At 39.3% G+C, this 72089-nt stretch overlaps 1 non-coding gene across 1 annotated transcript; it reads right to left on the minus strand.

Moving 5' to 3' along the window:
* Positions 1 to 28229: 28229 nt before the first annotated feature.
* On the minus strand, positions 28230 to 28337 carry LOC148573807 (small nucleolar RNA R71). The gene has a single exon (XR_015906770.1). It is a non-coding gene; the product is annotated as a small nucleolar RNA R71 (small nucleolar RNA).
* Positions 28338 to 72089: the final 43752 nt, after the last annotated feature.

A 72089-nucleotide genomic window follows, 5' to 3' on the forward strand; every position in this document is an offset into this window, starting at 1 on the left:
TGTACCAAATTTGTCGTCAAGTAAAAACTCACAATAGAGTGAGGTCGAATACCACAGAGATTAACGGATTAAGCAATCAATGGTTAATTGATTATCCTAGTTAGACGAATCATAATGGAGTAATAAGTAACAAGGAAATGTAAATGGCAGAAAAGTAAAGAAAGCAATAGAGTGCAGAGAAGTAAAATGACAAGAAAAGTAAATGTAAGAACTAAAAATAAAATGAACATTGGGATCAAGAGATATTGCAATCCTCCGGATCAAGTTCATTTTCATCTCTTCCTCAATCAATGCACTCATTGATCTCCTTGGCAATCTTAATTGATTGAATTACAATTTCTTGCAATTCAATCTCTCAAATCTTGATCAATAGCCAATTCCTTGGTCAATTGCTCATGAGAAGAGATGAAGTGTGGTCACTGATTATACCACATGCATTTCCCAAACCAGGTATTGAGAGGATTATAGTCACATATCCATCCAAACCCAATTTGGTCCAGCATGAGAAAGCATTTCTAGCTTGATCTCTTCATTCCTCTTTCAAGGTTCAAAAGAGATCCAAGTCTGAATAGCTCCTTTTCCAAGATAACTATCCAATTGGATGAAGATCGAAAGCTTTCAAGTAAAATCAAGAGAAAAGAAAGAAGAAGAAGAATAAGAACTACACTTAATCCATTGAATCACAATAGAGCTCTCTAACCCAATGAAAAGAGTTAGTTGATCATTGCTCTACCAAAATAGAAAAGAAAGAAAGTGCAGAAAAGTAAAGATGAAGATAAAAACTGAAATTGAAAATTTAACATTCATAAATGAAAATTACAACTAAAAGAAAAACTACTTCTAAGAAAAGAAAAGAAGAGAAAAGGAAGAAGAGTGGTTGAGGGGAGGGGTCCGAAGACCCACTCCCCTTGGAGTGTGCCAATTCACAGAAGTTCGAATTGGTCTTCACTCTCTCCCCCTTCCTTCAATTTCCAGAATTCCAGAATGCTTTGAATGTAAAAACTAAGGCCTTTATATAGGCTCTCCTAAATTACAAAATGAAAGCAAATTACAATAAAATGAAAATTCCTATTCTAGATGCTTCTTGTGGTCTTAATTGGTTGACAATTGTGGGCTTACTTGCTTGAGCTTTGAAGTGTACTTGAGAGAGAACTGAGTTAAGTTGAGGCCCATGTGCTAAAGTTAGTGCTAAAGTTAGCCACACTAACGCTACATGTGTGGCGTTAGTGCTAAAGTTATTGTGGCTAACGTTGCACTTGATGCCCAGTTGGTGTTTTTAGGGCTTAAAAGATGCCTCTTGTTTGTGCTCAAATTTCATGCCCACTATAGAGTATTATATATCGTTGAAAAGCTCTGAATGTCAGCTTTCTAACGCAACTAGAACCACCTCAATTGAACCTCTGTAGCTCAAGTTATGCTCCTTTGAAGTGGACATGGTCGCTGGCATATATGCCAACGTTACTGGAAATGTTGATTGCCAATAACGCTAGCGATTTCCCATTTCTGAAGCTCAAACTTAGTGTCCACCCCATACTATTATATATCGTTGGAAAGCCCTGAATGTCTACTTTCCAATGCTATTGGAAGCGCGTCATTTGGAGCTCTACAACTCGAGTTATACTTCTGAAAGGTGAAGAGGTCAGTCGGCCTAAATACAGGCTGATACCATGTTCATCATTGCACTTTTGGAGCAGATTTTTTCCCTCAAATTTAGTGTCAACCATGTAGTGCCATATATGCTTGGAAAGCTCTGGAATCCTACTTTCCAATGCCATAAGAATCACCTCATTTGAAGCTTTGTGGCTCAAGTTATGCGTGTTTGAAGAAGGCATGGTCAGGCTGCCAGGTGGGACTTTTGCCCACGTTAACTACCACGTTAACTAAGTTAACGTGGGAGTTAACGTGGCTTATTGGGGGCTTGTGAGTTCACTCCAACGTTAGTGAGAATGTTTGGTGTTACTAACGTTGTCGATCACCACCTTTCTCCACATTAGCTTCCACGTTAACTAAGTTAACATGGGAGTTAACGTGGCTTTGTTGTAACTTGGGCCAACGTTAGTGACAATGTTGAATGTCACTAACGTTGGCTTTTCCCCTTTCTTCTTAACATTAGAGGCCACGTTAACTAAGTTAACATGGCAACTAATGTGCCCATTTATGAGCTTGGTCCAACGTTAGTGATAATGTTAAGTGTCACTAACGTTGGCTCCATTTCCTTTCTTCAAAGTTAATGCCACTAACTTTTCCCACTAACGTTGGGGCTTTCCTTCCTTCCACATTAGTGCCTACGTTAGTGTAACTAACGTAGCTACTAACGTGGCTCTTCTCTTCTTCTTTTGGCCTGAAATCAATCAAACAAAGTGCATCAAAGTCTTGCTCTTAATCATGGATCATGCATCATCCAATTTATCATGTAATTCATGCAAAATCCTGATGAAATCATGTAAAATGCACAATGTATGCTTGAATCAAGATGCAAGTGAATATCCACCCAAAACTAGCTTATTTCCTAAGAAAATGCATGAAACTACCTTAAAAACAGTAAAGAAAAGGTCAGTGAAACTGGACAAAATGCCCTGGCATCACACCCCTTTGGCTATGAGTTTGGTTACAATTATGTTGCAGAAAGAAGAAATTACAATGAGAACAAGCATCAAGGTTGGAACAATCAAAGATGGGAGGAGCCACAAGGATTTGATCAACCCTCATGGCAACAACCACCTCCAATGGACTATCAACAACCACCACCATATGCCTATAAACCCTCTCCTCAACATAGCTTTGGACCACCATACTTACAAGCCCCTTACCACCAAACACCCTCATATGATCCTAACCCTCATCCACCATACCAACCACCTTATAAGCCAAATGAACCCTCCTATGCACCACAAACCTCCATGGAGAAAGCACTTGCCGATCTAAACTCTATTATACAAGCTCTCTTCACCCAAATTGGACCACCAAATACCTTCAACAATCAACCCTCAAGCTCTAGTGCACTTCCTTGTCAACCACAGAATAATCTCTCCATTCCATCACCACCATCCATGGAAGAGCACCCATATCCATCAATCCAAGAGCAACATGATCTCAATGATACTATTGACATGGAACAAGAAAGAAGGGATCATCTTCGCGAATCCATACTTCATAAGGAGCTAGAGAAGGCCCTAAAGGTGAAGGTAGTAAAAACCCTTGAAGTTGAAGGAGTGGTTGAAGAATTAGTGAAGGAAGAATCAAGGGATCATCTCAAGAAAGCAGCGGATCGATTTCATGCAACCCTTCACCAATTAAATCAAGCGATAAAACAATTAGCTTCCCGACGTTCAGACACTCAAGGAACCCCCATGGCTTCATGTGGACAATCTAATGACAAACGTAGCATGAAGGAGACATTAGAAACTCCGGTGGACAGTACGGAACATGACTTTGTACTGGAACAAATGGAGGAGGTTGTAATTATCAAAGAAGAAGAATTGGTTGAAGACTTGGGAGATGCTGAACCTCCATGGGAAATTCAAGACATAGAACCCCCTTCCAAAACGGTTGCATTTGATGTTGAGGAGGGTGTACAACCTCCAAGGCATATCATAGTTGAAGACTTGGAAGAGGTTGATGAAAAGATGGAGATTAAAGAAGAAGAAGCACAGCCTCCCATGCCCTTGGTGAGCAATGAAGAAGAGATTGAATTGGAAGAACGCTACCAAGAGGAAGAGGTTGATATTGAAGAAGCTTGCAAAGAGGTGGAAGTTGTCAGAAAGGAGCACAAGGGAGTAGAGCTTGAAATCACCTTGCCAAAGTTATTGGAGACCCCTCCCCCTAAGTTGCCATCATCCTTCACAACATTCAAGTGGGTAAAATTCATATCCCTTAGCTTTCTAATTCCACTTGAATATGGGCTACTGGAGACGGATGGTCAACTTAGAGCTCTTTGTGGCATAAATAGTAAGAGGAAGATGGTCAGTGGTAAGAATTGTCCTGCAAGGTTCATTATGGTTGGAAGCTTAAAGTTTAAATGCAAAGGTTGGTGTAAAGCTCAATTGAATGGGTCTAGGAAGTTGTTTGGACGCTTTAGTGAGAATTCTAAAGCTGAACCACCCGGATGGAATCATGATAATCAACTTAAAGATGGGTGCAAAAGCAAGATTTGGGACCCCGGAATTCATTCCAACAATCAACACTCTTGGGGTCTGGTCACTTGCTTTAACTTACTTGAAGGCTTTCTGTGCCTAGTCTGGGACCCCGGAGGCCATTGGAATCACAAATATTGGTGGAGATTCCTGGATGAATACAAGCATAAGCCACCATAACAGGGAGCTCACCAAATGTCCAACTTAAGGACTTTAACTAAAAGTGCTAGGTGGGAGACAACCCACCATGGTATGATCGTTTTTTTTTATTTTTATTTAGTTTTATTTGTTTTCGAGTTTTATTTTATTTTATTATATTGAACCTGGAGTTTTTGCATAACATTCATATTAACACTGCATTCTGCATTTTTTTTCAGACTAAAAAAAAAAAGGAAGAGATTTTCGCATGCGACGCGGCAGCGTCGCTGACGCGTCCGCGTCACAAGTGCATTGTGAAGGAAAGAAAGTAAACAGAAAGTCACGCAAAAGCGTGGCTGGAGGCGCGCTAATGGCACAAATTGATCCACGCGACCGCGTCGCCGATGCGGCCGCGTCATTTGAAAAATAGCTTCCCCACACATCCGCGTCACCCACGCGGCCGCATGACCTGAAATCGACGTAAAAAGGGTACATGGCCGAAAGTTGTACTGGAATGGGGCTAGACTCGTGCTGGAAGCCCAAACCCTCCCACGCGAACGCGTTCCCCACGCGTTCGCGTCGTTTTCAAAAGATGGCCAGTCACGCGATCGCGTCAACCACGCGACCGCGTCACCCAGATTTTTGGCAAAAAGAGTTTTGAACAAAGAGTTGCACGATCGCGAGGCTGCACTCGCGCCAATCGCACAAAACAGGCCACGCGATCGCGTGACCCACGTGTCCACGTCACCTGACTTTATCGCGAACCACGCGACCGCGTCACTCACGCGTCCGCGTCACAAGCGGCGCACAGAATATCCAGATCAGCCAATTTTCTTATCTTTTCTTCTCTAATCCTTATTTTTCTTATCTTTTCTTATTTCTTTCTTCTTCCTTTCTTATTTTCTTTCACTTCCATTCTATTTTATTTAATTTATTTACATATTTTCATTCATTGCATTTTAAATTTGTGCATATTTTTATTTTTTTTTTGAATTTTTTATTTTTCTATTTGTGTTAATTTTTTTTTTATTCAACTGTTGCATCTTTTCTTGAATTTATTTTGGTAACTTGTTTTACACTGTGGGATGATATTAATTATCTGCCAATGCTAATCTTTTATGATACCTACACTCCATTTGCATTGACATGAGCTTGTATTGATACTTCCATTACGCACACTCCTCCCATATGTTACAAATTTTATACCACTGGCATGCCATGGCTTCTATTATTTTCTCACGTACATGTTGAAGCTTCCATGTAAATAAGACCCTTTTCATTTGGCATTAACCCGCCCATACTTCTTTTATTTTCTTATCTCTATTATTAGGTTACCTTTTTTCCCTTTTTCTTTCAGGATGGCCACCCGGAAGGGAAGCGGAAGACGTTTACATGGGGAGACAGACAAGTCCATCTGCACAATCCTTCGAGAAAAGCAACAGTTGAAACAACCCGTCCACCTGCAAATCTCAACATGCACCGAGGACGGTGCAATCTTTAAGTGTGGGGAGGTCGATACCGATCTCCATGGGTTAGTACTTTCTTGTCTCAACACCAATGTTTAAATTTTCTTTGTGGATTAGTTGTTGCATTTGCATGTTTGTTTGATTTTTTTTTTTGCATATTTTACCACTTGGTTGAAGTAATATTTTCTTTTTCAAAGAAACCTTTTTAAGAGCATTTCACTAATAAAATTTTTTGTTACACTTGTTTGAAGAAATATTATATTGGAACATGGTCTAGAGCTCGAACACACGAAACCCGTGAGATTTTTTAGCCTAATTGATTGGTTGCATTTTATCAACCAATAACTTATTTTTGATGTGTGTTTTTCTCTCTAAAATTGTGATCTTTGTCTTGCTTAATTCTATATTTCCATGGTTTGATGTATACATGCACTTATATAATTGAGGCCTTTGTTTCACTGAGCTTACATACCCATATGGCCTTACCTTTCATTATCCTTTGCAAACCAATTTGAGCCTATTTTACCCCTTTTATTCTTTATTTTAGCTCATCACTAACTCTAAGTGGAAAACAATAATGTCCTTAATTTGAATCCTTGGTTAGCTTAGACTAGTGAGGGTGCTTATGATTTAAGTGTGGGAAAAGTGGGTTTCGAAACATTTGGTTTGAGAATTGGGTGTTATATATCTTTATGAAAATGTGAAAGAAATGTTTAGGACATGTTCATGCATTCAATAAATTAATCATATGCATTGAGAAAAACAAAAGAAAAAGAAAAAAAATATATATATATATAAAAGAGAGAGAGAAAGAAAGAAAAAGAGCAAATAAGTAAAAGGGGACAAAATGCCCCAAAGTAAATGGTGAAAGCAATGCATTTGTACTGTACTTGAAATTAGAATGCATGAATATGTGGAAAACATGGTTAATGGATAGTTAGATGTGGTATTATGATTACATGGATTGTCTAAAGTTAGGTGGAAAGTTTAAGTTAATTAAGGATTCAGATTTTAGTCCACTTGGCCAAATACAATCCTACCTTGACCCTAACTCCATTACAACCCTTAAAAGACCTCTTGATATGTGTATCTGTGCATTAAATTTATGTTGATTGTTAGATGAAGAGCAAGCCTTAGAAAGCAAGGTTAGTGGAGAATTGAGAGAATCGAACCTTAAACACTTGAGTGATTAGAGTGTATACACTACCAGTGAGGGTTCGATGCTCAATCCCTTGTTCCCTGCTTTCATGAGCTATCTTCTTACAAGTTTACTTGTACTTTATTTTGTATGATTTAAATTAGTGGAATCTGATTTATATTTGTCTTGGAGAATTTATTTTACTTTTAACCAAGTAGGTAGAAACATTCTGCATATAGTTACATTCATACAGATAGATTGCATTTCATACATTCTACCATTCCCCTTCACTTTTATAGTTTCTCTTGAGCTTAGCATGAGGACATGCTAATATTTAAGTGTGGGGAGGTTGATAAACCACTATTTTATGGTTTATCTTGTGCTCAATTGAGTGGATTTTATCAACTATTTACCCACTTATTCATACTATTTGCATGGTTTTACAACTCCTTCCTGATTTTGTGCTATGATTGAAAACATGCTTCTTTGATCTTATATTTGCTTATTATTAATCCTCTCTTATTACCATTAGATGCCTTGATATGTGTTTTAAGTGCTTTCAGAGATTATAGGACAGGAATGGCTTGGAGGATGGAAAAGAAGCATGCAAAAGTGGAAGGAGTACAAGAAGTTGAAGAAACTGCAAAGCTGTCAGCCTGACCTCTTCGCATTCAAACAGTCATAACTTGAGCTACAAGGGTCCAAACGACGCGGTTTCAGTTGCGTTGGAAAGCTAACGTCTGAGGCTTCAATTTGATATATAATATCCCATAGTTGCCCTGACGCTAGGTGACGCGACTGCGTGCTCCATGCGGACGCGTCGCAGTGACGAAAAGTCAGCATGTTGAATTCGCAACCAGCGAATTCTGGGTTGTTTCTGACCCAGTTCTTGGCCCAGAAAATACAGATTAGAGGCTATAAAGTGGAAGAATGCATCCATTCATAAACATGCTCTCATATTTACAATTTTAGGATTTAGATGTAGTTTTTAGAGAGAGAGAGGTTCTCTCCTCTCTCTCAGGATTAGGATTTAGGATTTCTCTTAGTTTTAGGAGCGACTCTCAATCACAGATTCTTTATTTTTATTTATTTTCCTAATTTAATTTATGAAATTTTCCATGTTATAATTTGAATATTTTATTTAATATAATTTGAGGTATTTCAAACTTATGATTGCTCTCTTTAATTTATTAATGCTCTGTGTTTATCCAAGTTATTTTCATTCAAGTAGACTTTCTTCCCTTTTGGCTTTGGTTGAATCATTGGAAACACTTGAGTTATCAAACTCATTGTTGATTGAAAATTGGAATTCTTCAAGAATTAATTCGAGTTCCAATAACTCTAGCCGTTCCCAAGGAAAGACTAGGACCTGAGGAATAAAAATTAATTCATCCACTTAACTTACCTTCATAGTTAGAGGTCAACAAAGTGGGAGAAAAATCCAATTCTCATTACAATTGATAAGGATAACCAGGATAGGACTTCCTGTTTTCATACCTTGCCAAGAGTTTATTTTATAGTTATTTATTTATTTTATTCTTCTTATGCAACATACTGCTCCCTAATTTCTAAAACCCCTAATTTACAAACTCATAACCAATAATAAGAACATACCTCCCTGCAATTCCTTGAGAAGACGACCTGAGGTTTAAATACTCGGTTATCAATTTTAGAAGGGGTTTGTTACTTGTGACAACCAAAACGTTTGTATGAAAGGACTTTTGAAGGTTTAGAAACTATACTTGCAACGAGGATTTATCTGCAAATTTCTAGACCACGCAAAAAGTCTTCTCATCAGCCAGCTTCCATTATCGCTCTTATCTGGTGCGTGATGGAGGGCAAGGACCTGTACCTTCCCCGATTTATCCAGTACTCCATGGTCAGGGTCCATATCCAAGGCACTCTGCCGTTCTCCTACTTGATTACTCAGCTGGGCCACCGAGCTGAGGTACCCTGGGAGCTTGCGAATGAAAAGCCACCAGCCGCCGATTGCAAGAAGATCATCCCACATGGCAGGAAGTTCATGGCTCTGGACTACAGACCACCCTTTCTCACTGCCTCCGCTGATACAGCCACACCCTATGACGCCCCTTCTGCATCTGCTACACCAACCACCACCACAACACCTCCAGCTGCTTCCAAGCCCATTTACCACCTTGTGCACCGCCTGTTTGAGCGGTCTACCAAATGGAGCGCCCCAACCAGTGGCGATATGAGAGGTCTGAGCGTCGCAGCAAGTGACACTATAAGCATTTAAAGTTGATGTCTGATCAGGCCACCATGACATCTCCTCCGAGCCTGACACACCATCAGAGCCATCTGAGGAGGAGGCGGATGACTAGGAGGAGAATGCACGAGCCGAGGTTGAGCAGACAGGACCCGAGCAGGCTGCGCCACATCATGAGGAGCCCCAGCAGATCACCCTTCCGGAGATGCCACTTCTTCCCACCCTGCTTGATTGAGCATCGGGGACGATGCTATTATTTAAGTGTGGGGAGGTCGCCATCTCTGGCGAACTTTATTTTGGTGAACTACTTTCAGACTCTTTATCCTATTTTATTTCTTTTTATTTTATTTTATTTTATTTTATCCTATTTTTCCTTTCAGTACTTGCACCTTTTCTTTTACTGTATTTTTGCTTATTCCTACTTTATTTCTATATTTTGCACTTTGGGATGTATATATATCTTAGATATTTAGCTTAAATTGCACTTTTAGCTTATTAGTTGTGATATAGAAAATATGGATTATTTAGTTTAGTTTACCCTTTTAGCATATGAGAATTTGGTTTAATTGAAAAGAAAAGAGTAAACTAGAAATTTTAGTTTTTCAGAATCACAACAATCCACCCATATATATATATATATATATATATATATATATATATATATATATATCAATAAATGTTGGTAAATTGACAACACTTTTCAAGGAAAATACCTATTTTTATATAAGCCATTCAAAGATTCACATTAAGTTGAATGGAAACTCTTAATTCCTACTTGCATGATATACATGACTGATATATGGTTTTTGAGCCAAAGAACACATAACCTGTGAGTTTTTGAGCTTAACTGCATGGTTACATTATGTAACCATAGTTTTCATTCCTATGTGTTTTGCCCTTCTTCACTATAATTGCAGACTTTACTTTGTTTCATTCTATATGTCCAATATTCAATGTATTTACATTCTTGCATATGATTGAGGCCATTACTTGTTTTTGCTCACTTATCCCAAATAAGCCTACCCTTTTATGTCACCCTTGTTAGCCCCCTTGAGCCTTTTAATCCCCTTCTGTTCTATAACCACATCACTAGCCTTAAGCAGAAAAACAAATTAAAAATCCCAAATTGAATCTTCGGTTAGCTTAAGATAGAGATTATGTATCAACTAAGTATGGGAAAACTGTGGGAACTTGGGTTGATAGGAAGATATTAACTCTAGAAATTATTTGAAATTCGGGTGCATGCTCATGTGAAACTAAAATAATTAAAATACCATGTGCATTGATAATGTTATGTTTTAAAAAAAATAAAATAAAATAAAATAAAATAATAATAAAAATCTTTTCTCTATAATTAAATAATTGAATAAGGGGACACAAAATTACCCCAATAATAAGTTTAGTAAAAAGATCAATGCATATAGGATAAATTAAAAATAAGTTGATGCATGAGTATGTGACAAGAAAGTGGGAAAATCATGGGAAGCTAGGCATAATTTTAAAATTGTATAGAGTATGTATATGTTAGGTGAGATCTTAGACTAATCGAGGATTCAATTTATAGCTCACCTAGCCTTATATATATGCCATCACCTTTACCTTAGCCCTATTACAACCTTGAAAAAGACATCATGATGTTTGCATGTGTACATTAAATATTTGTTGATTGGTTAGATGAAGAACAAAGTTTTAGAAAGCATGACTAGAGAAGAATAGAGTGATTAACCCCAAACACTGAGTGACTAGAGTATATACACAAATCCAGTAAGGGTTCAATAGCTCATTTCCATATATCCATGATTAATCACTGATTGTCTTGCAAGTTTGTGAACTCTTTTGATTAACTCGACTCAATTGTGAATGTATTTTAATATGATTTAGCCCTTGGTTATGCATATATGATTCCTTGGAAAATTTTGACTCAATTTAACCACATGTAAGCTTTATATATATAAGTGGATAGTAATTAGAATTGCATGATTCATTTAGGTAGCTTGCATTTAGAATAGATTGCATTGCATAAGATTCCACCATTCTACCTTCACTCTTTTCTCTTGAATTTAGCATGAGGACATGCTATTGTTTAAATGTGGGGAGGTTGATAAACCACTATTTTATGATTTATCTTGTGCTCAATTGAGTGTTTTTATCAATTCTTCACCCACTTATTCAAATAAATTGCATGGTTTTACAATTCCTTCCTTATTATGTGATATATGTGAAAACATGTTTCCTATGCCTTAAAAATATTAATTTTAGTTATCCTTTATTACCATTCGATGCCGTGATCTGTGTGTTAAGTAATTTCAGGCTTTATAGGGCAGGAATGGCTTAGAGGACAGATAGGAAACACGCAAAAATGGAAGGAACGCACAAAATGGAGTTTTGAAGAAAAGGGCAGCGACGCGCACGCATGGACGACGCGCACGCGTGCCTGGTACAGAGCACAAACGACGCATACGCGTAACTGACGCGTATGCGTGGCAAGGAAAATCTCCAAATGACGCGCACGCATGAGTGACGTGCACGCGTGACGGACGCCACGTGCAGAAATTTGCAGAAGTCGCCCCCAGCGATTTCTGGACCCTTTTTTAGCCTAAATCCAAGCCCAGAAACACAGAATAGAGGCTGGAGAATGGGGGAATCAAATCATTCATTCATCATTTATTCGATAATTCACAATTTTAGGTTTTAGATGTAGTTTCTAGAGAGAGGGGCTCTCTCCTCTCTCTTAGGATTTAGGATTTAGGATTTCTCTTAATTTTAGGATTGCTTCTTCATTCCAGGTTCAATGTTCCTTTAATTTATGTTCTCTTCTACTTTTATTTATTCTATTACTTTAGTTGCTCTATTTCAGATCTAATTACCTATGTTGCCAAATTGGCTTATGAATTCTTCATGTTAGAATTGATTTTCTTATTTAATACAAATTGAGGTATTTCAGATTTAAGATTTCCCTCTCTTATTTATGTTACTGCTGCTTCAATTTAAGGCATTTTTATTCGAGTAGATTTTCTCTCCTTTTTAGCTTTGGTTGAGAAATTGGTGACACTTGAGTTATCAAACTCAACTGTTGATTGAAAATTGAAAATTGCTTATTAATTTGGATCCCTTTAGAGCTAGTCTTTCCATAGGAGTTGACTAGGACTTGAGGAATCAGATTGATTAGTCCACTTGACTTTCTTTTATTTAGTAAGGGTTAACTAAGTGAGAGCAATAACAATTCTCATCACACCTGATAAGGATAACTAGGATGGGATTTCCAGTTCTCATACCTTGCCAAGAGTTTTCTTAATTATTAATTTATTTTTCTCATCATTTAATTTACTTGTTCTTTAATTCAAACAAAAATACACTTTTTTCATAACCAATAATAAATCATACTTCCCTGTAATTCCTTGAGAGATGACCTGAGGTTTAAATACTTCGGTTATAAATTTTATTTGTTTTTGTTACTTGTGACAACCAAAACTTTTTTACGAAAGGATTCTTTGTTGGTTTAGAAACTATACCTACAACGTGATTATTCTTATAAAATCCTTTAGTAACAGAAATTAGCTCGTCAATGACTCACAAATAATAGAAGAAGCAATAAATATGAAATACATCAACTTACATTAATAAGAAATCGAATCTAACATGGAGTTCATAAACCAAATTGGGGTATAAATAAATCAACAAGAGAAGATAGATAAACTAAAGGATTAGAACAAATAAGAGTAGAAGAAAACAAAATTAAAGCACTATAGAAATCTAAGATTAAGATTAGCTAAACCTAAGAACCCTAAAATCTAAAGAGAGAGAGGCTCTCTCTCTAGAAAACTACATCTAAAACCTCAAATTATGTGAATGAATATTGTATAAATGAATGATTGTGATTTCCCCACTCTGCAGCCTCTAATCTGTGTTTTTCGGGCTTGAAATTGGGCCAAAAGAAGCCCAGAAATCGCTCCAGCATCTTCTGCAATTTCTGCACGTGGCGCATGTCACGCATATGCGTCAGTCACGTGTACGCGTCGATTGTCATCTTTGCGTGTCACACGTACACGTCAGGTACGCGCACGCGTTGCTGTGCAAATTCGCTTTTCACGCTCGCGCGTCAGGTACGCGCACACGTCGTTCCTCGCTGGACAGCTCCTTAGTTTCTTGTGTTTCTTCCATTTTGCAAGATTCCTTTCCATCCTCTAAGCCATTCCTGTCCTATAAAGCCTGAAAACACTTAACACACAGATCACGGCATCGAATGGTAAAAAAGGGGAATTAAAATACACAATTTAAAGGCTTAGGAAGTAGGTTTTCAATCATAGAACATAATTAGGAAGGAATTGTAAAATCATGCAAATTGTATGAATTAGTCTGCAGAGACTTGATAAAAACCACTCAATTGAGCACAAGATAAACCATAAAATAGTGGTTTATCAATCTCCCCACACTTAAACATTAGCATATCCTCATGCTAAGCTCAAGGAGACAAAAGGAATGAATGGGGGAAAGCAAGGCTCATGATATGCAACCTATATATGAATGCAACTATATGCTAAGATGTTTCTGCCTACTTGGTTAAAAGTAAACAAGTTCTCCAATACAAACATAAATCACATTTCACTAATTCAAATCATACAGTAAAAGACAGGTAAACTTGTAAGAAGATAGCTCATGAAAGCAGGGAACATAGAATCAAGCAGTGAACCCTCACTGGTAGTGTATATGCACTCTAATCTCTAAGTGTCTAGGGTTGATCACTCTACTCTTCTCTAGTCATACTTTCTAAAACTTTGTTCTTCATCTAACCAATCAACAATTATTTAGTATACGAATGCAAACATCAAGAGGTCTTTTCAGGGTTGTCATAAACCCCAATTTCGTGGTTTATCTTGTGCTTATTTTAGGGGATTTTACCATCTTTTCCCACATTTATTCAATAAAATAGCATAGTTTTGTAATTCTCCCTTGAATTGTGCTTAAGTGTAAAAACATGCTTTTTAGGCCTCAAATTGGTGATTTTGATTCACTTTAATTCCATTCGATACCTTGATGTGTGTGTTGAGTGATTTCAGGTTTATAAGGCAAGTATTGGATGGAAGAAATGAGTAAAAAAGCATACAAAGGGGAGAGTGCATGAAGAAACAAGGATTGGGAATGCATCAAAGGACGCACACGCACAAAAGTGGTTTCTACATAGAGACGCGCACGCGTACATGACGCGTCCGCGCGGGTGAAGATTTTGCCAATCGACGCGCACGCGCCAATATTCTCACATGGTCCACTTAAAGGCAAAACGTTAGGGGCAATTTCTGAGATGCCCAGGCCCAAATCCAACTTGTTTCTGAGTGTATTTCATGCAGAATTGAAGTCCAAGCAAAGGGGGGAGCAATTAGTTTAGCCAACATGAGCCTTTAGTTAGTTTTCTAGAGAGAGAAGCTCCCTCTTCTCTCTAGAATTAGGTTAGGATTAGGTTGGATTGTCTTAGATCCATGTTTAATTACTTGATCTCATCTTATTTCTTTTATAATTTCTCATTTCTACATCTTGATTATTGATGAGCGGATAATTTATATGCTTTTTGGCATTGTTTTTACATAGTTTTCAGTATAATTTAGTTAGTTTTTAGTATATTTTTATTAGTTTTTAAATAAAAATCACATTTCTGGACTTTACTATGAGTTTGTGTATTTTTCTGTGATTTCAGGTATTTTTTGGCTGAAATTGAGAGACTTGAGCAAAAATCAGATTCAGAGGTTGAAGAAGGACTGCAGATGTTGTTGGATTCTGACCTCCCTGCACTCAAAGTGGATTTTCAGGAGCTACAGAACTCCAAATGGCACGCTCTCAATTGAGTTGGAAAGTAGACATCTAGGGCTTTCCAGAAATATATAATAGTCAATACTGTGCCCGAGTTTAGACGACGCAAACTGGCGTTCAACGCCAGTTCCATGCTGCATTCTGGAGTTAAACGCCAGAAACAGGTTGCAAAGTGGAGTTAAACGCCAAAAACAGGTTACAAACTGGCGTTCAACTCCAAGAGAAGCTTCTACACGTGTAAAGCTCAATGCTCAGCCCAAGCACACACCAAGTGGGCCCCGAAAGTGGATTTCTGCATCATTTACTCATTTCTGTAAACCCTAGTAACTAGTTTAGTATAAATAGGACTTTTTATTATTGTATTCAAAGTCTTGGTTACTCCGGTTTCCTGAAGAACTGAAGATTGATGGTTTAGAAGTTATAGTAAACTCTCGTAGTTACTAAACCAAGCAATCAACCTTTCTTACAAACGTTTTGGTTGTCACAAGTAACAAACCCCCTTAAAAATTGATAACCGAAGTATTTAAACCTCGGGTCGTCTTCTCAAGGAACTGCAGGGAAGTATGTTCTTATTATTGGTTATGAAGATTGTAAATTGGGGTTTTGAAGATAAAGAACAAGTAATTTAAATGGCAGGTAAAATAAATAAATAACTGTAAAATAAATTTTTGGCAAGATATGAGAAATTAGAAGTCTTATCCTAGTTATCCTTATCAAAAATGATGAAGATTGAGTCTTAATTCCACCTAGTTAGCCTTTACTTAAAGCAAAGAAAGGTCAAGTGACTAATTAGTTTGATCTTCAAATCCTAGTTAATCCCTAAGGAGAGATTGGGATTATTGAAGTTCAATTCAATTAGCAAAGATAACAATTATCAATCATCTTGAGTTTGATAACTCCTGAGTTACTGATTTCTTAATCAAGACCAAAAGGGAAAAAGTAAATCTATTCGAATAAAAATGTCTTCAGATTGGAAGCAACAGTAATATAAATAAAAGAAAGCAATCATAAACTGAAATACCTCAAATAACATTAATTCAAAGAATAATCTGTAACATAGAAGAATTCATAAATTAAATTGAGAAAACAAGTAATTAAAAAGGAATATTGAACCTGATAAAAAGAGATAATCCTGAAACCGAAAGAAATCCTAATTCTAAATCGTAAAAGAGATAGGAGAGAACCTCTCCCTAAAAACTACATCTAATTCATGAATAGTAACTAATTGGAGACTCTCCTTTGAATGGATGCATTTTCCCACTTCATAACCTCTGATCTGTGCCTTCTGGACTTGGATTTGGGCCAAAAAGGGCTTCAGAAATCGCTGGGAGCATTTTCTGTAATTTATGGTGCGTGGCCTCTGTCACGCGTCTGCGTGGGTTACGCGGTCGCATCATCTAGGGTTTTCTTTATCACGTGGTCGCTTCAGTCATGCGTCCGCGTCAATCACGCGGTCGCGTCAATGCCATTTCGCGCTGGCATGCGGCCACGTCGCCCATGCGATCGGGTCGCTTCCAGTTTCTTCAAAAACTCCGTTTTGTGCTTTTCTTCCATTTTTGTATGTTTCCTTTCCATTCTTTAAGTCATTCCTGCCTTAGAAGATCTGAAACTACTCAGCACACGAATTACGGCATCGAATGGAAATAAAGGGTAATTAAAATAATTACTTTTAAAGCATAGGAAACATGTTTTTTCACATACATCACATAATAAGGAAGGGAAAGTAAAACCATGCAATTAACATGAATAAGTGAGTGAAGGATTGAATAAATCACTTAAATTAGGCATAAAATATATCATAAAGTATGGGTTTATCAACCTCCCCACACTTAAACAATAGCATGTCCTCATGCTAAATCCAAGATAAAGAGTAAGGTAATGTTGAAGTGGTGGAATCTCATGCAATGCAATCTATTCTAAATGCAACTACCTAAATGAATCATGCAATTCTAAATTTTTTTTATTCACTTGTATATAAAACTTACATGTAGTTAAATTAATTTACATTCTCAAGGAATCATATATGCATAGCCAAACCTTAGATAATGATAAAGTACTTTTACAATTGAGATGGGAAAGAAAAATATTTTACAAACTTACAAAACAATTAGCAATTTAAGCAGAGATATATGTTGATGAGCTATTGAACCCTCACTGGATTTTGTGTTTACTCTCTAGTCACTCAGTGTTTATTGGGTTAATCACTCTATTCTTCTTTTTATCCTTACTTTCCATAACTTTGTTCTTCATCTAACCAATCAACAATTATAGAATATAGGCATACAAAAATCATGAGGTCTTTAATTAAGGTTGTAATGGGGCCAAGGTAAAGGTAAGGGTATATGTATAAGGCTAAGTGAGCTAATAAGTGAATCCTTGATTAGTCTAAGATCTCACCTAACATACATACTCTGTAAAGCAAGAATTTCTTTACCTATTCACCCAAATTTTTCCACTTTTAATGTTACATGCTCATGCATTAGTTTTAATTTTGTCCCATGTGCATTACTTTATTTTGCATTTGGGGAATTCTTTTGTATCCCCTTTATTCAAATACTGAAAAATAAAATTTATTTTTTTTAACGCACATGGTAGTTCAATTATTTTAATTTCACATGAGCATGCTTCCCAAAATTTTTATTTTGAATTATTTTATTCTTTTTAACTTTCTACCCTTTGTTTTTATCATCCATGTTCCCAATAGGTTTCCTGCACTTAAACAATACACACTTTCTATCTTAAGCTAACCAAGGATTCAACTTGGGATTTTTATTTTGTTTTTCTGCTTAAGGCTAGTATTGTGGTTTATAGAATAAGAGGGGATTTAAAGGCTCAAGGGGGCTAACAAGGGTGATGTAAAAGGTAGGTTAATTTGGGATAAGTGAGCTAGAACCAAACAATGGCCTCAATCACTTTCTTGGTATGTATCTATATTCTATAATCAGACATATAGATTAAAACAAAGTAAAGAACACTAGAATAAAAAAAAGAAGGGCGGAACACACAGGAATAAAAATTATGGTGTGAATGTAACCATACAATTAAGCTCAAAACTCACAGGCTGTGTATTGTCTAACTCAAAAATCATATATTAGTTATATATGTCATGCAAGTAAAAATTAAGAGTTCCCATTATTCTCAATGTAAATCTTAAGGTGGCTTTAAAGTTTTGGTGTTTCTCCTTGATGAAATGTTGTTAACTAACTAACATGTAATGCTATATATAAGGTGTGTGGATTGTTTTTATTATGTTAAAGTCTCTAGTTTACTTCCGTTTTATATTTTCAATTTAAACTAACTTATCTTATGCTAAAAAGGGTAAACTATACTAATTAACCCACATTTTTTATAACTAATAAGTTAGAATTGCAACTAAACTAAATGGTTAAAATATGAACTAAAAGTGCAACATGCAGAAATATAGTAAAAATACATGAAAATAGCAATGTATAAATACTGAGAAAATAAAAATTAAAAAGAAAAAATACAGAAAAGTAGCAAAATAAAGTAAAAGAGTCTGTAGTGGTTCACCAAAAAAATACGCCAGAGATGGCGACCTCCCCACACTTAAAATGAAGCATCGTCCCTGATGCTCACTCAAGCAGGGTGTGAAGGGGTATCATCACAGGAAGGATGGGTAGCCGGAGTCTCTCTGGTGGTGGTCTGAGGATCTGCCTGCTGCAAAGGAGATGCTGACTGAATAGGGATCTCTGGGTCTGTAGCCTGAATTTGAGGTGGGGCTTCCTGCTGTGATGCAGCCTGCTCTGTGCCTGCCTGCGCAGCCTCTCTCTGGGGATGGGTCTCCACCTCGTGATCATCCGCCTCCTCCTCAGATGGCTCTGATGGTGTGTCGGGCTCGGAGGGGATCGCTGCCAGAACAGATCATCAGCTTTAGGTGCTCATAGCGTCGCATCTCTCATATCGGCGCCGGTTGCGGCGCTCCATCTGGTCTAGCTGATGAAACAGGCGGTGTACTAGGTGATAAACCGGCTCTGAGGCAGATGGAGGGGCAGTGGTGGTAGCAGGGGTAGCTGAGGTAGCTGTAGAGGAAGAGGGGCCAGCAGACGGTGTGGCTGTCTCACCAGGGGCTGTGAGGAATGGGGGTCTGTAGCCCAAAGCCAGAAAGTTCTTACTGTGAGGGATAATCTTCTTGCATTCTGCAGCAGGTGGCTTCTCATCAGCATCCTCTCAAGGCACGTCAGCTTGACGGCCTAGCTGTGTAATCAGATATGGAAAGGGGAGAGTGCCTCGGACGTGGACCCTGGCTATGTAGTACCGGATGAAGCGTGGCAGGTACAGGTCCTTACCCTCCATCACACACCATATGAGGGTGATCATAGCGACAGGTAGCTCTGTCTCATGGGTACTCGGCATAACAAAGTTGCTCAGGATCTGATGCCATAGCCGAGCCTCATCATCTAAGTAAATTTGCTTGATTCCCTTAGGCATGGTGGTGTTCTGAACCATGACCCATGGAACAGTCAGGTCAAGGGCTATCCTTGCCTTGACGGCATCCCAGTCAAATTTCATGAAGCGCATGTCCTCCTCAGCCTGTTGATAACCATCTGGCTGATCAGATTTAGGCAGAAGCTTCAGAATATCCTCAATGGCCTCTTCAGTGACCAGTATCTGCTTCCCTCTTAGGTTCACTGCATCTAGGGAAGTTTTGAAGTAATTGCAGTAAAACTCTTTTACCCAAGAAGCATTGACCTCAGTCAGGTTTCTCTCCAAGAAGAACCAGCCTCTTTGTTTGATCTGATCAGAGGTGTATTGCTGGAGTTCTTCCGGAATTTTCAGAGTCCGCTCCAGGTATAGGTTCCTGGAGGTTGCAAACACCGGATACTTTAACTCGCAGTATTTGTTTTCAAACTTGATGGGATCAGTAGCAGGGAGTAGCTGGTCAGCCTTCTCCTACGGGGGTGAAGTGTTTCTCCTGCCAGGAGTCATCATGCATGATGTCTAGGATGGACATAGGGGATTCTCCTCTTTTTCGTTTGCCAGTTGTTGCGTTTCTTTTTCCTTTTCTTTGGGTGTCAGATATCCTGAAAAACAGAAATCAAGGATATAATAAAAATAGGAAAACAAGTAGGCAAATAACAAAAGAAGCACATAATGGCAGAAGAGCAGTAGAATGAGGAAAATGAGTTAAGTAAATGTGCATTAAGGATTGTATAGGAGTTAGAAAACTGAGAAGAAAAATTCACAATCCAAAATGTGAGATCCATAGAATTCATGTTAATTAGGAAAAATTATCATCATGCCTTGGTTAGAAGGTTAAAGAAAATAGTGAAAGAAAAGAAAAAACAGAAGAGATGTTTTGAAAGGTAAGTAGGTTAGGAATGAAAAAGAGGTAAGGAAGTGGAAATCAGAGAGTTAGTAAAAAGAAAGTCAGAGTAAGTGGCATGATGATCATTTTCTAAGTAACAAGCATTCACAATTAGAAGCTACAGTTAACTCATATCCAAACAAAGAAATCAGGTTGATGATGATTCAGATAGATAGGAAAATTTGGAATCTAAACATAAAAAATGCAGATTATGAACCAGGAAATCAAAAAGAATAAGATAGCTAGCCCTGGTATACATTAATTGGTTTGGTAAGAGCAGAGTAAAGCAGAGTTCAAAGTGCCAAAACTAAGACATGAATGGAAATAAAACAGTTTACAGAAAATTAGGCAGTATTCCGGCTAAAATTGGATGTTCCCGAAAAATAAACAACAACAAAATAGTTCATATAAAATAAACTGCAATTAGGTATGAACAAGAAAGAACATTCGCAATAGCAGCATGAACAGTAAGAACAACATATGAACAAAACTAACATCACATCAACAGCAGAATTGCAAAAATTATAAAGCAAGTAGCATGAACAGCGCAATTAATCAAGCCTAAATCCACTAACCACATCCTAGGCTACCTAACCACCTAGAATCCACTACAACATACATATCTAACTAGCCTAATTATGAACATAAATAGAAAAATATGAAATTAGCTAGGAATTGAAAGAAGGGTGGCGTTTGACGGAACCTGGTAGGCGTATGAATAAAAGTGGGGCAAAGAGATGGCTGGGGGATGGTGGTGGTGGCGGCTGATGTGATGGTTGAGGGTGGTTGGCGCGGCAGTGGTTGTTCGGAGGCAGGGGGTTTTGGGTAGGTTAATGGGGGTAGGGGTTAAGGGGGAAGGAAGGGAAGGGGACGTGGGTGGTGGGTGGAGGTGTGGCGGTGACGGTGGCGCGGCAGGGGTGGTGGTCGCGGCGGGGGCAGCGCTAGTGGAGGGAAGAAGAGGAAAGAAGAAGAAGAAGAAAGAGAGGGAAGGAGGAAGGGGGTGGTGTTGCGGTAGGGTCTGGGTGGTCGACAGTGGGGCGGTGGCATAGGGTGGCGCGGGTGGTGGAGGAGCAGCAAGGGTTGTAGAGAAGAGAAAGAAGAAAGGGGTTGGGGGGCGCGATGGGGTAGGGTTCGCGTCACAAGGGGTTAATAAATTTGAATCCACGCGATCGCGTGGGGCACGCGGTCGCGTGGCTAGGGTGGAATGGGAATTGACGCGATCGCGTGGGTGATGTGATCGCATGGAATGGGTAAAAGGATGAATGACGCGGCCGTGTGAGGCATGCGATCACGTCGCTGGAAATTGTGCTAAACGCACAATTCCAGCGTCGTTTCAGCGCAACTCTCTGTCTCCTTTGGGGTGTTGTGCAATCCACGTGACGCGATCGCGTCGCTCACGCTTTCGCGTGGGATAGGTGTTGTGCAAGTGACGCGATCGCGTCAGGGACGCGATCGCGTGGGTCATTTTGTGCGAAACGTGCAACAGCCGCACGATTCCAGCCCAACTTTCTAGGCGTTGGATCCTTACGCTGATTTCCAGATCACGCGGCCGCGTGAATGATGCGGACGTGTGGGAAGTGTTTTTTTCGCAACTGACGCGATCGCATGAGTGATGCAGTCGCATCGCGCGCCCTTCTTCTCTTTTTTTTTTATTTTTTTATTATGCAGGTATGCAATTATGCAGTATGTAATGCGAGTGAATAATATTCAGGTTCAATTGAAAAGAAAATAAAAATAAATAACACGAAATAAAACTGAAAAAAGAAACGACCATACCATGGTGGGTTGTCTCCCACCTAGCACTTTTAGTTAAAGTCCTTAAGTTGGACATTGGATGAGCTTCCTGTTATGGCGGCTTATGTTTAAATTCATCCAGAAATCTCCACCAATGTTTGGGATGCCAATGGCCTCCGAGGTCCCAAACTAGGCATGTAAAGCTTCTAAGCAACTTCGAACAGATTCTCAGGTTCCCGGGGTGGCGAATGTTAGAAAAGATTCCAGGATCCCAAACTTTTCTTTTAAATCCGCCTCCGTTTTGATCTATATTTTTCCATCCGTGCGGTTTAGAAAGTAGATTCTCACCTTGGTGACCAAACATTTTCCTAGATCCATTCGATTGATCATGATGCCAATCCGTGCACTTCGAGTTGAAGCGTAGAACCTTATTGAACCTTGCACACCAGCTCTGAGTACGAGCCATTTTCCTCTTACTCTTAAAGCCGCAGAGAGCTCTAAGCTGGCCATCTGTTTCAAGCAACCCATATTCAAGTGAAAAAATAAAGCTAAAGGTTAAGGATTGTACCCACTTGAAGCTTGTATTGGGTGGTAATGGCCTTGGGATAGGTGTTTCTAGTGTTTCTGTAAGTTCTACTCCCTTGTGCTCTTCGGTGAATTTCTTCACTTCCTTGCAGACTTCTTCAAATGCATCCATGTCCTGATCAAAGCCTTCTATGTCTTCCTCGTCACTTAAGTCATAAATGGGAGGTCGAGAGAAATCTACCTCCGCATCATCTTCGTATTCACTTGGGGAAGATCCATCGATCTCAGAGAATTCACTTGCAGATGCAAGTTCATTACTAGGAGAACTTGACTCGAGATTATCATTATCAAGGAAACTTGCTTCTTGGATTATTCCGTCTAGTTCTTCATAAAAGACTTGCTTTTGGAGTTGTGCACTATCCTCCTTAGCATCAATTGTAACGTCCTTGACAGAATTTTCCACATTCTGGATTCCCATGGAAGTTCAGCTTCTCCTAAGTCTTCAACTAACTCTTCTTCTTTTACAATGACAGCTTCCTCTACTTGTTCCAGTACGAAGTCATGCCCTATTCTGTCCACTGGAGTTTCTAGTATCTCCTTCATACTACGCTCTTCATTAGATTGTCCACATGGGGCTGTGGGAGGTCCTTGAATGTTCGAACGTCTAGAAGATAATTGACTTACTGCTTGCTCCAGTTGATGAAGGGTTGTTTGAAGTTGATCTACTGTTTCCTTGAGGTGAACCTCTGATTCTCGGGGTGATGGATTTGGACATGGTACATGGGGAAGTGGTGGTGTTTAGGAGTAATTGAATTGGAATTGGGGTAAATGAGGATCATATGGTGGTGAATGGTGAAAAGGAGGTTGTGAGTGTGGTGGTTTGAAGTTATGTTGAGAGGATGGCCTATAAGCACAGGGTGGGGCTTGTTGGTAACTACAAGGTTGTCCACCATGTCTATTGGCTTGGTATGCATTGTAGAATGGTCTTTGTCCATGATATCTTGGAGGGTGTTGTTGCCTAAAGGGTTGATCAGATCCTCTTGGCTACATCCATCTTTGATTGCTCTGACCTTGATGCATGTTCCTGTTATAACTTTCACTCCTTTTAACAATATTAGAACCAAACTCAAAGCGAGAGGGGTGAGGATTCATAGTAGCTAATGGAAATAAAAGGAGAAAATAAAGACAAATAAACAAATAAAAGAAAAATATTTACAATAACCAGTAATAAGGCACACGATTGCAGTTCCCCGGCATCGGCGCCATTTTGAAGAACTGAAGATTGATGGTTTAGAAGTTATAGTAAACTCTCGTTGTAAGTATAGTTACTAAACCAAGCAATCAACCTTTCTTACAAACGTTTTGGTTGTCACAAGTAACAAACCCCCTTAAAAATTGATAACCGAAGTATTTAAACCTCGGGTCGTCTTCTCAAGGAACTGCAGGGAAGTATGTTCTTATTATTGGTTATGAAGATTGTAAATTGGGGTTTTGAAGATAAAGAACAAGTAATTTAAATGGCAGGTAAAATAAATAAATAACTGTAAAATAAATTTTTGGCAAGATATGAGAAATTAGAAGTCTTATCCTAGTTATCCTTATCAATAATGATGAAGATTGAGTCTTAATTCCACCTAGTTAGCCTTTACTTAAAGCAAAGAAAGGTCAAGTGACTAATTAGTTTGATCTTCAAATCCTAGTTAATCCGTAAGGAGAGATTGGGATTATTGAAGTTCAATTCAATTAGCAAAGATAACAATTATCAATCATGTTGAGTTTGATAACTCCTGAGTTACTGATTTCTTAACCAAGACCAAAAGGGAAAAAGTAAATCTATTCGAATAAAAATGTTTTCAGATTAGAAGCAACAGTAATATAAATAAAAGAAAGCAATCATAAACTGAAATACCTCAAATAACATTAATTCAAAGAATAATCTGTAACATAGAAGAATTCATAAATTAAATTGAGAAAACAAGTAATTAAAAAGGAATATTGAACCTGATAAAAAGAGATAATCCTAAAAGCGAAAGAAATCCTAATTCTAAATCCTAAAAGAGAGAGGAGAGAACCTCTCCCTAAAAACTACATCTAATTCATGAATAGTAACTAATTGGAGACTCTTCTTTGAATGGGTGTATTTCCCCACTTCATAACCTCTGATCTGTGCCTTCTGGACTTGGATTTGGGCCAAAAAGGGCTTCAGAAGTTGCTGGAAGCGTTTTCTGTAATTTCTGGTGCATGGCCTCTGTCACGCGTCCGCATGGGTCACGCGGTCGCGTCATCTAGGGTTTTCTTTATCACGCGGTCGCTTCAGTCATGCGTCCGCGTCATATGCGTTTCGCTTAAGGCGCGCGATCGCGTCAATCATGCGGTCGCGTCAATGCCATTTCACGCTGGCATGCGGCCGCGTCGCCCATGCGATCGCGTCGCTTCCAGTTTCTTCAAAAACTCCGTTTTGTGCTTTCCTTCCATTTTTGTATGTTTCCTTTCCATTATTTAAGTCATTCCTGCCTTAGAAGATCTGAAACTACTCAGCACACGAATCACGGCATCGAATGGAAATAACGGGTAATTAAAATAATTACTTTTAAAGCATAGAAAACATATTTTTTCACATACATCACATAATAAGGAAGGGAAAGTAAAACCATGCAATTAACATGAATAAGTGAGTGAAGGATTGAATAAATCACTTAAATTAGACACAAAATATATCGTAAAATATGGGTTTATCATTCCCCTCTGGGGCCGAGACCAATGAACTCCATTATCACTTATGTATTTTCAACGGTAGAGTTTTTACACACCATAGATTAAGGTGTGGAGCTCTGCTGTTCCTCATGAATTAATACAAAGTACTATCGTTTTTCTATTCAATTCAAGCTTATTCTAATTCTAAGATATTCATTTGCACTTCAATATGAATGCGATGATCGTGACAGTCATCATCATTCCCAACCTATGAACGCGTGCCTGACAATCACTTCCGTTCTACCTTATATTGAATGAGTATCTCTAGGATTCCTTAATCAGAATCTTCGTGGTATAAGTTAGAATCCATGGACGGCCATTCTTGAGATCCGGAAAGTCTAAACCTTGTCTGTGGTATTCCGAGTAGGATCTGGGAAGGGATGGCTGCGACAAGCTTCAAACTCGTGAGTGCTGGGCGTAGTGACAGACGCAAAAGGATCAATGGATCCTATTTCAGTATGATCAAGAACCAACAGATGATTAGCCATGCAGTGACAGCACATTGGACCATTTTCACTGAGAGGACAGGATGTAGCCATTGACAACGGTGATGCCTAACATACAGCTTGCCATAGAAAGGAGTATGAATGATTAGATGAAGACAATAGGAAAGCAGAGGTTCAGGAGGAACGAACGCATCTCTATACGCTTATCTGAAATTCTCACCAATGAATTACATAAGTATCACTATCTTTATTTTATATTTTATTTATCTTTTAATTACTAAATCTCCATAATCAACTGAATCCGCCTGACTAAGATTTATAAGGTGACCATAGCTTGCTTCAAGCCGACAATCTCCGTGGGATCGACCCAGTGCAGTTGCTGGTTAGTTGTGCGAAGTTGTGACAAAGAACTAAGATTATGAACGTGCGTATTGAGTTTTTAGCGCCGTTACCAAGGAATGGAACCGTCACGATTTCTGCACACCAAGTTTTTAGCGCCGTTGCCAGGGATTGTTCGAGTTTGGACAACTGACGGTTCATCTTGTTGCTCAGATTAGGTAATTTTATTTTAATTTTAAGTTTTTGTTTTTATTCTTTTTATTTTCGAAAAATCCAAAAAAAATTTAATAAAATTATAAAACAAAAAAATAATTTGATGTTTCTTGTTTAAGTCTTGTGTCATGTTTTAAGTTTGGTGTCAATTGCATGTTTTTAAAATTTGTGCATTTTTTCGAAAACTCATGCATGTGTTCTTCATGATCTTCAAGTTGTTCTTGACAAGTCTTCTTGTTTGATCTTCATATTTTCTTGTTTTGTGTCTTTTCTTGTTTTTCATATGCATTTTCAATTTCTTAGTGTCTAAATATTAAAAATTTCTAAGTTTGGTGTCTTGCATGTTTTCGTTTATTGAAAATTTTTCAAAAATACATACTTGATGTTCATCATGATCTTCAAAGTGTTCTTGGTGTTCATCTTTGCATTCAAAGTGTTCTTGCATATTTTTCTTGTTTTGATTCATAATTTTCATGCATTAAGTCTTTTTGGTGTTTTTCTCTCTCATCATTAAAAATTCAAAAATAAAAAAAAATATCTTTCCCTTTTTCACTTATAAATTTTTGAAAATTTGAGTTGACTTTTTCAAAACTTTTTAAAATTTAGTTGTTTCTTATAAGTCAAATCAAATTTTTAATCTAAAAATTCTATCTTTTTCAATTCTTTTTCAAAAATCAAATCTTTTTCATTTTTTCTTTCATATTTTCGAAAATTTCAAATTGATTTTCAAAATCTTTTTCTTATCTTTTTCGAATTCAATGTTAACATTTAATGTGATTGATTCAAAATTTTTAAGTTTGTTACTTGCCTATTAAGAAATGTTCAATCTTTAAATTTTAAAATCATATCTTCAAGTTTCTTGTTAGTCAAGTAATCAACTTTGATTTCAAAAATCAAATCTTTTTAATTTTCTTTTCAAATCTTTTTCAAATTGATTTTCAATCATATATTTTCAATCACATCTTTTTCAAAATCAATTTCAAAATCTTTTCTAACTTCTTATCTTTTCAAAATTAAATTTCAAATCCTTTCCAACTAATCCTATCTTTTTGTTTCAATCATATCTTTTTCAAAACTACCTAACTAACTCTCTCTCTAATTTTCGAAAATCACCTTCCCTCTTTTTCAAAATTTCTTTTTAATTAACTATTTGTTTTAAATGTTAATTTTATTTAATTTTATTTTTCTTTTTAAATTTTTGAATTTTTATTTTAAATTCAATTTAAAAACAAAAATACTTTTATTTTAATCTATTTAATTTTCGAATTCTCTCATCTCTCATCCCCTTCTGTTTATTTATTCATCTACTAACACCCCTCTTTCACCCAAGAATTTGAACTCATTCCTCACCCTTGTGTTTAGATTCTCCTTCTTCTATTCATATCTTCTTCTACTCACATAAAGGAATCTCTATACTGTGACATAGAGGATTCTATATTTTCTGTTCTCTTCTTTTTCATATGAGCAGGAACAAGGACAAGAACATTCTTGTTGAAGCTGATCCTGAACCTGAAAGAACTCTAAAGAGGAAGCTAAGGGAAGCTAAAGCACAACTCTCTGGAGAAAATCTGACAGTAATTTTCGAAAAAGGAGACATGGCCGAAAATAATAACAATGCAAGAAAGATGCTTGGTGACTTTACTGTACCTAATTCCAATTTACATGGAAGAAGCATCTCAATCCCTGCCATTGGAGCAAACAATTTTGAGCTGAAACCTCAACTAGTTTCTCTGATGCAACAGAATTGCAAGTTTTATGGACTTCCATCCAAAGATCCCTTTCAGTCCTTGACTGAATTCTTGCAGATCTATGATACTGTTAAGACCAATGGGGTTGATCTCGAGGTCTACAGGCTTATGCTTTTCCCATTTGCTGTAAGAGACAGAGCTAGAATATGGTTGGACTCTCAACCTAAAGACAGCTTGAACTCTTGGGATAAGCTGGTCACGGCTTTCTTAGCCAAGTTCTTTCCTCCTCAAAAGCTTAGCAAGCTTAGAGTGGATGTTCAAACCTTCATACAAAAGGAAGGTGAATCCCTCTATGAAGCTTGGGAGAGATACAAGGAACTGACCAAAAAGTATCCTTCTGACATGCTTTCAGAATGGACCATCCTGGATATATTCTGTGATGTCTGTCTGAATTATCAAAGATGTCATTGGACCATTATGCAGGTGGATCCATTCACCTAAAGAAAACACCTGCAGAAGCTCAAGAACTCATTGACGTAGTTGAAAATAACCAGTTCATGTACACTTCTGAAAGGAATCCTGTGAGTAATGGGACGCCTCAGAGGAAGGGAGTTCTTGAAATTGATACTCTGAGTGCCATATTGGCTCAGAATAAAATATTGACTCAGCAAGTCAATATGATCTCTCAGTATCTGAATGGATTGAAGGAATCATCCAACAGTACTAAAGAGGCATCTTCTAAAGAAGAAGCTTATGATCCTGAGAACCCTGCAATAGTAGAGGTGAATTACATGGGTGAACCCTATGAAAACACCTATAATCCCTCATGGAGAAATCATCCAAATTTCTCATGGAAGGATCAACAAAAGCCTCAACAATGCTTTAATAATGGTGGAAGAAACAGGTTTAGCAATAGCAAACCTTTTCTATCATCCACTTAGCAACAGACAGAGAATTCTGAGCATAATCCATCTAGCTTAGCAAATATAGTCTCTGATCTATCTAAGGCCACTGTGAGTTTCATGAATGAAACAAGGTCCTCCATTAGAAATTTGGAGGCACAAGTGGGCCAGCTGAGTAAAAGAGTCACTAAAATCCCTCCAAGTACTCTCCCAAGCAATACAGAAGAAAATCCAAAAAGAGAGTGCAAGGCCATAGCCTTACATGATGTGGCCGAACCCAAAGAGGAGGAGGAGAACGTGAATCCTAGTGAGGAAGACCTCCTGGGACGTTCAGTGACCAATAAGGAGTATCCCTTTAAGGAACCAAAGGAATCTGAGGCTCATCTAGAGACCATAGAGATTCCATTGAACCTCCTTCTGCCCTTCATGAGCTCTGATGAGTATTCTTCCTCTAAAGAGGATGAAGACATTACTGAAGAGCAAGTTGCTAAATACCTTGGTGCAATCATGAAGCTAAATGCCAAATTATTTGGTAATGAGACTTGGGAAGATGAACCTCCCTTGCTCACTGGTGCACGAAATTGTGATTCACACTTTTCACAACTCCGCACAACTAACCAGCAAGTGCACTGGGTCGTCCAAGTAATACCTTACGTGAGTAAGGATCGATCCCACGGAGATTGTTGGCTTGAAGCAATCTATGGTTACCTTGTAAATCTTAGTCAGGAGATTAATTATGATTATCAGTTTGAATTGCAAAAAATAAAAGAGCATGAAATAAATACTTGTTATGCAGTAATGGAGAATATGTTGGAGTTTTGGAGATGCTTTGTCTTTTGAATCTCTGCTTTCCCCCTATCTTCTTCTTCACGCACGCAAGGTTCCTCCTATGGCAAGCTGTGTGTTGGTGGATCACCGTTGTCAATGGCTACCATCTGTCCTCTCAGTGAAAAAGGTCCAGGTGCGCTGTCACCGCACGGCTAATCATCTGTCGGTTCTCACTCATGCTGGAATAGGATCCATTGATCCTTTTGCGTCTGTCACTACGCCCAACCCTTGTGAGTTTGAAGCTCGTCACAGTCATTCAATCCCTGAATCCTACTCGGAATACCACAGACAAGGTTTAGACTTTCTGGATTCTCAAGAATGCTGCCAATGAATTCTAGCCTATACCACGAAGATTCTGATTAAGGAATCCAAGAGATACTCATTCAATCGAAGGTAGGACGGGAGTGATTTCAGGCATGCGTTCATAGATTGAGAATGGTGATGAGTGTCACGGATCATCACATTCATCATATTGAAGTGCGAATGAACATCTTAGATAGAAACAAGCGTGTTTGAATAGAAAACAGAAATAATTGCATTAATTCATCGACACACAGCAGAGCTCCTCACCTCCAACAATGGAATTTAGAGACTCATGCCATCAAAGAGTACAAAGTTCAGATCTAAAAATGTTATGAGGTACAAAATAAATCTCTAAAAGTTGTTTAAATACTAAACTAGTAACCTAGGTTTACAAAAAATGAGTAAACTAAGATAGATAGTGCAGAAATCCACTTCTGGGGCCCACTTGGTGTGTGCTGAGGCTGAGACTTGAGCTTTACATGTGCCTAGGCTGTTTCCAGAGTTAAACGCCAGGTTGTAACCTGTTTTTGGCGTTTAACTCCAACTTGTAACCTGTTTCTGGCGTTTAACGCCAGAATGCAACATGGAACTGGCGTTGAACGCCAGTTTATGTCGTTTATCCTTGAGCAAAGTATGGACTATTATATATTGCTGGAACGCCCTAGATGTCTACTTTCCAACGCATTTGAGAGCGCGCCATTTGGACTTCTGTAGCTCCAGAAAATCCATTTCGAGTGTAGGGAGGTCAGAATCCAACAACATCTGTAGTCCTTTTTCAGCCTGAATCAGATTTTTGCTCAGCTCCCTCAATTTCAGCCATAAAATACCTGAAATCACAAAAAAATACAAAAACTCATAGTAAATTCTAGAAATGTGATTTTTATTTAAAAACTAATAAAAATATAATAAAAAGTGACTAAAACATATTGAAAACTACCTAAAAATAATGCCAAAAAGCATATAAATTATCCGCTCATCACAACACCAAACTTAAATTGTTGCTTGTCCCCAAGCAACTAAAAACAAAGTAGGATAAAAAGAAGAGAATATACAATGAATTCTAAAAACATCTATGAAGATCAGTCTTAGTTAGATGAGCGGGGCTATTAGCTTTTTGCTTCTGAACAGTTTTGGCATCTCACTTTATCCTTTGAAGTTCAAAATGATTGGTATCTATATGAACTCAAAATTCAGATAGTGTTATTGATTTTCCTAGTTCAGTATGTTGATTCTTGAACACAACTACTTTATGAGTCTTGGCCGTGGCCCTAAGCACTCTGTTTTCCAGTATTACCACCGGATACATACATGCCACACACACATAACTGGGTGAACCTTTTCAGATTGTGACTCAGCTTTGCTAAAGTCCCCAATTAGAGGTGTCCAGGGTTCTTAAGCACACTCTGTTTTTGCTTTGGACCTCGACTTTAACCGCTCAGTCTCAAGTTTTCACTTGACACCTTCACGCCACAAGCACATGGTTAGGGACAGCTTGGTTTAGCCGCTTAAGCTAGGATTTTATTCCTTTAGGCCCTCCTATCCACTGATGCTCAAAGCCTTGGATCCTTTTTATTACCCTTGCCTTTTGGTTTTAAGGGCTATTGGCTTTTTGCTCTTGCCTTTTTGTTTAAAGAACTTTTGGCTTTTTCTGCTTGCTTTTTCTTTTTCTTGCTCTCTTTTTTTTTTTGCATTTTTTTTCTGCAAGCTTTGTTCTTCACTGCTTTTTCTTGCTTCAAGAATAATTTTTATGATTTTTCAGATTATCAAATAACATTTCTCCTTTTTCATCATTCTTTCAAGAGCTAACAATTTTAACATTCATAAACAACAAATTCAAAAGACATATGCACTGTTCAAGCATTCATTCAGAAAACAAAAAGTATTGCCACCACATCAAAATAATTAAACTATTTTAATATTCGAAATTCATGTACTTCTTTTTCTTTTTCATAAAACAATTTTCATTTAAGAAATGTGATGGATTCATAGGACATTCATATCTTTAAGACATAGACACTTAGATACTAGTGATCATATAGTAAAGACACAAACATAATTAAACATGAAGAATAGTAAATGAAAAACAGGAAAATAAGAACAAGGAGATTAAGGAATGGGTCCACCTTAATGAGGGTGGCGTCTTCCTCTTCTTGAAGAACCAATGGTGATCTTGAGCTCCTCTATGTCTCTTCCTTGCCTTTGTTGCTCCTCTCTCATAGCTCTTTGATCTGCAGTCAATTGCTCTACCACTGAATTATGGAAAAACAAAAAGCAATGCTTTTACCATACCAAACGTAAAAGGTTTGCTCGTCCTCGAGCAAAAGAAGAAAGAAGTGGAGAAGATGGAGGAGATGGAGGTGTGTGAATGGGTGGGTTTGGGAGGGGAATGGTTTGAATTTGAATGGTGAGGTAGGTGAAGATCCTGTGGGGTCCACAGATCCAGAGGGGTCAAGGATGTATCATCCCTGCTCCTATTAGGCGTGTAAACGCCCCTGCATTGCAATCCTGGCATTTAACGCCAGACTGCTGCCTGTTTTTTGGTGTTAAACGCCCAAATGTAGCCTGTTTCTGGCGTTTAACGCTAGGTTGATGCTTGTTTCTGGCGTTAAATGTCAGCTTGGTGCTTGTTTCTGGCGTTAAACGCCAGACAGATGCTTGTTTCTGGCGTTTAAATGCCAGAATGCTCTTCCTCCAGGGTGTGCTGTTTTTAATGCTGTTTTTCATTCTATTTTTGATTTTTCAGTAGTTTTTGTGACTTCACATGATCATCAACCTAAAAAAAACATAAAATAGCAATAGAAAATAAAGAGATATAGTTAAATAACATTGGGTTGCCTCCCAACAAGCGCTTCTTTAATGTCAATAGCTTCACCTTACTGAGCTTTTAATCTAGTCTCAGCCTTGAGCATTCTTGCTCAACATTGCCTTCAAGATAATGCTTGACTCTCTGTCCATTAACAATGAACTTCTTATTAGAATCATTGTCTTGAAGCTCCATATGGCCATATGGTGACACGCTTGTAATCACATATGGTCCCCTCCACTGGGATTTCAGTTTCCCGGGGAATAATCTGAGCCTAGAGTTAAATAGCAGAACTTTCTGTCCTGGTTCAAAGACTCTAGGTGACAACTTTCTGTCATGCCACCTTTTTGCTTTCTCCTTGTAAAGCTTAGCATTTTCGAAAGCAGTGAGTCTGAATTCCTCTATCTCATTTAGCTGGAGTAATCTTTTTTCTCCAGCTAATCTGGCATCAAAATTTAGGAATCTGGTTGCCCAGTAGGCCTTATGCTTCAGTTCCACGGGCAGATGACAGGCCTTACCATACACAAGCTGGTATGGAGAGGTCCCTATAGGAGTCTTGAATGCTATTCTGTAAGCCCACAGAGCATCATCCAAGCTCCTCGCCCAATCCTTTCTATGGGTACTTACTGTCCGTTCCAGGATTCTTTTTTGTTCTCTATTTGAGACTTTAGCTTGCCCATTTATCTGTGGATGATATGGAGTTGCCACCTTGTGGCTAATTCCATACCGGACCATAGCAGAGTAAAGCTATTTGTTGCAGAAGTGAGTGCCCCCATCACTAATTAGTGCTCTAGGGACACTGAGCGAGTTCTCTTGTTCGGTTTAGAATTTCCTCAAATGAATGAAATCTCGTTGTAAAGTATAGTTTCCAAACCAATCAAGAGTCCTCTCATGCAAAAATTTAGGTTGTCACTAGTAACAAACCCCAAATGAATTTATAACTGGAGTATTTGGACTCCGGGTCGTCTCCCTAGGAACCAATGGAGTGATGTATATTGGCTATAGAGGGGAAAAAGGGGGTTTTGGTTGATGATCGACAAGGAATTTAATTATGCATGGAGAATAAATCAAGCAAACAATTAAAAGAAGCAATTAAGAAAGAGAGACATTCATGGCATTGAATTGAGATCTTAGGCTTTCTATCCTAGTCATGCATGATTAATTTATCTTGTTTAGTTAACTCACACATCGGGAGAATGTCAAACAAGACCAATTAATCGAGTCACAATTATAAACAAGAATTTATCTCATTACGTCATCTCCAACAAATAGGGAGAAAGTCTAACGAGACTAGCTAATCTCAATCCAAAAGTCCTAACCAATCTTACTAATTAAATTAGCAAAAGGTTAGCGTTAATGAAAATAATACTAGCTAACAATTCTAAATCACCAACGTAAGTTGGGTTTTCATGACTCAAGATTGCCCAATCACTCTTTCCAAGCCAAGAATGCTCACAATCTACTCTAAGGTCCAACCAAGCATTTTGTCAAACACTTGGTGGGTAGTAAAGAAAAACTTAGTGAAAGTGTAAGAAATGCAAATCTACTAACTATCAATTGCAAGAAATGTAAAATCACAATCCAATTCAACATCAATTAAAGAAACATCAACATTAAAATTGCATTAAATGTAAACAAATCCAACATGAGTTCATTATCACAAAAGAGAGCTAAAGGGAAGGTTAACATAAAAACTAAGAGAATTATGATTTAGAAAAGAGAAATTATAGAAGAAACTAAATAAGATCAAGTAATTAAACATGAAAATAAAATAATCTAACCTAATCCTAACCTAATTCTAGAGAGAAGAGAGAGCTTCTCTCTCTAGAAACTAACTAAAGGCTCATGTTGGCTAAACTAATTGCTCTCCCCTTTGCTTGGACTTCAATTCTGCATGAAATACACTCAGAAACAAGTTGGATTTGGGCCTGGGCAGCTCAGAAATTGCCCCAGCATTTGTCCATTAGGTGGGCCAAGTAAGAGTATCGGCGCGCGCGCGCCATGTGCGCGTGCGCGTCGCTGGCAAATTCCCAATCTGCGCGGAAGCAGTATGTATGTGGGCGCGTCCTTGTGAAAAAACCACTTCTGCACGTGCGCGCCTTATACGCGTGCGTGTCCATTGGTGCATTCCAAATCTTTGTTTCTTCATGCACTCTCCTCTTTGTATGCTTTTCTTCTCATTTCTTCCATCCAATACTTGCCTTATGAACCTGAAATTACTTAACAAACACATCAAGGCATCGAATGGAATTAAGGTGGATCTAAAATCACCAAATTAGGGCCTAAAAAGCATGTTTTTTTACATTTAAGCACAATTCAAGGGAGAATTACAAAACCATGCTATTCCATTGAATAAATGTGGGAAAAGGTGAATAAATCCCTCAAAATAAGCACAAAATAAACCACGAAATCGGGGTTTATCAAATCTCCCCACACTTAAACTAAGCATGTCCTCATGCTAAAATCAAGAAAGAAGCAAGGGGTATCACATTTATTCAATGCAAACTACTAACTAAATGCAATCTATCTATGTGCAAGTTATCTACATGAATGCAATGGCTCAGTCAAAACAAGTTAATTTCCAAGAGTACACATATAAGCACAAGGGCTGGGGTATTAGCAATCAAGCAAGCCACAGTTGGGTTGAATCATCGGAAGAGTTTACAAACTTGCAAGAGCAGATTATTAAGGTAGAAACATGTAATTGAGCGATCGAACCCTCACCGGATATGTATCCGCTCTAGGCACTCAAGTGTATAGGGTTGATTTACTCAATTCTCCCCTGATCATGCTTTCCAAGATTTGTTTTTTATCTAACAATCAACAATCAAATCATGCATGCATACAAATATCATGAGGGCTTTCCCATAGGTTGTAATGGGGCTAGGGTCAAGGTAGGTTGCATATGGTCAAGTGAGCTAGAAATTTGAATCTTTGATTAACTCAAACTTCCCACCTAACCTATGATAACCTATACAATTCTAAACAAACCTAACTACCCATTCTTCACTTTTTCACACACTCATGCATTCTCTTTTTTGATCATCACACATATGCATTGGCTCTTATTGAACTTCAACTTGGGATATTTTGTCCCCTTTTTATTACAAATTTTATATTATAATTTTTTTTTTAAGTATATGTACAAGGATATCAATGCATACGGTTTTACATTTGATTACTACATGAGTATGTACCCAATTCCCAAGATTTTTCAACAAAAATACAAGCACACTTTTATCTCTACCCAATGTTCCCAACTCTCCCAAAATCAAATAATGAACACTCTCACTAGCCTAAACTAATCAAAGATCCAAACAAGGGATATTTATTGTTTTTCACTTAGGTTTGTAATGTGCTACAATTAAGAATTAGTTGGTTAAGCATAGGCTCAAAATTGGCTAACAATGGAAGATAAAAGGTAAGCTATTTGGGTAAGTGAGCTATTTGAACAATGGCCTCAATCATTTAAATGCATGTATACACAAAGTAATGGATATAAAGAATCAAACAAATCAAAGATTACAAGTATAGAGAGAGAATAATGCACACAAGAATGAAAATAAGTGGTTATATATGATGTAACCACACAATTAGGCTCAAACCTCACATGCTTGTGTTCTTAGCTCAAAACATGATCCACAAAGTATATATTTCAAGCAAGTTCTACAAAAAATTTTCAACCAATTGAGGTGGTGCCTTAAAAATGAGTTTCTTGGAAATTTCCATCATATTGATTGAGCTTATTCTAATGCAAAATTGTGATTTAGAAAAAAAATTTTTTAAAATTTTCTAGTTTACCCCTTTTTCAATCAAAACACATTTCTTCTATATGAAGGGTCAACTAGATTTTCAGCAATCCATTAATTTTCTAATTATAACCAACAACTAAGATGTAATATATATATATATATATATATATACTAAAAATGTGCAACAACCAAAATAAGAGTGTCTACAAAAGCATAAATATGTACAGTAATCCCAAAATGATATAAAACATAAAGTGCGGAATAAAACAAAATAGAGTAGCAACGAATAGAAATAAAAGTCTGAAAGTTCACCACATAAGTGCAAACACCGGTCACGAACGGTAACCTCCCCACACTTTAGAATTGAGCATCGTCCTCGATGCTGCTACGGAAGCTCGGAATGGGGGTCAACTATCGCACCAGGCTGTGGCTCATGCTCAGGCTCGGGTGGTGGAACTGGAGGTGGCACTGGCTGTGGCTCAGAAATGTCATGCTGGACCTCAGGAGTGGTGGTCTGCATCTCTGGTGGCGCCTCCTGCTGTATCGGCTCCTCACCATGCTCCTCCTCCGGATCCTGCTCATCAGAAGCGGGGGACTCTGGAAGTGGAGGGAGCTCGATACCCTGTGATGCAGTCGCCTGGTCTAAGCGGTCGAGGCGTCGCATGACACGACACTCGAAGCGCTCCATGAAGCGAAGAAGGTGCTGCACTAACAGATAGGTCGGCTTAGGTGCTGATGATGGTGCAGGTGCTGCTGTGGAGGATGAAGGTCTAGCCGCCTTGGCTACCGCTCTAGCTCGAGAACGGCGGCTAGTCGGGGGCTTCTCGTGCACCCATAGACCCCAGGGAATAGTAACTTCCTTGTCATCGTCATCTGGAGGTGGTGGTGTCACGTCATCGTCCTCCTATGGGACATCAGCTAGCTCAGCTAAGCTAGTAATCAGTGTCAGAAACGGTAGCAAGCCGCGGATATGAGCTCTCCACATACTATGCCTAATCAACCGGGGGAAATACACCTCCTTCCCCTCCATGACACACCCAATCAGAACTAGCATATCCATCGGAATCTCTGAGAAGTGAGTGGTAGGGAAGACATAGTGGGCAAATATCTGCTGCCAGGTCCTAGCCTCCCTAGTCAGATATGCAAATAGCATTCCCTTGGGCTTCGTGTTGCTCGAATCCATCACCCAGGAGGCATCTGGTGTAGCAATCACGCGCTTAAGTGCCTCATAGTCAAAAGTCATGGAGAGGAGAGCTACCTCTGCCTGCTGGTAGGCACAAGTCTCAGGAGTACCAACTCTGCAAAGCAGTGCATCCCTTATGGCATCCTCAGTGATCATAATCTCTCTACCCCTCAATTGTAATGAATCCAAGCCTGGTCGGAAGAAGTTACAGTAAAATTCCCTGACCCACGAGATGTTAATCCGTCCCAAGTCTCTATCGACGAAATCCAATCCCAACTCAGAAATACGGGCGTTTATGGCACGCCTCACATCATTGGGAAGATTCAGCTTCTTTTCAATGTTCAGCTTTGTTTTTGCATAACGAGAAAGGCGTAGCTCACAGTAGAGGTTTGGGAATTTAGTCGAATCAGTGGATAGAAGTAACTGATTTTCTTTTTCCTCATCATTCATCGAATTCTTAGCATAGTTAGCATATGGTGAGGGTGTGGAGGTCTTAGAGCGCTTCCTCTTTTTGGAAGTAGCGGCTATAGCCTTTCCTTTATCCGACATCCTGAAAAACAGAAATAATATAGTATAAGCCTGTAGCCAAGTAGATACAAAGCACTCGAAGCGAAGCATATTCATGAAGTGAATAAAGAAAGAAGATTCCTTGGAATGCAAGCAACGGAATGCAGAATTCAAACCAAACTTCAAACCAAGAATTCAAACCATATTTTGCACATTATTTGTTAACTGAGTTTAGAAAGCACCATATCCAAAAGAATGACAAAAGAGTTAGGTTGAAAACCGAAAGAAGTCAGGTGGTGAAACAAGTTAGAGTTAGAATTCAGTTTGAAAATTAGTGATATGGTAATTACCATCTCAATTCAAAAGTAAGGCACAAAACAAGGCAGTTAATAAGTTCACAATCATGAATTGCAACAAGTCATTGATGATGAAATATGATATTGCTAGAAAGCAACTAATAAGAAACAAACCATCAATCAATGTGAAGATTATGAAAATCACATGAATTTATGTTGGTAAAATCAATTCATCGAGGAGTGAACCAATCAAAAGGCATTCAACAATAAATTCAATGATGCATCAATGTCACAAGTCAAGAGAAACGCGGAAAACCTTATGGTCTATGTGGCTTAATGCAAATTGTGCATGAATAACGCGAATTAAACCAGCCTCATAGATTAAAATCTTCAACTTGTGTGTTGATGTAAAAGAGGCATGGACCCTTAGAAGAATTACAAGCAATGGCCAATCGAAAAAGCTTGCTCAACCATGCAATGTAAAGAAGCAAATCAACATGAATAACGAGCAAGAATATGAAAAGCATGACCAAGGATCTTGTTCTTGAGGAGTTTTCAAAAACCATTTAAGCAACAGTACTCTAGTTGAACAGAATTCATCAACTAGGGGCTGTTACATTCATCAAACAAGATCAACACAAAAACTATGGTTAATGAAAATCCGGCAGCATTCCAGCAGCACATTGGCTAATTCCCAAATTTAAACAGTTGCAACAAATTCCGCATGGATTCATTAAGGAATCAAAAACACAAAAATCAGGTTTGAATCCATATGAGTGGGCGAACAAGCCAATAATGTAGCACAAACAGCAGCAAGCAGAGAAATAAAAAACAATTCAAATTAAATCAGCCAAGAAGCAGTTATGAACAGGTAAGCAGCCAATATGCATGAGTAAAGCAACTGTTAACAACATCAAGCCAAACTTAGTTAATGCCTGAATGGAAACAGCAATGTAACAGAGCAGTTCACACAGCAACAGAAATTCAAACAATGCCTAAATCCACTACTCAGCTCAGATTCGCTAACAACCTAATTCAAACTAAACTAACTAATCTTACCTAATCAAACTGATCCTAATTATGCTAATGCAATTAAAGTAAACAGCAAAAGAAGAAGTAAAACAGGGGAGGGTTAGAACCTGGGTGCAGAGGCTGAACAGAGCAAGAGGGAGGAGAAGGTGAAGTGGAGTGGTGAGAGGGAGAACCGGCTACGCTCAGCGGTGGAGCTTGCACCGGCGATGATGGTAGCCGCGGCGGTACTGGTGGCGCAGAGGGCAGAGAGAGACAGAGAATAGAGGGGCAGTCAAAGAGAGAGGAAAGGTGAGAGAAGAGAGAAAAGAGGGCGAGGCGATGGTGGTCGACGGGATTGGTACGCTCGCCGGGGGTGAGGTGGTTGATGGGGGAAGTTTGAAGATGGAGGGGGGAAAGAAAGAAATGAAATGTTGGAGAGAGAGGGGTGAGATGCGCGAATGCGCTAGGGCTCGCGTCTCTGGGGTAAGTGAAAATTTGAATCTGCGCGAGCACGCACTGTGCGCGTTCGCGTGGGTGGGCGAAATGGAAGAACGGCGCGAAAGCGCCATGCGCACTTGCGCATAGATGAAGGAATCGGAATGGGCGCGGAAGCGTAGGGTGCGCGTCGGCGCGGATGTGCTGGGCTCAGGGCACAAAAGGGGCCCAGAGTTAGCACAACTCTCGGGTCCTTAGGCTTAGATGATGTTAAGATGCATCAACGCGCGCTCGCACTATGCACGTTTGCGTGGATGGCTTGAGGTTATTGGACGGGCGCGGAGGCGTGTAGTACGCCAACGCGTAGAAAAAAAAGAAACAGGGGGTGACGCGGACGCGTACAGCGCGCGTCTGCGTGGGTTGAGGAACAGAGTTGGCCCAAAAGTGGCGCAACTCTCTGGTTTTTGGCCCAGGGAACTAAAATTCGCAGCCGACGCGCGCGCGCTTTGCGCTAGCGCGTGGCTTGCTATTCTTCCCCTCTTTTTTTTTTTTTTAGAGCATCAAAGGATCTCATAACTTCCCATCTTTCTCTAACATTCCAGCTAAGGTGTAAGATTAGGCACATTTTGAAACATAGAGACATTTTCAAACAACTTGAGAAAACTTGCAATTCAAGCAAAAACTCAATTCAAAGAAAATTCATCCCTTATCAAAGCATAGAATATATAAACACCTTAGTGAACAAAGAAAAATATATCAAAGGGTAAAGAAGCTATATACAATGGAACCCTATTCATTCATTCATTATATCTACAAGAGAATGGAAAGAGTTTACTGATGAGCGGATATTTTATACGCTTTTTGGGGTTAATTTCATATAGATTTTAGTATGTTTTAGTTGGTTTTTAGTTTATTTTCATTAGTTTCTAGGAAAAATCCACATTTCTGGATTCTACTATGATTTTGTGTATTTTTCTGTAATTTTAGGTATTTTCTGGCTGAAATTGAGGGAGCTGAGCAAAAATCTGATTCAGGCTGAAAAAGGACTGCTGATGCTGTTGGATTCTGACCTCCCTGAACTCAAAATAGATTTTCTGGAGCTACAGGACTCCAAATGGCGTGATTCCAATTGCGTTGGAAAGTAGACATCCAGGGCTTTCCAGCAATATATAATAGTCTATACTTTGCTCAAGTATGGACAATGTAAACTGGCGTTCAACGCCAGCTCTCTGCCCAATTCTGGCGTCCAGCGCCAGAAACAAGTTGCAAGTTGGAGTTCAACGCCAGAAAAGGATCCAAAGCTGGCGTTGAACGCCCAAAACAGCCCCAGGCACGTGAGAAGCTTTAGTCTTAGCCCCAGCACACACCAAGTGGGCCCCAGAAGTGGATTTCTGCACTATCTGTTATAGTTTACTCATTTTCTGTAAACCTAGGTTACTAGTTTAGTATTTAAACAACTTTTAGAGATTTATTTTGCATCTCATGATATTTTTTAGATCAAAACCTTATACTCTTTGATGGTATGAGTCTCTAAACTCCATTGTTGGGGGTGAGGAGCTCTACTGTGTCTCGATGAATTAATGCAAGTATTTCTGTTTTCCATTCAAACATGCGTGTTCCTATCTAAGATATCCATTCGCGCCTAACTATGGAGAAGGTGATGATCAGTGACACTCATCACCTTCCTCAATCCATGAACGTGTGTCTGAAAATCACTTCCGTTCTACATCAGATTGAATGAATATCTCTTAGATTCCCTAATCAGAATCTCCATGGTATAAGCTAGATTGATGGCGGCATTCATGAGAATCCGGAAAGTCTAAACCTTGTCTGTGGTATTCCGAGTAGGATTCTGGGATTTGATGGCTGTGACGAACTTCAAACTCGCGAGTGCTGGGCGTAGTGACAGACGCAAAAGGATAGTAAATCCTATTCCGGTACGACTGAGAACCTGCAGATGATTAGCCGTCCGGTGACAGCGCACCTGGACCCTTTTCACTGGAAGGATGGATGGTAGCCATTGACAACGGTGATCCACCTACACACAGCTTGCCATAGGAGGACGTGCGTGCATGAATCAGAGGACAGAGGAAAGCAGAGATTCTGAAGACAAAGCATCTCCAAAACTCCAACATATTATCCATTACTGCATAACAAGTAACCTTTAATCCATGCTCTCTTGTTTATTCGCAACTCAACTGATAAATATAATTGACTTCCTGACTAAGAATTGCAAGATAACCATAGATTGCTTCAAACCAACAATCTCCGTGGGATTCGACCCTTACTCACGTAAGGTATTACTTGGACGACCCAGTGCACTTGCTGGTTAGTGGTACAAGTGTGAAAAGTGTGATTCACAATTCGTGCACCAAGTTTTTGGCGCCGTTGCCGGGGATTGTTCGTGTTTGAACAACTGACGGTTTATTTTGTTGCTTAGATTAGGAAAATTTTTCTTTTTGGTTTAGAGTCTCTTATTATTGTTCTTGGTTAAAATTTTATACTTCTTCAAAACAAGTGTTACATTTACTGCCCAATTGGCTAGAGTGTTGGTCTAAGTCCGTGGCAGTTTGGTATACTCTTTTTAAAAATCTTTTTCAAAAAAAAATAATTTCTCTATTAAATTTTGTGCCAAACTTTATGTTTGGTGTTTTCTTGTTGATTTCCCTTTTGGTTTTCGAAAATTTTAGTTTAGTTTTCTAAAAATTTTAAGTTTGGTGTTCCTTGGTGTTTTCCCTCCAAAATTTTCAAAAACAAGGAGCATCAGATCTAAAAATCCTAAATCTTGTGCCATCTTATTGTTTTTCTCTCTCCTCTCTAAATTCAAAAATATCTTTTCTCTCTATTTTAAAGCAAATTTTCGAAATTTACCTTTAAAAATTCAGATTTTTTTTTAAATTTAAAACCTTTTTCAAAAATCATCATATCCTTTTTAAAACTTCCTAACCACTTTCTCTCTCCTCATTTTTTCGAAAATTTTCAACCATTTTTGTTTATTTTATTTTAATTTATTTCATTTTCGAATTAAATAAATAAATAAATAAATAAATAAATAAAAATTTTTTATTTGACATCATCTCCCTTTGTCCATTATGGATCTAAGTGGAAATGAACAGTCCAGGAGGACTCTGGGGTCATATGCTAACCCCTCTACTGCTTCATATGGGAGTAGTATCTGGATACCCTCCATTGGAGTCAGTAGCTTTGAGTTGAATCCTCAGCTCATTATCATGGTGCAGCAAAGTTGCCAGTATTCCGGTCTTCCACAGGAAGAACCTACAGAGTTTCTGGCATAATTTTTACAAATTGCTGACACAGTACATGATAAGGAAATAGATCAGGATGTCTACAGACTATTACTGTTTCCATTTGCTGTAAAAGATCAAGCTAAGAGGTGGTTAAATAACCAACCTAAGGCCAGCATAAGGACATGGAAACAGCTGACAGAAAAATTTCTGAATCAATACTTTCCCCCAAAATGGATGACACAGCTAAGGCTGGACATCCAAGGCTTTAAACAAGGAGATAAGGAATCTCTTTATGATGCCTGGGAGAGATACAGAGAGATGCTACAAAAATGCCCCTCTGAAATGTTTTCAGAGTGGGTTCAGTTAGACATCTTCTATTATGGGCTTGCAGAAGGAGCTCAGATGTCTCTGGATTACTCAGCTGGTGGATCTATCCACATGAGAAAGACAATTGAAGAGGCTCAAGAGCTCATTGATACAGTTGCCAGGAATCAGCATCTGTACCTAAGCAATGACCCTTCCATGAAAGAAGAGGTTAAAACAGTCATTGTTGAACTCAGCCCTGTAAAACAAGCTGCTAAATTCAATCAGCAATTGGACTTTCTAACAAAGCAGTTAGCCGAATTCAAGGATAAACTACAAGAGACAAGGATGGCTAATATAAATATGGAAGAACAATTGAAGCAAACAAAGCAGCAGCTGTCAAGACAAATAACAGAAGAATGCCAAGCAGTTCAATTGAGAAGTGGGAAAACATTAAATACCCCACCTCAAGGCAGCAAAGAGCCAAGGAATGAGCAAACCACCCAAAATTCACCTGAGGACAGTAAGAGCCCAGGGAAAAGTAATTCTGGCGTTAAAACGCCAGCAATCTGGTGGAAGGCTGGTGCTGAATGCCCAGACCATGCCCAAGACTGGCGTTCAACGCCAGTAACAAGCAAGGACTGGCGTTCAACGCCAGAAACAAGCAAGGATCTGGCGTTGAACGCCCAAAATGGGCAGGATTTGGCATTGAACGCCCAAAATGGGCACAGTTCTGGCGTTCAGACGCCAGGAACAGACAAGGAGTTGGCGTCTAACGTCACTCCAGCTTCTAACTCTGGCACTCAATTGCCAGTGAGGGATCAGACACACACAAGTGCTGATGACAACCCCTCTAAAAAGGCTCCTTCAACCACTTCTGTAGGCAATAAACCTACAGCAACTAAGGTTGAGGAATATAAAGCCAAGATACCTTATCCTCAAAAACTCCGGAAAGAGGAGCAGGATAAGCAATTTGCTCGCTTTGCAGACTATCTCAGGACTCTTGAAATAAAGATTCCATTTGCAGAGGCACTTGAGCAAATACCTTCTTATGCTAAGTTCATGAAAGAGATCCTGAGTCATAAAAAGGATTGGAGAGAAACAGAAAGAGTTCTCCTCACTGAAGAATGTAGTGCAGTCATTCTAAAAAGCTTTCCTGAAAAGCTTAAAGACCCCGGGAGTTTTCTGATACCATGCATATTAGAAGGTAATTGCACCAAGACAGCTTTATGCGATCTTGGGGCAAGCATCAACCTAATACCTGCATCCACTATCAGAAAGCTTGGCTTAACTGAAGAAGTTAAACCAACCCGGATATGTCTCTAACTTGCTGATGGCTCCATTAAATATCCATCAGGCGTGATTGAAGACATGATTGTCAGAGTTGGGCCATTCGCCTTTCCTACTGACTTTGTAGTGCTGGAAATGGAGGAGCACAAGAGTGCTACTCTCATTCTAGGAAGACCCTTCCTAGCAACTGGACGAACCCTCATTGATGTCCAACAAGGGGAAATAACCCTGAGAGTCAATGATGATGAGTTTAAGTTGAATGCTGTCAAAGCCATGCAGCATCCAGACACATCAAAAGACTGCATGAAAGTTGATCTTATTGACTCTTTGGTAGAAGAGATCAACATGGCTGAGAGTCTCGAATCAGAGTTGGAAGACATCTTTAAAGATGTTCAGCCTGATTTGGAGGATTCAGAGGATATGAAAGAGCCACTGAAATTTCCTCTGGAAGATGAAAAACCTCCTAAACCTGAGCTCAAACCATTACCACCATCCCTGAAATATGTATTTCTGGGAGAAGGTGACACTTTTCCAGTGATCATAAGCTCTGCTTTAAATCGACAGGAAGAGGAAGCACTTATTCAAGTGCTAAGGACACACAAAACAGCTCTTGGGTGGTCCATAGGTGACCTTAAGGGCATAAGCCCAGCTAGATGCATGCACAAAATCTTATTGGAAGATAATGCTAAACCAGTGGTTCAACCACAGAGGCGGCTAAATCCAGCCATGAAGGAAGTGGTGCAGAAAGAGGTCACCAAATTACTAGAGGTTGGGATTATTTATCCTATTTCTGATAGCCCCTGGGTGAGCCCTGTCCAAGTCGTCCCAAAAAAGGGAGGCATGACAGTGATTCATAATGAAAAAAATGAACTGGTTCCTACAAGAACAATTACAGGGTGGCGCATGTGTATTGACTACAGAAGGCTCAATACAGCCACCAGAAAAGATCATTTTCCTTTACCATTCATAGACCAGATGCTAGAAAGACTGGCAGGTCATGATTATTACTGCTTTTTGGATGGCTACTCAGGCTATAACCAGATTGCAGTAGATCCCCAGGATCAAGAGAAAACAGCATTCACATGTCCATCTGGAGTGTTTGCTTATAGAAGGATGCCATTTGGGCTGTGTAATGCGCCTGCAACCTTCCAGAGATGCATGCTCTCTATTTTCTCTGATATGGTGGAAAAAATTCTGGAAGTCTTCATGGATGACTTCTCAGTATATGGAGACTCATTCAGCTCCTGTCTTGATCACCTAAAACTTGTCCTGAAGAGATGCCAAGAGACCAACCTAGTCTTAAACTGGGAAAAATGTCACTTCATGGTGATTGAAGGGATTGTCCTTGGGCATAAAATCTCAAACAAGGGAATAGAGGTGGATCAAGCAAAAATAGAGGTAATTGAAAAATTACCACCACCTGCCAATGTTAAGGCAATCAGAAGCTTTCTGGGGCATGCAGGATTATATAGGAGGTTTATAAAGGATTTTTCAAAAATCGCAAAACCTCTAAGCAATCTGCTAGCTGCTGACACGCCATTTGTGTTTGACACAGAGTGTCTACAGGCGTTTGAAACGCTGAAAGCTAAGCTGGTCACAGCACCAGTTATTTCTGCACCAGACTGGACATTACCATTTGAGTTAATGTGTGATGCCAGTGATCACGCCATTGGTGCAGTATTGGGACAGAGGCATGACAAGCTTCTGCATGTCATTTATTATGCTAGTCGCGTTTTAAATGATGCCCAGAAAAATTACACAACCACAGAAAAAGAATTACTTGCAGTGGTTTATGCCATTGACAAGTTCAGATCATACTTAGTAGGATCAAAAGTGATTGTGTATACTGACCATGCTGCTCTTAAATATCTACTCACAAAGCAGGATTCAAAACCCAGGCTCATCAGATAGGTGTTGCTTCTGCAAGAGTTTGATATAGAAATAAGAGACAGAAAAGGGACAGAGAACCAAGTGGCTGATCATCTGTCCCGGATAGAGCCAGTAGAAGGGACGTCCCTTCCCTCTCTTGAGATCTCTGAGACTTTTCCGGATGAACATTTATTTGCCATCCAGGAAGCACCATGGTTTGCCGATATTGCAAACTATAAAGCTGCAAGGTTCATGCCCAAGGAGTACAACAGGCAACAAAAGAAAAAATTAATCACTGATGCAAAGTACTACTTGTGGGATGAACCCTATCTCTTTAAGAGATGTGCAGACGGAATAATCCGTAGGTGTGTTCCTAGAAAAGAAGCGCAGAGGATCCTATGGCATTGCCATGGATCTCAATATGGAAGCCATTTCAGGGGTGAGCGAACAGCCACCATGGTCCTCCAATGTGGCTTCTATTGGCCCACACTCTATAGAGATTCCCGGGAGTTTGTACGTAACTGTGACAGTTGCCAAAGAGCTGGTAATCTGCCCCATGGTTACGCCATGCCTCAACAAGGAATCTTGGAGATTGAGTTGTTTGACGTATGGGGAATTGACTTCATGGGACCTTTCCCACCATCATTCTCAAACACTTATATTCTGGTGGCAGTTGACTATGTATCAAAATGGGTTGAGGCCATTGCCACACCCACCAATGATACTAAAACGGTGCTGAAGTTCCTCCAGAAACATATCTTTAGCAGGTTTGGTGTCCCTAGAGTACTGGTCAGTGATGGGGCACTCACTTCTGCAACAAACAGCTTTACTCTGCCATGGTTTGGTATGGGATTCGCCACAAGGTAGCTACTCCATATCATCCACAAACTAATGGGCAAGCTGAAGTCTCTAACAGAGAGTTAAAGAGAATCCTAGAATGGACAGTAAGTACCCACAGAAAGGATTGGGCACGGAGCTTGGATGATGCTCTGTGGGCTTACAGAACAGCATTCAAGACCCCTATAGGGACCTCTCCATACCAACTTGTGTATGGTAAGGCATGTCACATGCCCGTAGAACTGGAACATAAAGCCTACTGGGCAACCAGATTCCTAAACTTGGATGCCAAATTAGCAGGAGAAAAAAGATTGCTCCAGCTAAATGAGCTAGAGGAATTCAGATTCACTGCTTTCGAAAATGCCAAGCTTTATAAAGAGAAATAAAAAAGTGGCATGATAGAAAGCTGTCATCTAGAATCTTTGAGCCAGGACAGAAGCTTCTGCTGTTTAACTCTAGACTCAGGCTATTCCCCGGAAAACTGAAATCCCGGTGGAGGGGACCATATGTGATTACAAGTCTATCACCATATGGTTATGAGGAGCTTCAAGATATTGATTCTGATAAGAAGTTCATTGTCAATGGGTAGAGAATCAAGTACTATCTTGAAGGCAACGTTGAGCAAGAGTGCTCAAGGCTGAAGCTAGATTAAAAGCTCAGCAAGGTCCAGCTAAAGACAATAAAGAAGCGCTTGCTGGGAGGCAACCCAGCCATGGGGCATCAATCCTCTAAACATTTTGCCCTATTTTTATTTTTATTTGTTTATATAAAGTTCATTAATAACAAGGTAAAAAATCAATTGCATAAGTTCATAGGGTTACAGAAGGAATCTGCACACAAAACAGAGAAAAAGAGCTCACTGGCAAGAAAATGCCAGTAAGAGCCTGTTTTGGGCGTTCAGCGCCCAAAAGAGGCATCCAGTGGGCGCTGAACGCCAGTAAGGATAGCTATCTGGCGTTCAACGCCAGAAAAGGGCAACAACTGGGCGTTGAACGCCCAAGAGAGCAGCATTTGGGCGTTGAACACCCAAAACAGGCAGCGTTTGGGCATTCAAACGCCAGGATGATGGGAAGGAGGTAAATTCGTTTCTTCTTCATATTTTTCATTCTAATTTTAATTTCCATGTTTCAAATCATGATTTCTTGCATACACATGTTAAGAACCCTGATTTCTAAAATCCTTAATTTCTAAAAATCCTACTTTAAAAATATCAAATGTATCTTAATCCATAAGCACAAATCCTCTTTTTCAATCCAATTCAACTCTTTTCCAAAAATCTTTTCAACTCATCAATATCTTTTTCAAATCTCCACATTATCTTTTTCAAAATCTAGATTTGTCTTTTTCAAAAATTTTTCATATCTTTTCAATTTTAAACTATATCCTCTCTTATCATATCTTCTATCTTATCTTTTCCAAATCAATCTTTTTTATCATATCTTTTCTAAATTTTCGAACCCACCCCCTCCCTTTAAATATGGGTTCGGCCTCCCCCCCCCTCCATCAACAATTGCACCTAGCTCTCCTTCTATCCCTCTCCTTTCTTTTCTTTTGCTTGAGGACAAGCAAACCTCTAAGTTTGGTGTGTTTATCCATGATCACTAAGATCATGGCTCCTAAGGGAAAACAACCCACTTCAAGAGGCAAGAAAGAGAGCGTTCCAAAACCACTTTGGAATCAAGGGAAGTTCTTATCTAAAGAACATTCAGACCATTATTACAAAATAATGGGTCTAAGATCAGTGATCCCGGAAGTTAGATTCGATCTGAAAGAAGACGAATATCCGGAGATCCAGGAGCAAATTTGAATCAGGAACTGGGAGGTCCTAGCTAATCCTGAGACGAAAGTGGGAAGGAATATGGTCCAGGAGTTCTATGCTAACATGTGGCAGACAAACAAGTGAAAACTATCTGGAACTGCTTTCTATGAATATCGGACCGTGGTCAGAGGAAAGATTGTTCATACCAACCCTGACAAGATCAGGGAGATCTTAAAGCTACCTCAGCTGAAAGATGATCCAGACTCTTTCAACAGGAGAATGATGAGAACAGACAAGGGCCTGGATAAGATTCTAGAGGATATATGTATCCCTGGAGCCAGGTGGACCACCAGCACGAAGGGTGTCCCAAATCAACTCAAAAGAGAAGATCTCAAACCAGTCGCCAGAGGATGGCTGGACTTCATTGGGCATTCTCTGCTGCCCACCAGCAACCGTTCTGAAGTCACTGTTAAAAGAGCAGTGATGATTCATTGCATCATGATGGGAAAAGAAGTGGAAGTTCATCAACTGATTTCAACTGAATTCTACAAAATTGCTAATAAAAATTCTAAAGAGGCCAGGTTGGCTTACCCAAGCTTGATTTCTCTGCTCTGCAAGGACGCTGGAGTAAGGATGGGAATAACTGAGTATATCTCAATTGAGAAACCAATCACCAAAGCATCAATGGAAAAACAACAAGCACAGGATGACCCCATCAAGAAGAAAACACAGGAATTTCTCCCAGAAATCCCTCAATCTGAATATTGGGAGTATCTTGAAACATCAGTTACCAAGATGCAAGAAGCTATGGAACAAATAATAAAGGAACAGAAGGAACAAAGTCAAATTGTTTGCTATTTGATTAAAGAACAGGAAGAGCAAGGGCGTGACTTGAGGGAATTGAAGCACCAGAAGTTATCTCTTGAAGGACCAAGCACCCCACAGATCCGAGGAACATCCACTTCCCAGAACAAAGGTTGTTAAATTCCAATTTCTGCTTTAACTCTGTGATAGTTGTCGTTATAAGAGTTTACCTTAGGAGTCATATAGTAGTAATTAGTGTCTATTTTGATTTTACCTCCAATTAAGTTATAGTCTATTTTTCTCATCATCAGCAAACATGAATAAAATAGTAGATCTTTTGAATAAGAGACAATAAAATTCGTGTTTTTAATAAGAAAAATTCTAGTTAGTAACATGTGGTGGCAATGCTTTCTGTCTTCTGAATGAATGCTTGAACAGTGCATATGTCTTTTGAATTTGTTGTTTAAGACTGTTAAATATGTTGGCTCTTGAAAGAATGATGAACATGAGACATGTTATTAATAATCTGAAAAATCATAAAAATGATTCTTGAAGCAAGAAAAAGCAGCAAAGAACAAAGCTTGCAGAAAAAAAAAGAGAAAGAAAGAGAAAGCAAGCAGAAAAAGCCAAAGCTCTTAAAACCAAAAGGCAAGGGTAATAGAAAGGATCCCAAGGCTTTGAGCATCAGTGGATAGGAGGGCCTAAGGGAATAAAATCCTGGCCTAAGCGGCTAAACCAAGCTGTCCCTAGCCATGTGCTTGTGGCGTGAAGGTGTCAAGTGAAAACTTGAGACTGAGCGGTTAAAGTCAAGGTCCAAAGCAAAAAGAAGAGTGTGCTTAAGAACCCTGGACATCTCTAATTGGGGACTTTAGCAAAGCTGAGTCACAATCTAAAAGGGTTCACCCAATTATGTGTCTGTGGCATTTATGTATCCGGTGGTAATACTAGAAAACAAAGTGCTTAGGGCCACGGCCAAGACTCATAAAGTAGCTGTGTTCAAGAATCATCATACTGAAATAGGAGAATCAATAACACTATCTGAATTCTAAGTTCCTATAGATGCCAATCACTCTGAGCTTCAATGGATAAAGTGAGATGCCAAAACTGTTTGGAAGCAAAAAGCTACTAGTCCCGCTCATCTAATTAGAATCTGAGCTTCACTCAAAAACTCTGAGATATTATTGCTTCTTGACTTATTAGTCTTCTATTTTATTTGTCTAGTTGCTTGAGGAAAAGCAATAGTTCAAGTTTGGTATTGTGATGAGCGGATATTTTATACGCTTTTTGGGGTTAATTTCATATAGATTTTAGTATGTTTTAGTTGGTTTTTAGTTTATTTTCATTAGTTTCTAGGCAAAATCCACATTTCTGGACTCTACTATGAGTTTTTGTATTTTTCTATAATTTCAGGTATTTTCTGGCTGAAATTGAGGAGCTGAGCAAAAATCTGATTCAGGCTGAAAAAGGACTGCTGATGCTGTTGGATTCTGACCTCCCTGCCCTCAAAATGGATTTTCTGGAGCTACAGGACTCCAAATGGCGTGATTCCAATTGCGTTGGAAAGTAGACATCCAGGGATTTCCAGAAATATATAATAGTCCATACTTTGCTCAAGGATAGATGAAGTAAACTGGCGTTCAACGCCAGCTCTCTGCCCAATTCTAGCGTCCAGCACCAGAAACAAGTTGCAAGTTGGAGTTCAATGCCAGAAAAGGATCCAAAGCTGGTGTTGAATGCCCAAAACAGCCCCAGGCACGTGAGAAGCTTTAGTCTCAGCCCCAGCACACACTAAGTGAGCCCCAGAAGTGGATTTCTGCACTATCTGTTATAGTTTACTCATTTTTTGTAAACCTAGGTTACTAGTTTAGTATTTAAACAACTTTTAGAGATTTATTTTGCATCTCATGACATTTTTTAGATCAAAACCTTATACTCTTTGACGGTATGAGTCTCTAAACTCCATTGTTGGGGGTGAGGAGATCTGCTGTGTCTCGATGAATTAATGCAAGTATTTCTGTTTTCCATTCAAACATGCGTGTTCCTATCTAAGATATCCATTCGCGCCTAACTATGGAGAAGGTGATGATCAGTGACACTCATCACCTTCCTCAATCCATGAACGTGTGTCTGACAATCACTTCCGTTCTACATCAGATTGAATGAATATCTCTTAAATTCCCTAATCAGAATCTCCATGGTATAAGCTAGATTGATGGCGGCATTCATGAGAATCCGGAAAGTCTAAACCTTGTCTGTGGTATTCCGAGTAGGATTCTGGGATTGGATGGCTGTGACGAACTTCAAACTCGCGAGTGCTGGGTGTAGTGACAGACGCAAAAGGATAGTAAATCCTATTCCGGTACGACTGAGAACCTGCAGATGATTAGCCGTGCGGTGACAGCGCACCTGGACCCTTTTCACTGGAAGGATGGATTGTAGCCATTGACAACGGTGATCCACCTACACACAGCTTGCCATAGGAGGACGTGCGTGCATGAATCAGAGGACAGAGGAAAGCAGAGATTCTGAAGACAAAGCATCTCCAAAACTCCAACATATTATCCATTACTGCATAACAAGTAACCTTTAATCCATGCTCTCTTGTTTATTCGCAACTCAACTGATAAATATAATTGACTTCCTGACTAAGAATTGCAAGATAACCATAGATTGCTTCAAACCAACAATCTCCGTGGGATTCGACCCTTACTCACGTAAGGTATTACTTGGACGACCCAGTGCACTTGCTGGTTAATGGTACGAGTGTGATTCACAATTCGTGCACCATTTACCATGGTGGGGTGTCTCCCACCAAGCACTTTTAGTTTAAGTCCTTAAGTTGGACCTTGGGAGGCTCCTTGTCAAGGTGGCTTATGCTTGTACCCATCCTTGAACCTCCAAAAGTGCTTGTCCTTCAATCGGTTGTCAGAAGTTCCAACCTTTTTCATTAAGCTTTGGTGTGGTTCTTTCCAAGATGTGAGCTCCCGAGAATGGCTACCATAGGATAATCCACGATCCCATATCTTGTCCTCGCACCCATCTTCTAGTTGATTGTCTCGACTTTGTCCGGGCGACGAGAAAACAGAATTCTCATGGAAGCACCAAACTACTCTCCTAGACCCATTTAGTTTAGCATTACACCAATCCATGCTCTCTAATTTCGAGCTTCCCACCATAATGAGCCTAGATTTAGAACGCCAGCCACTAAACATCCTCTTTTTCCGCTTGATTCCACAAAGCGCCCTAAGTTGGCCATCCGTTTCGAGCAAACCATACTCAAGTGGGAAAATCAAGCTGAGAGTTAGAAGTTTTACCCACTCAAGCTGAGGATTGGATGACGAACTAGGTGGAGGAGTTCCCAAAGATCGTGATAAATCATGTCCTAAAGTGTGGGGAGGTCACCGTTCGTGATAAAGCATGCTCCACTCCCGTCCATCCTCTTCTAGAGGTTTCCATCACTTGGCGAGGTTCTTCAAGTTCCTCCTCATGCCAAGCTTCCTCAAGTTCACACTCCTCTTCACCAATTTCTTCTAGTTCTTCCCCCTCACTTTCATCGTAGATAGGAGGTCTAGTGAATTTTACCTCATCATCAAGTCTAAGCAATTCGGGGAATGACTCTTCAAACTCAAAAGGATCATATGTTGATTCGGAATCATCATAGGTAGGAGAGTTTGTTGCTTGGAACACTTCTTCTAGTTCTTCACTTGCATTAGGCCTTGGAGGTTTCAAATCCTCTTCAACCTTGCTTTCCAATGTACTGGAGAAGGGTTCAACAGGATCGTCAAGGGAATTAATCGAGGTGGGCAAAAAATCACTAGTGATGGAATCCACTTCTCTATCAATTTCCTTTAACTCATTGTTTACTCTCGCGATATTGCTCGTTTCTTTGATATTCCCTCCAAACTTCTTGGAGGAGGGTTCCTCAACTTGGGATTCCTTTATGTACTCGACATATCCTAAACATTCGCCCACTACTTCCTTTTGTTCGCTGATTCCTATCTTCTCCTCTTGTTGCGCTTCTTGCTTCAGTTCTTCTTCCTCACCATGGAGTTCCATGTTCATATCCTCACTAAGCTCCTGGGTTGTTTCAACAATTGGGGTACTTATGGCGCATGAGCTTAGGTGAGATGTTAGGTGACCCACGACTTCTACTATGCCGGCTACCCTTACTCTTAACTTCTTGAACTTGGTTTCATCCTCCTCTTGTCGCCTTAAAATACGAGATTCAAGGTCTCTCAATTCTAACATGAAGGCTTCATCAGGAGGTGGCATTGGAAGAGAAAATTCATCAGTTAGGGAAAGATTGTTGTAATCGGAAGGTGGTTCATATTGGTGAAGTTCTTGAGGTGGTGTATGTGGAATTTGTGGTTCTTGAGAGTATTGGGGTTGGGATGGTGGTTGTTCTACATGTGATTCTAATGGTGGTTGATATGGTGTGTATGAGTTATGGTCATATGGAGGTAAATGGTGGTATGAGGCTTGTGAGTATGACGTGTGGCTATATTGAGGATATGGCTCATAGGCATATGGTGGTGGTTCTTGAAAATCACAAGAGAATTCACCATAGCTAGTGGATTGATATGCATCATAGAACGGCTCTTCTTCATAGTGCATTGGTGGGGGTTGTTGCCATGGAGGTTGATCAAGTATTTGTGGCTCCTCCCACCTTTGATCTCCAATTCCTTGGTGCACATCCTCATTGAAGCTTTCATCTCCTACAACATAGTTTGAACTACACTCATAGCCAAAGTGAGAATTCATAGTGAAGTGGGAAATATAAACAAAGAGCAATAAGAAATGAAGAAGACTAAATCCTAAAACTAGCAAAAATCAACAAATAAACAAAAGATAAAGCTATTCACAATATTTACAATAGCCAATTAACATAGCACCATTGGATCCCTGGCAACGGTGCCATTTTGATGAGCGAGTTCTCTTGTTTGGTTTAGAATTTCCTCAAATGAATGAAATCTTGTTGTAAAGTATAGTTTCCAAACCAATCAAGAGTCCTCTCATGCAAAAATTTAGGTTGTCACTAGTAACAAACCCCAAATGAATTTATAACCGGAGTATTTGGACTCCGGGTCGTCTCCCTAGGAACCAATGGAGTGCATGTGTATTGGCTATAGAGGGGAAAAAGGGGGTTTTGGTTGATGATCGACAAGGAATTTAATTGTGCATGGAGAATAAATCAAGCAAACAATTAAAAGAAGCAATTAAGAAAGAGAGACATTCATGGCATTGAATTGAGATCTTAGGCTTTCTATCCTAGTCGCATGATTAATTTATCTTGTTTAGTTAACTCACACATCGGAAGAATGTCAAACAAGACCAATTAATCGAGTCACAATTATAAACAAGAATTTATCTCATTACATCATCTCCAACAAATAGGGAGAAAGTCTAACAAGACTAGCTAATCTCAATCCAAAAGTCCTAACCAATCTTACTAATTAAATTAGCAAAAGGTTAGCATTAATGAAAACAATACTAGCTAACAATGCTAAATCACCAACGTAAGTTGGGTTTTCATGACTCAAGATTGCCCAATCACTCTTTCCAAGCCAAGAATGCTCACAATCTACTCTAAGGTCCAACCAAGCATTTTGTCAAACATTTGGTGGATAGTAAAGAAAAACTTACTAAAAGTGTAAGAAATGCAAATCTACTAACTATCAATTGCAAGAAATGTAAAATCACAATCCAATTCAACATCAATTAAAGAAACATCAACATTAAAATTGCATTAAATGTAAACAAATCCAACATGAGTTCATCATCACAAAAGAGAGCTAAAGGGAAGGTTAACATAAAAACTAAGAGAATTATGATTTAGAAAAGAGAAATTATAGAAGAAACTAAATAAGATCAAGTAATTAAACATGAAAATAAAATAATCTAACCTAATCCTAACCTAATTCTAGAGAGAAGAGAGAGCTTCTCTCTCTAGAAACTAACTAAAGGCTCATGTTGGCTAAACTAATTGCTCTCCCCTTTGCTTGGACTTCAATTCTGCATGAAATACACTCAGAAACAAGTTGGATTCGGGCCTGGGCAGCTCAGAAATTGCCCCCAGCGTTTTGCCATTAGGTGGGCCAAGTAAGAGTATCGGCGCGCACGCGCCATGTGCGCGTGCGCGTCGCTGGCAAATTCCCAATCTGCGCGGAAGCAGTATGTACGCGGGCGCGTCCTTGTGAAAAAACCATTTCCGCGCGTGCGCGCCTTATAAGCGTGTGCGTCCATTGGTGCATTCCAAATCTTTGTTTCTTCATGCACTCTCCTCTTTGTATGCTTTTCTTCTCATTTCTTCCATCTAATACTTGCCTTATGAACCTGAAATTACTTAACAAACACATCAAGGCATCGAATGGAATTAAGGTGGATCTAAAATCACCAAATTAGGGCCTAAAAAGCATGTTTTTTAACATTTAAGCACAATTCAAGGGAGAATTACAAAACCATGCTATTCCATTGAATAAATGTGGGAAAAGGTGAATAAATCCCCCAAAATAAGCACAAAATAAACCACAAATTTGGGGTTTATCAGACACCGAACCTGCTGAAGATATATTTCTGGAGGAACTTTAGCACTGTCTTAGTATCATTAGTGGGTGTGGCAATGGCCTCTACCCATTTGGATACATAGTCGATTGCCACCAAAATATAAGTGTTTGAGTATGATGGTGGGAAAGGCCCATGAAGTCAATACCCCATACATCAAACAACTCAATCTCCAAGATTCCTTGTTGAGGCATGGCGTAACCATGAGGCAGATTACCAGCTCTCTGGCAACTGTCACAGTTACGTACAAACTCTCGGAAATCTCTATAGAGTGTAGGCCAGTAGAAACCACATTGGAGGACCTTGATGGCTGTTCGCTCACCTCCGAAATGACCTCCATATTGTGACCTATGGCAATGCCATAAGATCCTCTGTGCTTCTTCTCTAGGCACAAACCTACGGATTATTTCGTCTGCACATCTCTTAAAGAGATAGGGTTCATCCTACAAGTAGTACTTTAGATCAGTAATTAATTTTTTCTTTTGTTGCCTGCTGTACTCCTTGGGTATGAACCTTGCAGCTTTATAGTTTGCAATGTCTGCAAACCATGGTGTTTCCTGAATGGCGAACAAATGCTCATCCGGAAAGCTTTCAGAGATCTCAATAGAGGGAAAGGACGCCCCTTCTACTGGCTCTATCCGGGACAGATGATCATCCACTTGGTTTTCTGTCCCTTTTCTGTCTCTTATTTCTATATCAAACTCTTGCAGAAGCAACACCCATCTTATGAGCCTGGGTTTTGAATCCTGCTTTGTAAGTAGATATTTAAGAGCAGCATGGTCAGTGTACACAATCACTTTGGATCCTACTAAGTATGATCTAAACTTGTCAATGGCATAAACCACTGCAAGCAATTCTTTTTCTGTGGTTGTGTAATTTTTCTGGGCATCATTTAAAACACGGCTAGCATAATAAATGACATGCAGAAGCTTGTCATGCCTCTGCCCCAATACTGCACCAATGGCATGATCACTAGCATCACACATCAATTCGAATGGTAATGTCCAGTCTGGTACAGAAATAACTGGTGCTGTGACCAGCTTAGCTTTCAGAGTTTAAAACGCCTACAGACACTCTGTGTCAAACACAAATGGCGTGTCAGCAGCTAGCAAATTGCTTAGAGGTTTTACGATTTTTGAAAAATCCTTTATAAACCTCCTATAGAATCCTGCATGCCCCAGAAAGCTTCTGATTGCCTTAACATTGGCAGGTGGTGGTAATTTTTCAATTACTTCCACTTTAGCTTGATCCACATCTATTCTCTTGTTTGAAATTTTATGCCCAAGGACAATCCCTTTAGTCACCATAAAGTGACATTTTTCCCAGTTTAAAACTAGGTTAGTCTCTTGGCATCTTTTCAGAACTAGTGTCAGGTGATCAAGACAGGAGCTGAATGAGTCTCCATATACTGAGAAGTCATCCATGAAGACTTCCAGAAATTTTTCCACCATATCAGAGAAAATAGAGAGCATGCATCTCTGAAAGGTTGTAGGTGCATTACACAACCCAAATGGCATCCTGCTGTAGACAAATACTCCAGATGGACATGTAAATGCAGTTTTCTCTTGATCCTGGGGATCTACTACAATTTGATTGTAACCTGAATAGCCATCCAAAAAGCAGTAAAAATCATGACCTGCTAGTCTCTCTAGCATCTGGTCTATGAATAGTAAAGGAAAATGATCCTTTTCTGGTGGCTGTATTGAGCCTTCTGTAGTCAATACACATGCGCCACCCTGTAACTGTTCTTGTAGGAACCAGTTCATTTTTTTTATTATGAACCACTGTCATGCCTCCTTTTTTGGGGACAACTTGAACAGGGCTCACCTAGGGGCTATCAGAAATAGGATAAATAATCCCAGCCTCCAGTAACTTGGTGACCTCTTTCTGCACTACTTCCTTCATGGCTGGATTTAACCACCTCTGTGGTTGAACCACTGGCTTAGCATCATCTTCTAATAGGATCTTGTGCATACATCTGGCTGGGCTTATGCCCTTAAGGTCACTTATGGACCATCCAAGAGCTGTCTTGTGTGTCCTTAGCACTTGAAGTAGTGCTTCCTCTTCCTGTGAATTCAGAGCAGAGCTTATGATCACTGGAAAAGTGTCACCTTCTCCCAGAAATGCATATTTCAGGGATGGTAGTAATGGTTTGAGCTCGAGTTTAGGAGGTTTTTCCTCTTCCTGAGGAATTTCCAGAGGCTCTTTCAATTCCTCTGAATCCTCCATATCAGGCTGAACATCTTTAAAGATGTCTTCCAGCTCTGATTCGAGACTCGCAGCCATGTTGATCTCCTCTAGTAAAGAGTCAATAAGATCAACTTTCATGCAGTCTTTTGGTGTGTCTGGATGCTACATGGATTTGACAGCATTCAACTTAAACTCTTCCTCATTGACTCTCAGGGTTACTTCCCCCTTTTGGACATCAATGAGAGTTCGTCCAGTTGCTAGGAAAGGTCTTCCCAGAATGAGAGTAGCACTCTTGTGCTCCTCCATTTCCAGCACTACAAAGTCAGTGGGGAAGGTGAATGGCCCAACCCTGACAATCATGTCTTCAATCACGGCTGATGGGTATTTAATGGAGCCATCAGCAAGTTGGAGACATATCCGGGTTGGTTTGACTTCTTCAGTTAAACCAAGCTTTCTGATAGTGGATGCAGGTATTAGATTGATACTTGCCCCAAGATCACATAAAGCTGTCTTGGTGCAATTACCCTCTAATGTGCATGGTATCATGAAGCTCCCCGGATCTTTAAGCTTTTCTGAGAAGCTTTTCAGAATGACTGCACTGCATTCTTCAGTGAGGAGAACTCTTTCAGTTTCTCTCCAATCATTCTTATGACTCAAGATCTCTTTCATGAACTTGGCATAAAAAGGTATTTGCTCAAGTGCCTCTGCAAATGGAATCTTTATTTCAAGAGTCCTGAGATAGTCTGCAAAGCGAGCAAATTGCCTATCCTGCTCCTCTTGGCGGAGTTTTTGAGGATAAGGCATTTTGGCTTTGTATTCTTCAACCTTGGTTGCTGCAGGTTTATTTCCTACAGAGGTGGTTGGATAGCCTTTTTGGAGGGGTTGTTATCAGCACTTGTGTGTGTCTGATCCCTCAGTGGCGTTTGAATGCCAGGGGTGGAAGCTGGATTGGCATTGGACGCCAACTCCTTTCCTGTTTCTGGCGTTTGAACGCCAGAACTGATCTTCCTTTGGGCTTTTAACGCCAACTCCTTGCTTGTTTGTGGCATTTGAACGCCAGAACTGAGCATGGGTTGGGCGTTCAACACCAGCTCTCCATCCTTTTCTGGCGTTTGAGCGCCAGAATCATTCCTCTCTGGGCTCTTACTGTCCTCAGAGGGATTTTGGATGATATTTTGCTCATCCTCTGTCAGTTGTTCTTTCCTTGGCCTTCTGCTGCTCTAAAACGAGGTATTTAATGTTTTCCCACTTCTTAATTGAACTTCCTGGCACTCTTCTGTTATCTGCTTTGATAACTGCTGTTTTGTCTGATTCAATTGTGCCTCCATATTTTTTTATAATTTTTAGTGTATTGTAGCATCTCCTTGAATTCTGCTAGCTATTTTGTTAGAAAGCACAATTGTTGATTGAGTTCAGCAACTTGTTCTGGAGGACCAAGTTCAGTAGATACTGCTTTGGCTTCTTCTTTTATGGAGGACCCATTACTTATGTACAGATGCTGGTTTCTGGCAACTATATCAATAATCTCTTGAGCCTCTTCAATAGTTTTTCTCATGTGTATAGATCCACCAGCTGAGTGGTCTAGGGACATCTGAGCTCCTTCTGTAAGCCCATAGTAGAAGATGTCTAACTGCACCCACTCTGAAAACATTTCAGAGGGGCATTTCCTTAGCATCTCTCTGTACCTTTTCCATGCATTATAAAGGGATTCATCATCCTCTTGTTTAAAGCCTTGGATATTAACCCTTAGCTGTGTCATCCTTTTTGGAGGGAAATATTGAGTCAGGAATTTGTCTGATAACTATTTTCATGTCCTTATGCTTGCTGTAGGTTGGTTATTTAACCACCTTTTAGCTTGATCTTTTACAGCAAACGAAAACAGTAACAGTCTGTATACATCCTGATCTACCTCCTTATCACGTACTGTGTCAGCAATTTGCAAGAATTGTGCCAGAAACTCAGTAGGTTCTTCCTGTGGAAGACCGGAATACTGGTAGTTTTGCTACACCATGACAATGAGCTGAGGATTTAGCTCAAAACTGCCTGCTTTGATGGAGGGTATACAGATACTACTCCCATATGCAGCAGTAGTGGGGTTAGCATATGACCCCAGAGTCCTTCTGGACTGTTCATTTCCACTTAGATCCATGACGGAGAAAGGGAGATGATGCGAATTGTAAGTAAAATATATATTTTTTTTCTTTTTTTTGTTTTATTTAATTAAAAATAACCGAAAAAATGAAATAAAATAAAGTAAAATAATTAGAAAATAAAATATAGATTTCAAAAATTAAAAGAAAAATAAAATAAAAAGAAATTTGAATGTTGAATTGACTAATTAATTGAAAAGATTTGAAAATTTTTGAATAAGATTTTGAATTTTGAAAAGATATGATTTTTTTTAAATAAAAATATGAATTTTTAAAGGTAATTTTCGAAAAATTAGTTAAAATAAATGGAAAAGATATTTTTGAATTCAATGAGGAAAGAGAAAAATAATAAAAAGACACAAAACTTAAAATTTTTAGATCCAATGCTCCATATTATCGAAAATTTTGGAAGGAGAACACCAAGGAACACCAAACTTAAAAATTTTAAGATCAAAATACAAAGAAGACTCAAGAACACCTTGAAGACTTACAAGAACAACAAGAACAAGATTCAAAGATTCAAGAACATAAAAGGGGACACCAAACTTAAAACTTTTAGAAAACTAAGAATAACTTTTCGAAAATTAAAGAAACATAACAATAGAACACCAAACTTAAAAGTTTGGCACCAGATTTAATCAAAGAAAAATTATTTTTGAAAAAGTTTTAAAATGAAAATTCCTAATTACCAGGAACATAAACACAACACTCTAGCCAATTGAGTTATAAATTTAAAGTGTTTTAATAAGGTATTTAATGTAAAAAAAATTTTTTTTTTTTGAAAACTGATATTTTGAAAAAGCACAAGAAAAACAAGAAAAATCACAAAATAAGAAAAACTAAAGATCAAACAAGGAAAATAAACAAGAACAACTTGAAGATTAAGAAAGAACAATGAATATAAATTCAAAAATTTAAAAGAAAATAAAAATATGCAATTGACACCAAACTTAAAATATGAAACTAAACTCAAACAGGAAAACTCAATTATTAGTTTTTAAAAATTTTTCGAAAAATTTAAAAAGAGAAAATAAGAATTTAAAAAAAAAAATTTAACCAAAAACAATGATAGAAGACTCTAAACCAAAAAAGAAAAAATTTTCCTAATCTAAGCAACAAAATAAACCCGTCAGTTGTCCAAACTCAAACAATCCCCGGCAACGGCGCCAAAAACTTGGTGCACGAAATTGTGATTCACACTTTTCACAACTCCGCACAACTAACCAGCAAGTGCACTGGGTCGTCCAAGTAATACCTTACGTGAGTAAGGGTCGATCCCACGGAGATTGTTGGTTTGAAGCAATCTATGGTTACCTTGTAAATCTTAGTCAGGAGATTAATTATGATTATCAGTTTGAATTGCAAAAAATAAAAGAGCATGAAATAAATACTTGTTATGCAGTAATGAAGAATATGTTGGAGTTTTGGAGATGCTTTGTCTTCTGAATCTCTGCTTTCCCCCTGTCTTCTTCTTCACGCACGCAAGGTTCCTCCTATGGCAAGCTGTGTGTTGGTGGATCACCGTTGTCAATGGCTACCATCCGTCCTCTCAGTGAAAATGGTCTAGGTGCACTGTCACCGCACGGCTAATCATCTGTCGGTTCTCACTCATGTTGGAATAGGATCCATTGATCCTTTTGCGTCTGTCACTACGCCCAACCCTTGTGAGTTTGAAGCTTGTCACAATCATTCAATCCCTGAATCCTACTCGGAATACCACAGACAAGGTTTAGACTTTCCGGATTCTCAAGAATGCTGCCAATGGATTCTAGCCTATACCACGAAGATTCTGATTAAGGAATCCAAGAGATACTCATTCAATCGAAGGTAGAACGGGAGTGGTTGTTAGGTATGTGTTCATAGATTGAGAATGGTGATGAGTGTCACGGATCATCACATTCATCATATTGAAGTGCGAATGAACATCTTAGATAGAAACAAGCGTGTTTGAATAGAAAACAGAAATAATTGCATTAATTCATCGAGACACAGCAGAGCTCCTCACCCCCAACAATGGAGTTTAGAGACTCATGCCATCAAAGAGTACAAATTTCAGATCTAAAAATGTCATGAGGTACAAAATAAATCTCTAAAAGTTGTTTAAATACTAAACTAGTAACCTAGGTTTACAGAAAATGAGTAAACTAAGATAGATAGTGCAGAAATCCACTTTTGGGGCCCACTTGGTGTGTGCTGGGGCTGAAACTTGAGCTTTACACATGCCTAGGCTGTTTCCAGAGTTAAACGCTGGGTTGTAACCTGTTTCTGGCGTTCAACTCCAACTTGTAACTTGTTTCTGGCGTTTAACGCCAGAATGTAACATGGAACTGGAGTTGAACGCCAATTTACGTCATTTATCCTTGAGCAAAGTATGGACTAATATATTTTGCTGGAAAGCACTGGATGTCTACTTTCCAACGCAATTGAAAGCGCGCCATTTGGACTTCTATAGCTCCAGAAAATCCATTTCGAGTGCAGGAAGGTCAGAATCCAACAACATCTGTAGTCCTTTTTCAGCCTGAATCAGATTTTTGCTCAGCTCCCTCAATTTCATCCAGAAAATACCTGAAATCACAGAAAAACACACAAATTCATAATAAAGTCCAAAAATGTGATTTTTATTTAAAAACTAATAAAAATATAATAAAAAGTGACTAAAACATATTGAAAACTACCTAAAAACAATGCCAAAAAGCGTATAAATTATCCGCTCATCACTCACCAATGAACTAAATGCATTGGATAGGCAGAAATTACCTCAAAAGAAACAAGATCCAGACAAATTCTTAATACCCTGTACCATAGGCACCATGACCTTTGAGAAGGCTCTGTGTGACCTGAGGTCAGGAATAAACTTAATGCCACTCTCTGTAATGGAGAAACTAGGGATCTTTGAGGTGCAAGCTGCTAGAATCTCATTAGAGATGGTAGACAACTCAAGAAAATAGGCTTATGGACAAGTAGAGGATGTGTTAGTAAAGGTTGAAGGCCTTTACATCCCTGCTGATTTCATAATCCTAGACACTGGGAAGGAAGAGGATGAATCCATCATCCTTGGAAGACCCTTCCTAGCCACAGCAAGAGCTGTGATTGATGTGGATAGAGGAGAGTTAGCCCTTCAACTGAATGAGGACAACCTTGTGTTTAAAACTCAAGGATCTCCTTCTGTAACCATGGAGAGGAAGCATGAAAAGCTTCTCTCACTACAGAGTCAACCAAAGCCTCCATAGTCAAACTCTAAGTTTGGTGTTGGGAGGCCACAACCAGACACTAAGTTTGGTGTTGAACCCCCATATTCAAACTCTAAGTTTGGTGTTGGGAGGTTCCAACCTTGCTCTGATTATCTGTGAGGCTCCATGAGAGCTCACTGTCAAGCTATTGACATTAAAGAAGCGCTTGTTGGGAGGCAACCCAATGTTATTTAATCATATTTATTTTATTTTCTTTTTGTTATTTCGTGTTTTATTAGGTTGATGATTATGTGAAGTCACAAAAACTACTGAAAAATCAAAAACAGAATGAAAAACAGCATTAAAAACAGTACACCCTGGAGGAGAGTAGTCTGGCATTTAAACGCCAGAAACAAGCATCTGTCTGGCGTTTAACGCCAGAAACAGGCACCAAGCTGGCGTTTAACGCCAGAAACAAGCATCTGCCTGGCGTTAAACGCCAGAAACAAGCTACATTTGGGCGTTTAACGCCAGAAACAGGCAGCAGTCTGGCGTTAAATGCCAGGATTGCACAACAAGGGCGTTTTACACGTCTAATTGGAGCAGGGATGTTAAGTCCTTGACCCCACTTGATCTGTGGACCCCACAGGATCTGTGGACCCACAGAATCCCCACATTTTCTTCTCTCCTCTTCACACCTTTTCATAACTCTCTTCCCCAAATACCCTTCACCAATCACCTCAATCACTCTTTCCCATCACCTCTTCACCACTCACATCCATCCTCTCTTCCCCATAAACCCCACCTACCTTCAAAATTCAAACTAATTTCCCTCCCAAACCCAACCCTAATGGCCGAACCCTAAACCCCCCTCATTCCTATATAAACCCCTCACTCCTTCTTCATTTTCACACAACACAACCCTCTCTTCTTCTCCTTAGCCGGATACATCTTCTTCCCCTATCTCCTCCATTTTCTTCTTCTTCTACTACTTTCTTTCTTCTTTTGCTTGGGGACGAGCAAACATTTTAAGTTTGGTGTGGTAAAAGCATAGTTTTTTGTTTTTTCATAACCATTTATGGCACCTAAGGCCAGAGAAACCTCTAGAAAGAGGAAAGGAAAGGCAATTGCTTCCACCTCTGAGTCATGGGAGATGGAGAGATTCATCTCAAAGGCCCATCAAGACCACTTCTATGAAGTTGTGGCCAAGAAGAAAGTAATCTCTGAGGTTCCTTTCAAGCTAAAAAAGAATGAGTATCCAGAGATCCGACTTGAGTTCCAAAGAAGAGGTTGGGAAGTTCTCACCAACCCCATTCAACAAGTCGGGATCCTAATGGTTCAAGAGTTCTATGCAAATGCATGGATCACTAGGAACCATGATCAAAGTGTGAACCCGAATCCAAAGCATTGGCTTACCATGGTTCGGGGGAAATACTTAGATTTCAGTCCGGAAAATGTAAGGCTGGCGTTCAACTTGCCAATGATGGAAGAGAACGCACGCCCCTACACAAGAAGGGTCAACTTTGATCAAAGGTTGGACCAAGTCCTCATAAACATATATGAGGAAGGAGCTCAATGGAAAATTGACTCAAGAGGCAAGCCAGTTCAATTAAGAAGGCATGACCTCAAACCAGTGGCTAGGGGATGGCTAGAGTTCATTCAACGCTCAATCATTCCTACTAGTAACCGGTCTGAAGTTACTATAGACCGAGCCATCATGATCCATAGTATCATGATTGGAGAGGAGGTGGAAGTTCATGAGATTATACCTCAAGAACTTTACAAGGTGGCTGACAAGTCCTCCACTTGGGCAAGGTTAGCCTTTCCTCACTTCATTTGCCACCTATGCAATTCGGCTAGAATTGACATAGAGGGAGACATCCTCATTGAAGAGGATAAGCCCATCACTAAGAAAAGGATGGAGCAAATAAGAGATCATGGACCTCAACATGAGCATGAGGAAATTCCTCACCATGAAATTCCTGAGATGCCTCAGGGGATGCACTTTCCTCCACAAAATTATTGGGAGCAAATCAACACTCCCCTAGGAGAATTAAGATCCAACATGGGACAACTAAGGATGGAGCACCAAGAGAATTCCATCATCCTCCATGAAATTAGAGAAGATCAAAGAGCTATGAGGGAGGAGCAACAAAGACAAGGAAGAGACATAAAGGAGCTCAAAAGCACCATTGGTTCTTCAAGAAGAGGAAGACGCCACCCTCAATAAGGTGGACTCATTCCTTAATCTCTTGTCTATTTATTTTACTGTTTTTCGATTTTTGAGCTTTATGTTTTATTTATGTTTGTGTCTTTACTATATGATCACTAGTGTCTAAGTGTCTATGCCTTAAAGTTATGAATATGAATCCATCACCTCTCTTAAATGAAAAAAATGTTCTAAAAACAAAAGAACAAGAAGTACATGGTTTCAAATTCATCCTTGAAACTAGTTTAATTATTTTGATGTGGTTACAATACTTTTTGTTTTCTGAATGAATGCTTGAACAGTGCATATGTCTTTTGAATTTGTTGTTTATGAATGTTAAATATGTTGGCTCTTGAAAGAATGATGAAAAGGAGACATGTTATTTGATAATCTGAAAAATCATAAAATTGATTCTTGAAGCAAGAAAAAGTAGTGAAGAACAAAGCTTGCAGAAAAAAAAATTGCGAAAAAAAAGAGAAAAAAATGGCGAAAAAAAAAGAGAGAAAGAAAAAGAAAAAGCAAGCAGAAAAAGCCAATAGCCCTTAAAACCAAAAGGCAAGGGTAATAAAAAGGATCCAAGGCTTTGAGCATTAGTGGATAGGAGGGCCTAAAGGAATAAAATCCTGGCCTAAGCGGCTAAACCAAGCTGTCCCTAACCATGTGCTTGTGGCGTGAAGGTGTCAAGTGAGAACTTGAGACTGAGCGGTTAAAGTCAAGGTCCAAAGCAAAAAGAAGAGTGTGCTTAAGAACCCTGGACACCTCTAATTGGGAACTCTAGCAAAGCTGAGTCACAGTCTGAAAAGGTTCACCCAGTTATGTGTCTGTGGCATTTATGTATCCGGTGGTAATACTGGAAAACAAAGTGCTTAGGGCCACGGCCAAGACTCATAAAGTAGCTGTGTTCAAGAATCAACATACTGAACTAGGAAAATCAATAACACTATCTGAACTCTGAGTTCCTATAGATGCCAATCATTCTGAACTTCAATGGATAAAATGAGATGCCAAAACTATTCAAGAGGCAAAAAGCTACAAGTCCCGCTCATCTGATTGGAACTAAGTTTCATTGATATTTTGGAATTTATAGTATATTCTCTTCTTTTTATCCTATTTTATTTTTAGTTGCTTGGGGACAAGCAACCATTTAAGTTTGGTGTTGTGATGAGCAGATAATTTATACGCTTTTTGGCATTGTTTTTACATAGTTTTCAGTATAATTTAGTTAGTTTTTAGTCTATTTTTATTAGTTTTTAAATAAAAATCACATTTCTAGACTTTACTATGAGTTTGTGTGTTTTTCTGTGATTTCAGGTATTTTCTGGCTGAAATTGAGGAACTTGAGCAAAAATCAGATTCATAGGTTGAAGAAGGACTGCAGATACTGTTGGATTCTGACCTCCCTGTACTCAAAGTGGTTTTTCTGGAGCTACAGAACTCCAAATGGCGCACTCTCAATTGCGTTGGAAGGTAGACATCTAGGGCTTTCCAGAAATATATAATAGTCCATACTTTGCCCGAGTTTAGATGACGCAAACTGGCGTTCAACTCCAGTTCCATGCTGCATTCTGGAGTTAAACGCCAGAAACAGGTTGCAAAGTGGAGTTAAACGCTAGAAACAGGTTACAAACTGGCGTTCAACTCTAAGAGAAGCCTCTACACGTGTAAAGCTCAATGCTCAGCCCAAGCACACACCAAGTGGGCCCCGAAAGTAGATTTCTGCATCATTTACTCATTTCTGTAAACCCTAGTAACTAGTTTAGTATAAATAGAACTTTTTATTATTGTATTCAAAGTCTTGGTTACTCAGGTTCCCCTCTGGGGCCGAGACTAATGAACTCCATTATCACTTATGTAATTTCAACGGTAGAGTTTCTACACACCATAGATTAAGGTGTGGAGCTCTGCTGTTCCCCATTGACGCTAACCCACTACTAAGTTAATTAGTAGGTAGGTTGGGACTTAAGAGTTGATGTGATCAAACCTATTTGAAGTACTTCAAGCTTAGGGGTAGATGTGACGTACTTAAAGCTTTTGGGAAGTAGACTTAATAGGTTGGCCTCTCATGATTATCAATATTTGGTTTGTTGACAAGGATGATGATCTTAATTACCCAAATCTTAGCCAAGAGTTCTTTATCTTGTTTTCTTCACTTACTTGCTTGATCTACTTTTCTTGCCCTCTTATAAACCAAAAACCCCCCCTTACCCCTTTATAGCCAATAATTGAGCACTTCATTGTATCCTAGGGAGACGACCCGAAGTCCAAATACTTCGGTAAATTTTCATTGGGGTTCATTATTCATGACACAAAACCCATACTTTAATTTGATTGCGTGGATTGTTTGTTGGTTTGGAGCTATGCTCACAACGAATTAATTCCCTTCTTTAGGAAGAAAATCTAGACCGACAACAATTCTTCGCCTATCAAATTAATGGCGCCGTTGCCGGGAAACACAATGGTGCTATGTTATTGGCTATTGTATATATTGTGAATAGCTTGAATTTTGGTTTGTTTGCTAGTTTTTGCTTGTTTAGGATTTTATTTTCTTTGTTTCTTATTAATCTTTGTTTTTATTTCCTCTTTCACTATGAATTCTTATCCTTTTAGCTATGAGTGTAATTCAAACTATATTGTAGGAAATGAAAGCTCCAATGAGGATATACATCAAGGATTTGGAAATCAAGGATGGGAGGAACCCCAAGCTTATGAACAACCTTCATGGCAACAACCTCCTCCGAGCTATTATGGGTATAATCCTGATCCTAATGTGTATCAATCCAATATGTGTGATGATCCTCATTGTGGTTGTCAACCACAATCGTCATATGCATATGATCCTATTCCTCAATATAGCCATACACCATACTCACAATCCTCCTACCACCATTCAACTCTATATGACCATAACTCATACACACCATATCAACCACCATATGAACCACATCTAGAACAACCACCACCATCCCAATACCAATACTCCCAAGAACCACAAATTCCACATACATCACCTCAAGAATTCCACCAATATGAACCACCTTCCAACATCAACAATCTTCCCTCAAACACTGAACCCTATCTTCCACTACCACCTCCCAACGAAGCCTTCATATTAAAACTGAGAGACCTTAAATCTCGTATCTTAAGGCGACAAGAGGAGGATGAAACTAAGTTTAAGGAGCTAAGAGTAAGGATAGCTAGCATGATAGAAGCTGTGAATCACCTAACATTTCACCTAAGCTCATGCACCCTAAGTACCGCCAATGTTGAATGTGGAGAAACAATCAAAGAGCTTAGTGAGGGAATGAACTTGAAGCTCCATGGTGAGGAATAAGAGTTGAAGCAAGAAGTGCAACAAGAGAAGAAGGTAGGGATTAGCGAACACAAGGAAGTAGTGGGTGGATGTTTGGGATATGTTGAGCACATAAAAGATGTTAAAGAGGAGAGTAAAGTTACAGAAGTAAACAGAGAGTTGAAGGAAATTGATCAAGAAGTGGACTCCATCACTAATGATTTTTTGCCCACATTGATCAATCCCCTTGACGATCTTGTTGAACCTTCTCCCGGTGGACTAGAGTGCAAGGTTGAGGAGGATGTGCAACCTCCAAGACCTATTGTGAGTGAAGAACTGGAAGAAGTACTCCAAGCAACATGCCCTCCTATCTATGATGATTTCGCATCAACATTTGATCCTTTCGAGTTTGAAGAGTCCTTTCCCAAAATGCTTAGACTTGATGATAAGGTAGACTTCACGAGACCTCCTATCAATGATGAGAGTGATGGGGAAGAGATAGAAGAAATTGGTGAAGACAAATGTGAGCTGGAGGAAGCTTGGCAAGAGGAGAAACTTGAAAAACCTTGCCAAAATGGTGGAAGCCTCTAGAAGAGGATGGACGGGAGTAGAGCATGCTTTATCAAGATCTTTGGAAACTCCTTCACCTAATTCACCATCCAATCCTTCTCTTGAGTGGGTAAAACTCCTAACCCTCAGCTTTATTATCCCACTTGAGTATGGTTTGTTTGAGACGGATGGCCAACTTAGGGCGCTTTGTGGAATTAAGCAAAAGAGGAGGATGTTTAGCGGTTGGTGTTCTAAATCTAGACTCATTATGGTTGGCGTTCTAAATCTAGACTCATTATGGTTGGAAGCTCAAAATTGAAGGGCATGGATTGGTGTAATGCTCAATTAAATGGGTCTAGGAGGATTGATGCCAGGGTATTTTGGCCAGTTTCACTGACCTTTTCTTTACTATTTTTAGGGTAGTTTCATGCATTTCCCTAGGAAATAAGCTAGTTTTGGGTAGATATTCACTTACATCTTGATTCAAGCATACATTATGCATTTTACATGATTTCATGAGGATTTTGCATGAATTTAAGGACAAATTGGATGTTGCATTTCCCATGACTTGGACTAGAACTTTGATGCACTTTATTGCTTAATTTCAGGACAAAGGAAGCAAAGAAGAACCACATTAGTGGCTACGTTAGTTGCACTAACGTTAACACTAACGTGGAATGGGAGTAACTTGCAAAGTTAATGAGAAAAGTGATTGCCAATAACCCTCTCGAAGCCATCATTGCCCACGTTAAGAAATAGAGCCAACGTTAGTGACACTTAACATTATCACTAACGTTGAACCAAGATCATGAGTGGCCACGTTAGAGTCCACGTTAACCTAGTTAACGTGGCCTCTAACGTTAAGAAGGAAGGGGGGAGCCAACGTTAGTGACACTCAACATTGTCACTAACGTTGGCCAAAGCACATTAAGCCACGTTAACTCCCACGTTACGTGGAAGCTAACGTGAAGGAACAAAGTGGTCGACAACGTTAGTGACACCCAACATTGTCACTAACGTTGGAAGAACACAAGCCCCCAATGAGCCACGTTGACTCCCACGTTAACCTAGTTAACGTGGAAGCTAACGTGAAGAAAGAAGGTGATCGCCAACGTTAGTGACACCCAACGTTGTCACTAACGTTGGAAGGAGCCACACATGCCACCATGAGCCACGTTAACTCCCACGTTAACTTAGTTAACGTGGAAGCTAATGTGGATAAGGGAAGGATGAGCCAACATTAGTGACACTCAACTTTGTCACTAACGTTGGAGATGGCTAGCAAGGCCACGTTAGAAGCCATGTTAACCTAGTTAACGTGGACTCTAACGTGGAAAATAGGGGCAATTTGAAACGTTAGTGACAATGGTAAGTGTCACTAACGTTCTCGAAGGATGGCAAGCCTACGTTAAAAGAGCCACGTTAACTAAGTTAACGTGGGCTCTAACGTAGGGAAGGGGGAGGCTTCTCAACGTTATTAGGAAAGTTGAGTCCCAATAACGTGTGCGAAGGACATAGTGGAAACGTTAGTGGCAACGTTTGTGCCACTAATGTTGAGGTTAACGTGGCCTTTAACTTTGGTGAGGAACGTTAGTAAAAAAGGTGATTGTCACTAATGTTCTCGAACCCATATTTTCACTGAACGTTAACACCACTAACTTCCTGAGCCAAAGCCCTTGCCCACTTCATACTTTCTCTCTGCAAGTAAAAGCTAAGCCCAATGAAGAAGAGAACTGCTTCCAACTCAAGATCCAAAGGCCCAAGACTTGAAGAATCAACTAGAAGAACAGAAGAGTAGTATATATAGGAGTATCTTTGAAATATTTTGGAGAGTTGGAAATTATAGGGAGACTCTTAGCATAGAACTACTCTCTGTATTTACTTTCTCTGCACTTCTAAGTTTTCATCATGT

Source organism: Arachis ipaensis, chromosome B2 (assembly GCF_059453495.1).
Source record: "Arachis ipaensis isolate K30076 ecotype BB chromosome B2, ASM5945349v1, whole genome shotgun sequence".
Classification (NCBI taxonomy): domain Eukaryota; kingdom Viridiplantae; phylum Streptophyta; class Magnoliopsida; order Fabales; family Fabaceae; genus Arachis; species Arachis ipaensis.